Source organism: Myodes glareolus, chromosome 7, assembly GCF_982192425.1.
Source record: "Myodes glareolus chromosome 7, mMyoGla1.1, whole genome shotgun sequence".
Taxonomy (NCBI): domain Eukaryota; kingdom Metazoa; phylum Chordata; class Mammalia; order Rodentia; family Cricetidae; genus Myodes; species Myodes glareolus.
In genome coordinates this window covers 98,689,702-98,761,790 of record NC_142032.1, presented here as the reverse complement: position 1 = coordinate 98,761,790, position 72,089 = coordinate 98,689,702, and the positions used below count along the sequence as shown (strand labels likewise).

Here is a 72,089-nt window from a genome sequence, read left to right as displayed (position 1 = left end):
ACAAAATATTCTACGATAAAGTTTAATTTAACGCATAACTATACTCAAATCCAATCATACAGAATGTGCTAGAGGGAAACACCAATTCAAGGAGGCTACATCCATGAAAATACAGGCAATAAATAATTAAGGGACACTGTCAATAAAATCAAACAGCAACTTACAGAATGGGACAAAACTTTTACCAAACTCCACATCTGACAGAGTGTTTATACCCAACATGTATAAAAAACTCAAGAAACTATCATCAACATGTCAAATAATCCAGTTAAATATGGCATATAGGTCTAAACAGGTAATTCTCAACAGAAGAATCTTAAATGGCTGAAAAACACTTAAGGAAATGTTCAGCATTTTTACCCATCAAAGATAAAAAGACTCTTGAGATTCCATCTCACACCTGTCAGAATGGCTAAGATCAAAAACACGAGTGACATCTTATGCTGGGAAGGATGTGGAGTAAGGGAACACTCTTCCATTGGTGGTGGGAGTGAAAACTTGTACAACCACTTTGGTAACCAATAGGCAGTTTCTCAGAAAAGTGGGAATTGATCTACCTAATGACCCAGCTATGCCTGGGCCTATACAAAGGACACTCCATTCTACCACAAGGATACTTATACAAACATGTCCATTGCAGGTTTATCCATAATAGCCAGAAACTAGAAACATCCTGTATTGTTTCTGTTATGAGTATAAAATGTCCATTCCCATCTCTTCTGATTGATTTTAGTTTGAAGTCAATTTTATTAGAAATTAGAATGACCACACCCACTTGTTTCTTAGGTCCGTTTGCATGAAAAACCTTTTCCCAACACTTTACTCTGAGTAGGTGACTGTCTTTGTGGTTGAAATGTGTTTCTTGTAAGCAGCAGAATGTTGGATCCTGTTTTTGTATCCAATCTCTTAGTCTGTGCCTTTTTATTGATGAATTGAGTCCAATGATATTAAGTGATATTAATGACCAGTGGTTGTTGACTCTGGTTATTATTATTTTTTGGGGGGAAGGGTAGTAGAGTTTCTGTGTTTCCCTTCTTTGTATTGTGCTTGTGAAGGGTCACTAGATGTCTGAGTTATTGTAGGCAGTGTTGGCAATGTTGGATTCCTTGGATAGTGATTTTCCTTCTATTACTTTCTGTAAGGCTGGATTTGTGGCTATGTATTGTTTAAATTTGTTTTTATCCAGGAATATTTTGTTTTCTCCATTGATAGTGAATGATAGCTTTGCTGGATATAGTCGTCTAGGCTGGCACCCATGGTTTCTAAGTTTCTGCAGTACCTCTATCCAGGACCTTTTGGCTTTCATGATTTCCATAGAGAAGTCCGGTGTAAGTCTGATAGGTTTACCTTTTAAGTTTCTTGACCTTTTTTCTTTGCAGTGCGTACTATTCTATCTTTAATCTGTATGTTTTGTGTTTGATTATTATATGGTGAGGGGATTTTTTTTTTGATTCAGTCTGTTCGGTGTTCTGTATGCTTCATGAACCTTCATAGAAATATCGTTCTTTAGGTTGGGAAAGTTTTCTTCTATAATTTTGTTGAATATATTTTCTGGGTCTTTGATCTGCTACTCTTCTCCTTCTTCTACCCCTATTATTCTTAGGTTTGGTCTTTTTACTGTATCCCAGATTTCTTGAATGTTTTGTGATGAGAATTTGTTGGATTTGCTGTTTTCTTTGATCATAGCATTTATTTTCACTATAAAATGGCGTCTTCAGAATCTGAGATTCGTTCTATCTCTTGTATTCTATTGGTTATGCTTGTTTCTGTAGTCTCTGTTCATTTACCTAGATTTTTCATATCCAGCCGGCCCTCGGTGTGTGTTTTCTTCATTGCCTCCATTTCAGTTTTCAACTCTTGAACTGTTTCCATTACCTGTTTGATTGTTTTTTCTTGGTTTCACAGGGTATCATTTACTGATTTACTCATTTCTTCAAACTTTTTGTTATACTTCTCTTCCATTTCTTTAAGGGAGTTATTCATATTCTGTTTAAGGGACTCTATTGCTTTCATAATGACACTTTTTTTCACTTCTTCCGAATTAGGGTGTTCAAGTTCTTCTGGTGAAAGATTGCTGGGATCTGGTGTTTTCATGTTGTTTTTCAGATTGTTGGAGGAATTCTTGCCTTGGCGCCTGCCCATCTCTTCCTTCAAATGTTCTCCAATGAATCTTCTGGTGCAGGGCCAGGTTCCCTTGTTGGCCACGGACCTCGACCTCTTATGGATCTTCTTCTACAGGATTAGTGCCCCTTGCTGGCCAGAAATCTCGATGACATAAGGCCTACCTTGCTGCAGGCAGGCTATTAAAACAAAGGCATTGCCTCCTGCCTGGTTGCACTCACCACCATGTCCCAGCGCTCAAACAGGCTGGGCTGGGCGATTTTATGGCCCCAAGGAAGGAAGAAGATGGGAAAGGTTTTCTGGGTGAAAACTGGGATGGGATAGGAGGAGAGAGGGCGTAGCAGGGTGGAGCATCCCCTGAAGAATGACTAGGAAGATAAGGGGGTTGGGGAATGTCTGTGTTCCCTTTCCAGGTTTCTGCCGCAAGTCAGGAGCACACTCACCCCTCTGATGGATCTTCTGCTACAGGATCAGTGCCCCTTGCTGACCAGGAATCTCACTGACAAAAGCTGGACCACTATATTTCACAGAGGTTTTGGAGCTTCTGGAGCAAGAGCTTAGTCCCAGTCCTCTCTACAGAACTGCAAATATTGTAGCATGCGGTTTAGGTACAAGGATGCTCCTCTTGGTCCCATTTCCATTCCTGCAATAAAACTTGAAAAGACAAATCCAACAGATAGTAGACACTAATATAAAAAGACAGTTACCAACACAGTCAGGGGAGACCAAACAAAGTCAGACAATATAATCAGACAGTGTCCACCTTCATACCTCAAAACCAGAAGGACAAAAGGTGTCCCTCATGTGCCTGTGAGACAAAGGTCTATGATTGCATCCAATCCCTCTCCATCTCTTTAAATGTCTGAGATTCAGATGGACACTGGTCATCAGTGATTACTTCATTTGGTTTCAATTTGCAAATTTTCAGTGGTCATAATCTGGCCTCTCCAAGGGCCTATGAAGTTTCCCTTTGATTTGCTTTCTCAGGGCCTATTCAGTATTAGAACCACTAATTTGTGACAGTATGGTTGCAGACTTCCCAGGTTTCCAATATCTTAAGGCCTATCCCTTTTTATGGCCTACTAATGAAGGCCCTCTCCCTCTTGGGTTCTAAGGGCCTTTCACTTTTTTTACAGACTCCCCAGGTGGGGCATATCCCTTTCAGGCTTCCCTGACTTAAAGTCTTTCAAAGCCTATCACCTCTTGTAGGCTCTTCAGGAGGAGTCTGTCCTAGTTGCCTGTTTTTTAGTCTGAGGTCTTCCCAGGAGCCTCAATGGAATCTCCAAATATACTGGCAATTGAATCCATTAAGTAAGACCAAAGACTTAGATTGCATTTAAATTTCGATTAAGTGAATTTATTCTTACTCCTGGCAGAAGGGTGGCAGCCTTAGAGCCAAACAGCATGCCATGCATCAGGGTGCTAAGAGAAGGTTTACAAAGGTGGGTATCAAAGCTGTGCATTACAATCCACAGCTGGGTGAGACAGTTGTTTCACTCCCCTCAGTTGTTTCTCCTTCTAATTCTGTAGTAATAAAAAGTCCACTTCATCCCTGTTCCACAGTGAAGAAAATTTACAAAAGAGAAAAGCAAACTGTTAAATACTTCTGTGGTGGTTTGATAGAAAATGTCCCCCAAAGGGAGTGCACTACTAGGAGGTATAGTCTTGTTGGAGGAAGTGTGTCACTGTGGAATGGGGCTTTGAGATTTCATATATGCTCAAGATACTGCCCAGTGACTCAGTTCACTTCCTGTTACCTGAAAGATATAGGTCACATGGCTACTTCTCTAGTACCATGTCTGTCTGCGTGCTACTATGTTGTACCATAATGGCATAAACCTCTGAAACTGTAAACTGCCACGCCAATTAAATGTTTTCCTTTGTAAGAGTTGCTGTGTTCATGGAGTCTCTTTATAGCAATAGACATCCTAAGAAAACCTCCTATCACAAACACCATTATCCCATTTTTATCTCACGAGCAGGTGATTACGATCTTGCAGGCATTCCAGGCCCATAGAGAATGCCTGGTTCCACATTAAGTTTCTTTAGGCATCATAGGGCACTTTTGTAAATTCTTATACAGGTCTGAGTATTCTAATGACTTGGATATAGATGTTCATTTCTAGGCAGTCAATAACACAGTGCCATCAGATTAGGACTGGCTGTCATGTCCTCCAAAACCATTCACTTCTCAGATAACAAAAATCATCCATTAGGATAACCTTCTGTGATTAGCAGATTGGGAATTTAATAACTTATGGAATCACCCTGCACAATGAGCCACCTTGTAGGGTAGCAAATTAAACAAGAATGGGTCAGTGATAGGTGGGACCATAAGTTGACCAGGACTAATAAACTATGCATAATTTAGGTTGGTTAATAAATATAAACCTTGTGTCAGTACCCTGAAGATGAACTTTGTGGGACGTCTGTAGATTCTTTTACTTATTCTTCTGAGTGTGACCTGTGCTGGCTAATTTTATGTCAACTTGACACAAACTAGAGTCATTGGAGAGGAGGGAGAATCAAAATTTCTCTATAAAACTGGACTGTTGGCAAGATTATACGTCATTTTCCTGATTAGTGATTGATGTGGTAGGGTACATCCCACTGTGGGTGGTGCCATTCCTGGGTTAGTGGTCCTGGGTCTTATAAGAAAGCAGGTTGAGCAAGCCATGGAGAGCAAGCCAATAAGCGACATTCCTCCACGGTATTTGCATCAGCTCCTTAAATGATGTTCCTGACAGATTTGATTTCCTGCCCTGAGTTCCTGTAGTGATGAACAGTAATGGAGAAGCATGAATCAAATGAACTCTTCCTACCCAAGTTGCTTTGTTCATGATGTTTCCTCACATTAATAGAAACGCGATGTGAGACATGACCACAATGAATACTTATTCTTCCTTCAATTTTTATTGCTATGTTTAATTGCTTTATAAATACTAGTATCAAACCGAGCTTCTTTGGGCATATAGAACCCAGGTTTTTACTTTAAGGCAGCTAAAAAGACTTGCCACAAAGAGTAAGTCATGATAGAAAAATTTCCCTTGGTATACTGGTTTAAAAAATAAAAACTATGAAATATCAAAAAAAATCCCTCCTCTCTTTAAGACCTAGATCACCCCCATATCTCTCTTAAAGACAGGCCAGATACAGATATTTAAAATTTAAATTTTTCTTCCTAAAGGATTAGTGTATTTATTTATTCCCATTGATCTATTATAAATAAAGCATTTAGTAACTGCCAAACATTAGCTAACTATCTCTTTTTTTTTCTCAAAGTTTATTAAAATACAAAAGTCTCCATTTCCGCCCCTCCTCCCAACCCCCTCCCACTCCCCCCACTCCCTCCCCTCCTCCCTCTCCATCCCCAAGAGCAGTCAGGGTCTCTCACCCTGTGGGTAGTTCAAGCTCGTCCCCCCTCCCTCCAGGTCCAGGAAGGTGAGCATCCAAACAGACTGGATCCCAGAAATCCAGTATATGCAGAGGAAACAAGTCCCAGTGTCATTGTCAATGGCTTTTCAGAAAGACTCCTGGCCAGCCACATTCAGAGAATCTGGCCTCATTCAGAGAATTTGGCTGGATCACGTGCTCGCTCAGTCCCAGTCACTGGCCTTGGTGAACTCTCATTAGATCAGTCCCCTTGTATCAGTGGGTGATCGCACCCCTCACGGTCCTGAGTTTTTTTTTTTTCATATTCTTCCTTCTTCTGCTCCTCATTTGGACCTTGGGGGACTCCGTCCGGTGCTCCAATGTAGGTCTCCATCTGTATCGCCATCCATCGTCGGATGAAGGTTCCCTCTGCCCTTGCTTTCCTTGCTCAAGTTCTCTTTCCTTCTGCTTCTTGTTTGGACCTAGGGAGTTAAGTCCAGTGTTCCAATGTGGGTCTCCGTCTCCATCTCCATCCATCGCCAGATGAAGGATCTATGGTGATGAGCAAAATATTCATCAGTATGGTTATGGGCCAAGGCCAGTTAAGGCACCCTCTCCTCTATCCAGAGAACAATCTGGGGATCTCTCCTTGGACCTGGGATCCCATTTATAATTAAGTCTCTAGTAAACCCTAAACTGACTCCCTTATTTGAGATCTATTCTTCCCTGATCTCATATCTATCCTTCCTCCCTCTCCCCCTCCCAGTCCCCCCGAGCATTCCCCATTCCTCCCCTGTTCCCTTCTCTCTAACCCTCTCCCCTTCCAGCAACCCTCCTACCCTTCCCATGCATCCGAGGTTGCCTGGGACTCTTGTCTATTTCCAATATCCAGGAGGAAAGCTACCTGAATTTTCTTCAGGTTCACCCTCCTATCCAGCTTCTCTAGGATCACGAATAATAGGCTCAAAGACCTTTAATTATGGCTAGAATCCATTTATGAGTGAATACATACCAAATTCCTCTTTTTGGGTCTGGTTTACCTGACTCAGTAAAGCGTTTTCTTTTCTTTTTTTTATTATTTTTTTAAATTTTTTAATTTTTTAATTTAATTTTTACTGGGAACCCCTCCAGAATCAAGTCTCTTGCAAACCGTAAAATGGCTCCCTTAGCTGAGATATAAACCTCCCTGCTCCCCCAACCATCCTTCCTCCCTCCCCCACTCCCATTCCCTCAAGCCTTCCACAGTCCTCCCCCTCTCCCCTCTCCCTGACCATCTTCCCTTACTTCCACCACCCCAACCCCATGCACCCGAGTTTGCCTGGCCATCTTGCCTAGTTCCACTATCCAAGAGAATAACTACATGATTTTCTTCAGGTTCACCTTCTTATTTAGCTTCTCTAGGATCACAAATTATAGACTCAAAGACCTTTAACTATGGCTAGAATCCACTTATGAGTGAGTACATACCATATTCCTCTTTTTGGGTCTGGGTTACCTCACTCAGTAAAGCGTTTTCTATTTCCATCCATTTGCATGCAAAATTCAAGATGTCATTGTCTTTTACCGCTGAGTAAAACCCTAATGTGTATATGTTCCACACCTTCTTTAACCATTCTTCTATTGAGGGGCACCTAGGTTGTTTCCATGTTCTGGCTATTACAAATAGTGCAGCTATGAACATAGTTGAACAAATATTTTGTAGTATGATAGGGCATCTCTTGGATATATTCCCAAGAGTGGAATTGCTGGGTCCTGAGGGAGGTTGACACCCAGTTTCCTGAGAAACTGCCACACTGATTTCCACAGTGGCTGCACAAGTTTGCATTCCCACCAACAATGGATGAGTGTTCCCCTCACTCCACATCCTCTCCAGCATAGGCTATCATTGATGTTTTTGACTTTAGCTATTCTGACGGGTGTAAGATGGTATCTCAAAGTGGTTTTGATTTGCATTTCCCTGATCGCTAAGGAGGTTGAGCATGACCTTAAGTGTCTTCTGGTCATTCGAAGTTCATCTGTTGTGAATTCTCTGTTCAGTTCAGCACCCCATTTTTTAATTGGGTTAATTAGAGATTTAGTGTCTAGTTTCTTGAGTTCTTTGTATATTTTGGAGATCAGACCTTTGTCTGATGAGGGGTTGGTGAAGATCTTCTCCCAGTCAGAAGGCAGCCTTTTTGTCTTACTGACAGTGTCCTTTGCTTTACAGAAGCTTCTCAGTTTCAGTAGGTCCCATTTATTCATTGTTTCTCTTATTGTCTGTGCTACTGGGGTCCTACTTAGGAAGTGGCCTCCTGTGCCTATATCTTGTAGACTACTTCCCACTTTCTCTTCTATCAGGTTCAAAGTGGACAGATTAATGTCGATGTCTTTAATCCATTTGGACTTGAGTTTTGTGCATGGTGATAGATATGAATCTACTTTCATTCTTCTACAGGTTGACATCCAGTTATGCCAGCACCATTTGTTGAAGATGCTTTCCTTCTTCCATTGTATACCTTTAGCTCCCTTGTCGAAAATTAGGTGTTCATAGGTTTGTGGGTTAATATCTGGGTCTTCTATTCGATTCCATAGGTCGATTTCTCTGTTCTTATGCCAATACCAAGCTGTTTTCAATACTGTAGCTCTGTAATAGAGTTTGAAGTCAGGGATAGTAATGCCCCCAGAAGTTCCTTTATTGTATAAGATTGTTTTGGCTATCCTGGTTTTTTTGTTTTTCCATATAAAGTTGATTATTGTTCTCTCAAGGTCTGTGAAAAATTTTGTTGGGATTTTGATGGGGATCGCAGTGAATCTATAGATTGCTTTTGGTAGAATTGCCATTTTTCCTATGTTGATTCTCCCAATCCAAGAGCAGGGGAGGTCTTTCCATTTTCTGGTATCCTCCTCAATTTCTTTCTTCAAAGACTTAAAGTTCTTGTCAAATAGGTCTTTCACTTCCTTGGTTAGAGTAACCCCAAGATATTTTATGCTATTTGTGGCTATCATGAAAGGTGATGTTTCTCTGATTTCCTTCTCTGCTTCTTTGTCCTTTGTGTATAGGAGGGCAACCGATTTTTTGGAGTTGATCTTGTATCCTGCCATATTGCTAAAGGTGTTTATCAGCTGTAGGAGTTCTTTGGTAGAGTTTTTTGGGTCGCTTATGTACACTATCATATCGTCTGCAAATAACGAAAGTTTAACTTCATCCTTTCCAATTCGAATCCCCTTGATCTTTTTATGTTGTCTTATTGCTATTGCTAGAACTTCAAGCACTATATTGAAGAGGTATGGAGAGAGTGGACAGCCTTGTCGTGTTCCTGATTTTAGTGGAATGGCTTTGAGTTTCTCTCCGTTCAATTTGATGTTAGCTGTCAGCTTGCTATATATTGCTTTTTTTATATTCAGGTATAATAATCATAAACCCAATCTCTCCAATACCGTTATCATAAAGGGGTGTTGAATTTTGTCAAATGCTTTCTCAGCATCCAATGAAATGATCATATGTTTTTTTTCTTTCAGTTTATTTATATGATGGATTTCATTGATAGATTTGTGCATGTTGAACCAACCCTGCATCTCTGGGATGAAGCCCACTTTATCATAATGGATGATTTTTATAATGTATTCTTGGATTTGGTTTGCCAGTATTTTATTGAGTATTTTTGCGGCAATGTTCATGAGTGAGATTGGTCTGTAATTCTCTTTCTTGGTTGTGTCTTTGTGTGGTTTTGGTATCAGAGTAACCGTAGCTTCATAAAAAGAGTTTGACAATGATTCTTCTGTTTCTATATTGTGAAATACATTAAGGAGTATAGGTATTAGCTCTTCCTGGAAGTTCTGGTAGAATTCTGCATTGAAACCATCAGGTCCAGGACTTTTTTTGGTAGGGAGGTTTTTGATAACAGCTTCTAATTCTCGACTGACAGGTCTATTTAGATTGTTCAGCTGGTCTTGGTTCAACTTTGGTATATGGTACTTATCTAAAAAAATGTCCATTTCTTTTACATTTTCCAACTTTGTGGCATATAAATTTTCATAGTAAGATCTAATGATTCTCTGAATTTCCTCTGTGTCTGTGGTTATGTCCCCCTTTTCATTTCTGATCTTATTAATTTGCATGTTCTCTCTCTGCCGTTTGATTAATTTGGATAGGGGTTTGTCAATCTTGTTGATTTTCTCCAAGAACCAGCTTTTTGATTCATTGATTCTTTGGATTGTTTTCTGTGTTTCTTTTTGTTGATTTCAGCCCTCAGTTTGATTATTTCCAGTCTTCTAGACCTCCTGGGTTTATCAGCTTCTTCTTTTTCTAGAGCTTTCAGGTGTGCTGTTAAGTCTCCAATGTGTGCTTTTTCCGTTTTCTTTAATTGGGCACTTAGTGCTATGAACTTTCCTCTTAGCACAGCTTTCATAGTGTTCCATAGGTTTGAGTATGTTGTGTCTTTATTTTCATTAAATTCAAGGAAGACTTTAATTTCTTTCTTTATTTCTTCCTTGACCCAGGGGTGATTCAGTAGTTGACTGTTCAACTTCCATGAATTTGTTGGCTTCCTTGGGGTAGCACTGTTGTTGAATTCTAACTTTAATCCATGGTGGTCTGACAAGACACAGGTGGTTACTAATATTTTTTTTGTATCTGTGGAAGTTTGCTTTGTTACCGAGTATGTGGTCAATTTTCGAGAAGGTTCCATGAGCGGAAGAGAAGAAGGTATATTCTTTTCTTTTTGGGTATATTGTTCTATAGATATCTGTTAAGTCCATTTGATTCAATACCTCCAATAATTCTCTTATTTCTCTGCTAGGTTTCTGTCTGATTGACCTGTCCATTGGTGAGAGAGGAGTGTTGAAGTCTCCTACTATTAGTGTCTGTGGATTGATGACTGCCTTGAGTTTAGAAGTGTTTCTTTTACATAAGTAGGAGACTTTTTATTAGGGGCATAGATATTCAGGATTGAGACTTCCTCCTGGTGAATTGTTCCTGTTATGAGTATAAAATGTCCGTCTCCATCTCTTCTGATTGATTTTAGTTTAAAGTCAATTTTATTGGAAATTAGAATGGCTACACCTGCTTGTTTCTTAGGTCCATTTGCTTGAAAAACCTTTTCCCAACCCTTTACTCTGAGTAGATGTCTATCTTTGTGGTTGAGGTGTGTTTCTTGTAAACAGCAGAATGTTGGATCCTGTTTTCATATCCACTCTCTTAGTCTGTGCCTTTTTATAGGTGAATTGAGTCCATTAAGATTAAGTGATATTAATGACCAGTGGTTGTGGACTCCGGTTATTATTATTTTTTGTTTGTTTGTTTAATAGATTTTGTATGTGTCCCTTCTTTGAGTTAATCTCGTGAAGGGTCGCTAGATGTCTGAGTTATTGTAGGCAGTGTTGGCAATGTTGGATTTCTTGGGTTGTGATTTTCCTTCTATTACTTTCTGTAAGGCTGGGTTTGTGTCTATGAATTGTTTAAATTTGTTCTTATCCTTGAATATTTTGTTTTCTCCATTGATAGTGAATGATAGCTTGGCTGGGTATTGTAGTCTGGGTTTGCATCCATGGTTCTTAGTTTCTGCAGTACCTCTATCTGGGACCTTCTGGCTTTCATGGTTTACATAGAGATGTCTGGTGTATGTCTGATAGGTTTACCTTTATAAGTTACTTGACCTTTTTCCTTTACAGCTCTTAATATTCTTTCTTTAATCTGTATGTTTTGTGTTTTGATTATTATATGGCGAGGGGATTTTTTTTTTGATCAAGTCTATTCGGTGTTCTGTATGCTTCTTGAACCTTCATAGGAATATCATTCTTTAAGTTGGGAATGTTTTCTTCTATAATTTTGTTGAATATATTTTCTGGGCCTTTGATCTGCAGTTCTTCTCCTTCTTCAATCCCTATTATTCTTAGATTTGGTTTTTTTATTGTGCCCCAGATTTCTTGAATGTTTTGTGATGAGAATTTGTTGGATTTGCTGTTTTCTTTGATCTGAGCATTTATTTTCTCTATGGTAACTTCAGACTCTGAGATTCGTTCTTCTATCTCTTGTATCCTATTGGTTATGCTTGATTCTGAAGTCTCTGTTTGTTTACCTAGATTTTCCATATCCAGCCGGCCCTCGTTTTGTGTTTTCTTCATTGCCTCCATTTCAGTTTTGAATTCTTGAACTGTTTCCATTACCTGTTTTATTGTTTTTTCTTGGTTTCCCAGTGTATCATTCATGGATTTACTCATTTCTTCAATCTTTTTGTTATACTTCTCATCCATTTCTTTACTCATTTCTTCAATCCTTTTGTCGTACTTCTCATCCAGTTCTTTAAGGGAATTATTCATATCCTGTTTAAGGGACTCTATTGCTTTCATCATGGCATTTTTTTCCAATTCTTCTGAATTAAGAGGTTCAAGTCCTTCTTTTGTAGGGTCGTTGGAATCTGGTGATTTCATGTTGTTTTTTAGATTGTTGGAGGAGTTCTTGCCTTGGCGTCTGCCCCTCTTTTCCTTCAACTGCTCTATATTGGATCTTCTGGTACCAGGTCAGGTTTACTTGTTGGGCAGGGCCTTCACTGACAGAATGCCTACCGTTCCTCAGGCAGTCTATTGAAACACAGGCACTCCCTCCTGCCGAGTTGCACTCACAGCCCCGGCCCAGCATGCAAGGGAGCAGCTCTGGGGAGATCTTGTGGCCCCAGGGGGAGGGAAGAAAGAGAGGGAGGTGTACCAGGATGAGGGCTGGGATGGGATTCGGGAGAGCTCCGCAGGGTATAGCCACCACTGCAGTGCAACCAGAAAGTCAAGGGGGGTGGGGAAAGTCTGAATTCCTCCTAGCCGAAGACCTCGGGCCCGGAGCAAACTCACCCCTCCTCCAACGGATGTCTGCTAGAAGATCACTGTCTCTTGCTGGCCAGGAATGTCTAGGTTTTAATTTTTATGCTCATTTTATTTTTATTTAATTGAAAATTTTCAAATATTATATTTTGCTTATGATTTTTTCTTCTTCAGTTCCTTCCAGGTTCTTATCAACTTCATATGTATAAAACTTTGTCATTTTCTTTTGTATGTCTCTTTCAAAAAAATACATACACTATCAAATAAAATAAACAAAACAAGAAAAATACATGAAAACACCTCTAAAAATACTCCAAGTGAAAATCAATATAAACAAGTAAAAACCCAATAAGACAAAAAATGCCCACATAAAATAAAATGAGACAAAATGTCCACATAAATATCATTGAGTTTGTTTGATGTTCATCAAATGCTCCTGGGTATGGAGCCTGTCTGCAGTGGAGAAAAAATCACTCAGTTGTACTCCATTGGATGGAGCCTGTCTGCAGTGGAGATAATACACCCAGCAGGACTCCACTGGAGAAAAGTGATTTTCCTTGGACAGCAAGTATCAGTTGCAGACAGTTTCATTTTTTATTGATTTTTATTCAGCTCTACATTTTTCTCTACTCCCCTCCATGCCTCTCCCCTCCCCTTCAACACTCTCCCATGGTCCCCCTGCTCCCAATTTACTTAAGAGATCTTGTCTTTTTCTACTTCCCATGTAGATTTGATCTATGTAAGTCTCTTTTAGAGTCCTCTTTGTTGTCTAAATTCTCTGGGATTGTGATTTGTAGGTTGGTTTTCTTTGGTAGGCAGTTTCTTAGTTTTGCTTGGGATACTGTGTCCAATTACCCTCTCAGGGCTAGGACCCTGTCAAGCTTGAAGCTGAACAGATCTCGTGTGTACTGCCACAGTCTCTGTGAGTTCACATGTGCATCATGGACAGGGTCTTAAACTCAATCATAAAGTGTTTGGTTAATCCTACAACATTAGTGGTACTATAGCAGTTGTATAACTTACAGGCATGTCACTGTTACAGGTTATAGAGTTTGTAGCTATGTACTTCAGGTTTCAATACTAATATTTGTGATTTATATTTGTTTTTCAATGACCAACAGAAAAATACTAAGATATAATGAAAAAGAGTAATAATATAGTATGAAAAAAATAAGATTTTTTCCCCCTTATTTGTGTGAAAATCTTTCCTGAATCCATGACTTTGTTCTGATCAAATGTGACTTTTTTTTCCAGAACAGAGGCTATTTAAATTGCTCTACTTTGGCATCCTTAATAATTAATGAAGGTTGATACAATGAAAATAAGCAAGGTTTTCCCATAGCTAGAGTGGGTAAAAACATCTATTTAAACTAATTTAAGGTAGCATTTCCTCAGATGTATTTGCTGGTTGAGTTTCCCTCTCAGTTGTTCAAAAGAACTCTGTCACAACCAGAAATAATAGCATCTCCTTCTAATAAGACAGCTTTTCCTGAGTCACTAAATATTTAAACGCATATTACAAATAATCAAGTATGAAAGAGGCTTTTGAATGATTACTGATTTTATCATACATTCTCATGTTTAGCATATTATGTTTAAGCAGAAGAAATCAAAGGAGAAAAAGTTTATTTTAGAAGAAAATCTTCAAATATTGAAATGTTAAAATGTTAATTTCAGTTTAAAGGTAGAACCTTGAAGATGTTACCTAAATTGCTAGTAGGCATCCTAGGCTAATGTGAAATTTGTGTGGCAGTGCTAGTGTTCTCTGTGTGGCCATTACTAATTTTTCAAGTCATCAAGTACTTCTTCCTTTGTGATTTTAGTCCATGAATCTGGAATAGTACCTAAGTCTGTAAATTTTTTTCCATATTCCTCTTCTAGCTCTGATCTGAAGTGACAGACAAACCATTTCCAATAAGGCTGGGTAGTTGAGTCTGGGGTGATGCTCCATGTGGCAAAATCACCTCCTGCTGCTCGATATTTCTTATACGGGAAGCTCTGAAGGTCACGTAAAATAAATGAACAATCACTTGCTACAAGAGTCGTGCAACAGTCAGTGGTAAAGTAGTCTGTTTTATGATAATACAATCCACTAACAGCCTGGGGACGGTGGAATGGCACACTGTGGTCTCCATCATGTTGGGGAATGGAGTTGGTACAAATTGCTTTACAAAAAGGACACTGCTTCCAGCAGCCACAGAGATGTGCAGAGAGAATTTTCTCAATGTCAGGAATCATTTCATCTATGGGCTTACTTAAGCAGTCTTCTTCGACTTTCCTCAGTGCAGGATCCAAAGCTGCACTCATGGCTTCTTTCAGAAACTCAGTGTCCTTTATTTCCTGGTGCTCGATGCTTATCAGGTCTCTTCTTGGAAAGATCAGATGGCTCCCTAGGTGATCACAGAACAAATCCAACCAGCGAGAAGCAGTGCTGCTTTCATTTGCTACTTCTGTGGTCTTATGAATGGCAGAGAGGATGGCATTCTTTATGTCTCCTAAACTTATTTTTAAAAAAGTCTTTATTTTTTCACCTTCTTTTCCTGAACAGTATCTTCTAATGTGGTCTCTAATGTAATCCCTGAAAAAGGATTCTGGATGATGAATGTACTGCCAATAGTTATCAAAGTTTTCTTTTTCTGCTAGAGAAATCAGAACATGTTTCTCCAGGTTAGCCCTGTTTCCATTGAATGCAGGGCAGGTGGCTCTCATGTCCCCAGCTACTTTAAGACCCATTTTCTCCCATATAGTGGCAGAGACAGCACGAGTGAGCTTGAGCCACAGGAAGTCAACAAAAGATGTGATGGAGGTGGCACCTTGGCAGGAGATCTTAAAACTCATGAAGAAATTGTCTTTCTTGCTCTCTAGATAGTTCACAGGATCATTTGCTCTTTTAAATGCCTTATGCATTTCCTTGAAACTCTTAGATGCTCTTTGTAATAAGCACAGGGATAAGTCAATGGTGTAGTCTCTGGTAAATGTGTAGTCTTCCTCAGGGGGAACAGATTTCACTTCATTTTCTATTATCATCAGAATTTCATGAAAATCATGCTGACTGTAATCACGCTTTTGCTTCCAAATGTTTTTAATTATTTCATCAAATTTTAAATAAATGTTGTTGGTAGTTTTATTAATTGACTCTTTATGGCAAGTTTCTAATCGTTTTGAAATTACATAACATCTTTTTTTCATTTGGACATGCTTGTCATAATTGATGTCAAACATTTCTCCATTCTTTTTCTTTAGCCTTTCTGCAATATTTTTGTCCTTTTTGAAACACTGTAGGAAAATGTTTTCAGCATCGGAATCAATGTCAGGCTCTGTGACAAGGGGTACAGTGGAAGACACTTTGTAGATCCAATTTGTCCAAACTTGATTGAATTTCTCACGCAACTCTTCATCACTTAATTCTTTACCCTTCACATCTAAAGCCAACTCTCGGCTCCTCTCTAACAGTTCATTTTCATATTGTGACTTTTGCTTATCTAGTCTTTCTTGGCTTTGTTTAAGACTGATGAGCTCATTGCATTTCTTTCTGGTATCTGAAATAAGTGCATCTTTAAGCATTAGTAGCTTATTTTCAAAATTTGCTTTCCATTGAACCAATGTTCCACTGTCTGGGTCTTCTTCAAAATACTTGTCAAATTTTTGCTTGATGGTTTCATATTTTGTACTGACTGGACCCTCCAGTGCATTAGTTTTGAGTGCCAGGATTTTCTCATTCTGAATCTGATTGTTCAACTGATTCTGTAAGTCAAGTACATAACTCCTCAGCTCCCAGGTCCAGTGATTATACTTGGTTTCCAGTTTACTCATGGCTATGACCTCTTGGGTGTTCCTGAAACTGAAAATGAAGTTCTCGCTGACCAGGGCTTTCCATATATCCTGAACTCGGAATTTTACATCTGAAAACTTCATGATCCTTCCCTTGGATTCCTGCTGGGCAGTCCTAAGAATCCCAGTTTTCAACTCCTGGACGTTGTGGCTATAGTGCGGATTGGGAGGGGCCATTGGGGGGTTGCCATCCCAGAGGTGAGCAAAGTAGTAAACATGACTATTGACATCAAATCTAATTACATCACTGAAGCGAGTTATGTTTGAGCACTCTTCCTGTTCAGCAGCTAATACTGTCATTTCATCCAGTCTCTGCTCCAGTCTCCTTCGGCCTTCCATAGTTTGGTCTTTAGCTGTAACTTCTCCCACATTCTGATGGACAAAGATGCAACTGGGGGAAATTTTCACTTGTTTCATTCTCAGGAAGGCCTGGACAACAATTTGTAGGATATCCTGCATCTCTGATGGATTCTCCCCAAAAATATTGATCAGAGTCATGTTTGCAAGGCCAATGACGAATGTTGCCAACTCATTGTCCCAATTCCGGGATTTGTTGTTGAGTTCTGGAGCCCGAAGTCCTTCTGTGTCTACAACAAGCACAAAATCAAAGCCAAGTTCCTCTGTGAATGTCTCTTCCACCTTCAGGAGCTGCATGTAGGCCCCCTTGGTGCACCTGCCTGCACTGACTGTGAACTGCAGCCCAAACAGTGCATTCAGTAGGGTGGACTTCCCTGAGCTCTGTAGGCCAAGGACAGAGAGAATAAACAACCTTTTGTCTCCAACTTTCTCTGCGATCTTGTCCAAAACAGCTGCCACCCACTTTACAGGCACATATGAAGCATCCCCATCCATCAGCTCAATTGGAACACCAGCTACCATCAAATCTGCCGCAATCTGGGGGAGGCAGAGAAAAAGGCTATCTCTAGAGGAGGAAATTTCTTCCAGAGTTTCATAGATCTGGCCAACTTCTCGGAGAAGGTGCTCAATTCCTAAAGTGCAGTTAAAAATCTTGGTAGATTTGTCTTCTATCTGCTTCTGCCAGAGTGTCAGGGAGCTGCTCTTCTGTGCTTTCTGCTTTTCTGCCTGTACCTGTGACCACAAATACTGTTGTTCTCCATGTAAAATCTCCAAGTGTTCTATAGTTAGATTTTCCAAAACCACACTTAACCAGTATAAGAAGAAGAATTTGAGGTCATTTTCTGAGTTTTCTTTGAGAATTTGTAGGACAGATTGCATGAAATCATTGAGAGGGAAGGCCCTTTCAAACTGCTGCCATCGTATTTTTTGCTTTTCTTTTTCAATGTCACTCTTGTGTTGTTCAATGCTCCGATGCCCTTTTTCTTGCAGATGATAGAGTTCTTTGTCTTTCTTACACCAATGGTGCCACAGTTGTCCCTGAAGGGGCAACAACTTTTCTTTTATCTGAGGTACCTCGAATTGCTCTAGGAGTTTCTTATTTGTCTGTGCTTTTTCTTTGGCCTCCTTCAATGCTCTTTGGTACTCATCAATCACGAATTTTTGTTTTTGAGCTATCTGTGAACAGTCTTCTATACTGAGAGCAGTGCCAGAGACTTGTAATAAATATTCAATGGCAGTCGTGAGTTCTTCTGTTAATTCTGCTTCATTTCTATTCCTAATGCCAATCCTCACCCTTCTGCCTGAATAATTAGCCATGAATTTTTCTTTGTCATCAATCAGACAGATCACAGATTTTGATGACTGCCACAGGTGTCTGACAAGGTTTTGGTTTTCTTTATTGTTATCAGAAGCTGACACAAGCATCACAATGAGAGAAGAGACCTCCTGCAGGAAGCTGAGTTGTTGTCTATGTTCTTTGGCATCTCCATGAAGATTGGTGAAGGCCACACACTTGTCAAATCTGTCCTCCCCTTGACCCCCAGGACAGAACCAGGAGATCTCTACCACTCCCTCCATCAGGAGACAATATTTGCTGCTTCCTCTGCAGTGCCTGTGAAAAAACACATCGTGTTTATGTCTACTGAGGAGAGAGTTCATGATCTGAGATTTGGAAGCAGAGAGGCCATTTCCAACTCTAATGAAGGACACAATGGGGGCAGAGACACAGCACATCTGCTGATTTCTGCGACTGTAGCTCTTCTTCTGTGGTGATTTACTTGACTCTTGCCAGCTTTTCCTAATATGTCTGAGAGACCAGAGAGAGAATTCCATCTGAGAAGTGTTTGGGTTTGGCACCACAAGGGGGAGTGCAAATTGACAAATGGAAAGTTTGGACAAAATGTATTGCCTTGCAAGATCATCTGCACAGTGAAAAATGGACATCTGGATGTCCATTGGGTGAATGTGGGGCTGGGACTCAGTGGGTGAAAAATTAATGACTTCATCTGTGTCATCAAACAGCTCTTCGTATGGATCAACAACATCATTTTCCTGGTTGGAACAAACTACAGAGACTTGGGTATCTGAATTTCCATCATTTTTGAAGACCAGATGTCTGAACCCACAATCTAGCATCAATAGCTTTTGTAGGAAATAGAAGGGAAGTTCCTGTTCAGATCTTGGCTGTGTATTGTACACAGAAGTCTTATAGATCAGGTGGAAGTCAGCTCTGCTCATCCTTTTTGGGTAGTATTGTTCTAGACCCAGACGCTGGAGTAAGTCTAGAAAAGGTCCTTTTTCTATCACTTCTTTTTCATTGCTATCATCATTTTGTTGTTCATAAGTTTCTTTCTTTTTATTCAGGAGACTTTGCAATTGCTTTTTTACCTCATCCATTTGTAAAGAAGAGATGGCATCTTCATATTTCCCATCAACGAGTAATCTCAAATTATTCTCTAGAGTCTCCCAATCACGATCAGTTCCAAATTTTGTGAGGAGGTGTGCAACTTTAGTAGACAGTAAGTGCTCCATATACTGCCTTGTTAATGTCAGGCGCTGTGCTTTTTCTTGTGGAGAAATGGCTGAGAGTCCAGCTGTGGCTGTCAGAGCTTTGAGCACTAGGAATGCCTGTGCCCTGTCAGTGCAGATAGTTTTTAGCTCCTGATATCTGTGTTGGACAGTTTGTATTTCTTCCAGGAGAAAATTTAACTCAGTGCACCCCAGGAGAGGCTGGAAAACATTGCTTTCCAGCTGATAGCCTGCACCAGCTGCAATGCAGAGTAGTAGCAGCTGCATGTCTGGCTGCTCTGCTTCTCTGAGATGGTTCAAGAAGGAGCTAAGAGCTGTGGTGACCTCACAGGTAGCCTTTCTTTGAGCCTCTTCCACTGTTTCTAGGGACTCAGATTTGTCATTTGCTTCCATGAGAGCTTTTTGGATTTCTTTCAGACTTTTAAGGAATTCAGACAATTCAGTGATTTTAACTTGCTGTTCCTCTGACTCTGTTTGGTTGATCCATTGCATGATTGACGTCAGCTGAGGAAAGTTTTTCACTTTGTGTACATGAGGTTCTAGAAGGCTGCGGAATTGAGATTTAATAAACTGAGTATTTTTAATGGAAGAGTTTTTGCAAAAGTTGACAGTGTTTATAAGAAAATTTTGTAGATTGCAGTTTGTGAGGCAAGTATTAATCCAAACATCATAACCTTTTGTTTTGTGAGCCAGTGTTTGCATAAAATCCATCAGGTAGTTAAGCTGTTCAGGGTCTGAGACCTTCCAGGATTTCACATCATTCAGGAAAAGTCCTGTTTCCTTTATGGTTCTTGACATATGGTCTCCTGGATGGATGTGGGCAGCAAGTCCTGTCAGAGCAGTATAGTTTTCTGTCAGGCAGTTAGCCACCAGAAAGGGGTCCTTAAAATTGCTTCTGTGATTTAATAGGATGATGTCCCAAATGGGTACCAGCTGAAGTTCTCGGTCAATGACACACCAGGTTTTGTTGCTGGCAAGAAGGCCAGTTGTCCACTGAACAATTCCATTTGCTTCTGGTGGTCCACCTATCTGGGCCATAGATAATTGAACTTTGATTTGGAACTGTTGATTAGTTGAATTTTTGTAGGAGCTTGCTGAATGTGCATCTGATACCGTCATTCCTCCTCCAACTTCAAATCCAAAACCACTGTAGCTCCCTTTTACATAAATATCCAAGGCTTCTGCTGCCTGTCGCTTCACACAATCCAGCTGGTCACTTTTGAAACCCTCTGAAATGGCTTTCCAGTAGAATATTCCCCCAAAATGCAGAGGGCCTTGATTAGCATGAGAGCCAAATCTGTTGAAGAAGTTTTCAGTCCTGTTCCTCACTACAAGGAATCTGTCTGGTCCTTCTGTGTGTTCCAGCTGTTCTTCAATGATTTTCAGTTCCTTGAGAGCAGCAGTGGAAAGCAGGAGCTGATCTTTGCAAAAGTGGAAGGAGGCTAGTGGGTTGTAGCTGAATTTCGATGAGCAGAAATAAGTGTGCATAGAATGTGATTGTTGGATGTCTTTGGATTCTAAATGCTTGACTGTATCCATTCCACCTTCAAAATTAAATCCCCAGCCTCCACCCTTGGCTAAAAGTGTTAACCGGAAACCGAACTTCTCCACAGTTTCAGTGAATAGAGATTCTTCTTTAAAAGATGTGAATTCTTTTGTTTCCATCCGTTTTCCTTGCTCAGACCCAAAGAGGAACAGTTCCTTGGGGACCCTGAGTAGTTCTTCTCTCCTTGTTAGCAGGTCTTTTTGGTGGCAGGTCTTATAAATTCCCTGCAGGACCAGTCCACCAGATGTGAATCTTAGCAGGTCTCTATCTGAGAAGTTTTGTCTTTTTATCATTGTCGCTTTTGTGTGACTGAGATGTTTCTCCATTGTTTCAGTGACATCTGTGAGTGGTACTTCTGGCCCTGGCCAGCACTCTTCCGGGATCTCCATTGCTTGCCTCAACTCTTCTTCTTTCATCCTTACTTGCTCTTCCTGTCTATGCTTCCCTTCTGACTGCAAGGCCCTCAGTTCTTGCAGTGCCTGTTCTGCCTGCTGCTGTCTATTCCTTACCATCTCCCCAGGAGTCTCCTGGAACTCTGCAGCACTGTTTGTCTGTGAGAGGTCAAGCAGCTTCTCCAGAGCCTTTTCTTCCCATGTGTGTTGTGTCTGGGACTTCAGCTTCTGGAGGTCTTTTTCTTCTAAGTATTGTAAGGCTTGGGCACAGGTCACACCCAGATCTTCCTGAAGCTTAGGCAGCCAGTAGTCAACAGACAACCCCACTTCTGTCAGCTTTTCCTGGAGATCTTGCTTCCTTCTGCTTCTGGACTGAGGCTCATTAGGGATGAACTTTGCTGTGTCCATTGCTCTGGAAAAATAGATATTTATTTATTTTGTGTCTCAACTGTAAGATATCTTATCCACATTATCCAATTTGTAAGTGTTCTTAGGAGACGAGTCTCCAAGGTTTTTCATGCCTTCATCTAATTGTCTTATTTACATACATTTAAAATCGTTGCTGTATTATTTTCTGTTTACTGAATATAATTTTTGTACCCAGCTATCATTAAGAACTTTAATGTAGTAGACTGATTTTATATATTTCCTTAGACGTATAAAATACATTATACATATAAACACTGACTCAACATCAAAATCATTACGTTAATGGTTAGCTTTTAATATAAAATTAGGTGACAACTAATTTTTTATCTTAAAATAAGAGCGATTTCTATATGTTAATTAGCTTTTCTGTATTAGTTTCTGTGAAACCTATGTTTATTGCTTCCAATGAAATATCTCTGAATAAATCTTAAGTTGTGTAGTATTTATTTGACCTGCTATCATAAATAAATTTCTACTTTTTTATACTGTCACTTACTTCTATCTTTTTTATTTTGTTCTAGGATACTCTCTTAGAGTATTTTCTATTGAAATTAAACATTGTTACTAAGACAACTTGTAAATGAATTTGTTTAATTTGGAGCTTATGGTTTTATATGGTTAGAGTCTATGATCATGCCAGGAGTCTTGGCAGTAGTCAGATAGGCATTGTACTGGAACAATAACTGAGAGTTCACATTTTGAAACACAAGAACAATACAGAGAGAAAGCAAAATAGTTTGTGTGTCTATGTGTGTATGAGAAAGAGATAGGGGAAGACAGAGACAGAGAGACAGAGAAACCCAGAGAAGGATAGAGAGATGGGAGACAAAGGAGGAAGGGAAATGGAGGGAAATGGAGGGAGAGATTAGAAAGAGATAGAGAAAGAGAGAGAAAGAGAAAAAGAGAGAGACTGGGAATGTCTTGAATCTTTTGAAACCTCAAAGCCCACCTCTAGTGACATACCTCCTCCAACATGGCCACACCTTCTAATCCTTCATGGGGAATTCCACCAACTGGGAATTACGCATTCATAGGTATGAGCCTATTGTCATTCTCATTCGAACCACGTAACAATGTAAGTGAAGACTGTTCATTAGTTTCCTGTAGCATGACGGCTGGCTTGTTGGGGCTTCTGTCCTGCCCAATACCCCAGCAAGTCAGCAAGCCCCAAGGAAAATCACACACAGGACTCCATAAGATTATAAACTGATTGGCTCATTAGCTTAGGCTTCTTATTAACTAATTCTTACATCTTACAGTAACCCATAATTCTTGTCTGTTTTAGCCATATGGCTTGGTACCTTTTTCAGCTGCCAGCTCACATGTTGCTTCTTTGGTGGTCTGGGCATGAATGGCAGAGGGATCTTCCTCCTCCCTAGCCTTCTCCTATTCTCATTGCCCCACCTCTACTTCCTGTCTGGTTGACCCACCCATACTTCCTGCCTGGCCAATCAGTGTTTTTTTTAGAATACATGATAGACAAATACAGACAATTCTCCTGCACCATTTCCCTCTTTTTTTTTAAACAAGGTAAAATACCCATAGTCTATTTGTTGGGAATGTGGGCGTAGTATTTCAGGCTACTTCCGGCTGGTTGGGGGTACTGATAATCTTATGGGGACCTAAGGAAACTTTAGAGTTATAATCAAGTCCTGACTGGAGTATCCTGTGAGACCTGATCATCTCAGGCAGCATCTTGAATCCGTTCTGGATGTAGAACTCAGACCCGAATAATCACACAGAAGCTATATTAATTACAACACTACTTAGCATATTAGTGTAGGCTTCTTATTAACTAGCTAATATCTTAAATCAACCCATCACCATTAATCAATGTATCACCATGAGAGTGTGGCCTACCAGCTAGGTTCCAGAGCATCTTTCTCCTTTGACAGCTGCATGGCATCTCTTTGAGTTCATCTACTCTCTCTCTCTCTATCTCTTTTCTGATTTTGCATCTGGCTTTACTCTGCTAAGCCATTGGCCCAAACATATTTGTTTATCAACCAATAAAAGCAGCACATATACAGAAGGAAATCCCATATCACATGTGCGTGTGTGTCTGTGTGCACGTGTGTGTGTATTGTTAGTATGAGTCTTTAATACCCAACTCATACCAAACGAGAGATCATCCAGGCAAAAATTAGACAAAGAAACACTGGTTTTAACAGAAGTGATGAAGCAAAGGGATCTACAAGTTATCTATAGAACATTTCAACCAAATACAGAAGAATATACCTTCTTTTAAGCACTTCTTAGAACTTTTCCCAAAATTGAGTCATACTCAATCACAAAGTAAGTCTCAACAAATACAAGAAAATTGTAATACTTCCTACATCTTGTTAGACCACCACATATTAAAGCTGGATTTAAACAACAACAGAAACAGCGGAAAGCCTATAATCTCATAGGAGTTCAACAACTGTTTACAGAATGACTACTGGGTCAAGGTAGAAATAAGGAAAGAAATTAAAGACTTCATAGAATTCAATGAAAGGGAATGAACAATGTATTCAAACTTATAGGATGCAATGTAAGCAGTTCTAAAAGGAAACTCACAGCACTAAGTGTCTACATAATAAAATTAGAGAGATCTGATACTAGCAATAGAGCAGCACAAGTGAAAGTTTAGGTAAAGAAAGAAGCAAGCACACCCAAGAGGAGTAGATGAAAGAAAATAAACTGAGGGTTAAGATCAATAAAATAAAAACAAAAGGACAATACCCCCTCCCAAATTAATAAAATAGAGAGTTGGTTCTTTTGTAAAATCAATAAGATAGGCAAGCCTAATCCAAACTGAGTAAAGGAAGGAGAGAGGATATCCTAATTATCAAAATCAGAAATGAAAAGGGGGACATAACAGACACTGAAGAAATCCAAAGAATTATTAAGTTGTACTTTAGAAACCTGCACTCCACAAAATCTGAGAATCTAAAAGAAATGGATAAATTTCTCAGTTGTTATCAATTATCAAAGTTAAAATTGGATCAGATTAACAATTTAAATAGATCTATAATTCATAAGGGAATATAAGTAGTCATTAAAAGTTTCCCCCCCCCAAAAGAAGCCCAAGGCCATATGCTTTTTGTGCAGAATTCTGCTAGATCTTCAAAGAAGAACTAATACAAACACTGCTTAAATTATTTCTAAAATAGGAACAGAAGGAACTTAGCCAAATTCATTTTATGAATCCACAGGCCATAGTCATCCTGATACCCAAACTATGGAAACAATACAAAGATTCAACAGAGAAAGAAAATTTAGTACAATTTACCTTATGAACATTGATAAAAATTACTCAATAAAATATTCACACACCTAAACGAAGGCTACATTAAAGATCATACATACCAAGTATGTATGATCATACATATCAAGTATCATCCCAGAGATGCATGGAAGGTTCAACATATGAAAATCAGTCAATGTAATCCATTTTCTAAACAAACTAAAAGGAGAGAAAAACATAGGATCATCTCATTAGGTACTGAAAAAGCATTTGACAAAATCCAACACCTCCTCATGATAAAAGTCTTGGAGAGATCAGATATACAAGGGACATAACTAAGCATAATGAAGGCAATTTACAGCAAGCAGACAGTCAACATCAAACTTAGTGAAGAGAAAATAAAAGCAAGTCTACCAAAATCAGAAATAAAAAAGGTTCACTCTCTCCATATCTATTCAATATAGTAATTGAAATTTAAACTAGAGCAATAAGACAACTGGAAGAAATCAAGGGGATATGAATTGAGAAGGAAGAAGTCAAATCATGGCTAATTTTACCAGGGACCACCTATAGCTGATAAACATCTTCAACAAAGTGACTGGATACAAGATTAACAAAACAAACAAACAAACAAACAATAACAATGACAAAAAACCAGTAGCCCTCCTACACACAAATGACAGAGACTGAGAAAGAAATCAGGAAAACGACAACCTTCCCAATAGCTTCAAATTATTTTTGATATCTTGGGGTAACTCATACCAACCAAATGAAAAACTTGGATGATAAAACTTCAAGTCTTTGAAGAAAGAATTTGAAGAAGATATCAGAAGATGAAAAGATATCCTATGCTCATGGTTCTGTAGGATTAACATAGTAAAAATGACCATCTTACCAAAAGCAATCTACATATGGAACTCACTTTCCATCAAAGTCTAGTACAACTCATTACATACCTTGAAACCACAATACTCAACCCCATGGAAAAGCAAACCCAGGGCAGCTAAATCAATACTGAATAATAAAATAACTTCTGGAGTTATGACCATCCTTGATTTCAAGCTCTATTATAGAAGTATAGTAATAAAAGCTGTATGGTACTGACATAAAACAGACATACTGCCTAAAGTTATTGAATTGAAGATGTAGCAAAAAATCTGCATACCTATAGACACCTGATTTTTGATAATGAATCCAGAAATACACAGTTGAATAAAAAAAACTTCCACAAATGGCAGTGGTCTACCTGGATGTGGGCATTTAGAAGAATGCAAAGAGATTCATGTCTATCACACTGCACAAAACTCTAGTCCAAGTGGATCAAAGACCTCTGCATGATAAAACCAGATACACTGAACCTCATAAAAGAGAAAGTGGGGAATAGGCTTTAACTAATTGGCACAGAATTCAATTTCAAAACACAGTACTGATAGCGCAGGCATTAAGATAAACACTCAATAAATGGGACCTAATGAAACTAAAAACACTTCCATAAGGAAAAGGATACTGTCAATAGGACAAAAAGAGCAGCCAACAGAATGGGAAAAGATTTTCACTAGCTTTACATCTGACAGAGAGCTAGCATCCAAATTATGTAAAGAATTCAAAAAACTTGATTTCAAAAAATCAAATTTATAATAGGGATACAAATTTAAACAGAATTCTGAACAGAAGAATCTCACATGACAGAAAAACACTTAAAGGATCATTTAACGGCCTTAGTCATCAGGAAAATACAAATTGAAATCACTTTGAGATTCCATTTTACTCCTGCCTGAATGGCTAAGATGAAAAGCACAGGTGATGGTACATATTGGTAAGGATGTAGAGCAAGGAGCACCTCCATTGCTGGTGAAAGTGAAAACTTATACATCCACTATGGAAATTACCACAGTGGTTCCTCAGAAAACTGGAAGTCAGTCTACCTCAAAACCCAGCTAATTCAGTCTTTTGTACCAAAGAATTCCCCATCCTACCTCAAGGACACTTGCTCAACTTAGCTTGTATCAGCTTTACTCACAATACTCAGAAACTAGAAACAAACTAGGTGCTCCTCAAGGGAAGAACAGGTAAATAAAATGTGGTATGTTTATACAGTGGAGTACTTGGACAGTTGACTAGAACTCAGGGGGCATTTAGGGGTTGATGTGGTTGCCTAGTGCAGTAGAAGCCCCCTGGAATCTATGACAGTAACCCTTGCAAAGACTTCTAGTAATGGGGATATGGACCCTGAACTGGCCAGCTTCTATAACCAAACAAGGCTTCCAGCAGTGGAACAAGGATATCAACCCATTCATATGACTTCTAACCTACAATCTGTCCTCTCTACAAGATGTGTTGGGGTAATGGTGGCACAGAACTTGTGGGAGTGGACAACCAATTATTGGTCAAACTTGAGGCCCACATAACAAGAGGGGGTCCATTCCTATCAATATCTGGATTACCACGATTAGCTCAGAGACCTAAGATAGGATCAAACACAGCTGCCAAAAAAGTCAATTAAATGACTCCTAATGAAATTTTCCCATGCTCATAGAATGGTGCCTAGCCCAATCATCATCAGAGAGGCTCCATCCTGCCACTGATGGGAGCACAAGCCGAGAGCCACAGCCAGGTATTAGATGGAGCTCTGGGAACCCACAAGTGGAAGGGGAGGAAGGACTGTAAGAGCCAGAACATGGAGGACACCATGGAGAACATGTGGAATTCCTAACTGTGAAAATGGGATGCCTATGATTCCCTTGCCTTCTCTTGGGATCTACTTCCTCCTACTGGGTATCCTCCAACAACCTTGAAATGAGCAATTGTGATAAGTACTGTTGTAACTTGGTGTTCTTTGTTCACTTGCTCTCCCTGTGAGGCCTGTGTTTTTATGAACGGGTACAGAGGAGGAGTGGATCTGAAGGAGAGAAGAGAGGAGGGACTGTGAGGATTGATGATAGGGTTAGCTGCTGTTGGGATATAATGTATTAGAGAAAAATAAACCTTAAAAATTTGAAAAATCTTTTTTATATTATCAAAGAATAAGTGGAACATGAAGTTAAAAACACATGAATATCTATGCATTTATAATATAAACTTAACAAAATACATATGAAATTTTCTTGAATAAAACTACAAATTTTTGATAGAGCAGGTTCAAGATATGTATACCAATGAAGCCACACTTTGTTTCATGTTAAAACTGTACTTGCATTTGGCAAGGTTCTGTCTCTAGAGAGAAGGAATCCATACAGTGTAAGTACAAGTTTATTATAAAAAGGAACTTGTTAGATTGACTTATGCGACAGTATCTAGGTAGTTCAAGCATGGTCAAATGCATACTGGAGAGGCAGAGACCCTGGTTCCTGATTTCAAAAGATGGGTGCCTTAGCAGGCAAATCCATCTTGAAAGCCTGCAAGTTCCTCGAACTGTTTCTGGCATTGAGTACTTTCAGAAAGTCTGAATAAACTGGAATCTGATGTCTTCCGATAGACGTGGAAGCAGTTACTCATAAAAGAAATGGACTTGCTAACTTATCAGCTAACATCATTCCATATTATCTCCTCACATGCCATGTTTACCACACTGAGAAGCCCAACCTTACTCAGAGCTGTCTCTTTGCAGTCACCATGCAGCATGTCAGTCCTGTCCGAAACAGTTTTTACACACTGTATATATGCATGCCCCCAGGCGAGGCATCTTCTAACTCAGCTAAATTGACAGATTAGAATAAATATCATACCAAGTGTCCCCTAATTGATCCATAGAACCAATGAATCTTCAACTAACCCCCCTCAAGTCCTTTTTCATATCTACAAACTGACTCTGATGTTCACATGAAAGAAGAAAATACACAGATGTACCACTAAAACACGGAAGGAAAACAGTACTAATACTTCAAAACTTAATGCAAAGAGATACACCTGTAGTTGATATTTAGTATTGACAGAAGACTTTTAAGAGATAAATGGCAAACAAAAGTGTCCAGAAAGATAATCACAGAAATAGAATCAGTGAATCATTGACAAAAAATCAAAGACAACGTCGTTGAGAAATGACAAAAAAAATTCTTCAGCACATGGTAGTGGAAACACACATCTAAAGCTACATACAATAAAAAAATTAACATACAACCCTGCCTTTTAAAACTTTACCTTAAAACAGAACATAATTTTTGGCTCATAGTAAATAGTCCCCAGTCATGCTATGCTAGAATCTGTAGGAACAACTAAGGATAGTTGGAGAGCAGTTATCCTGTGATATGAGTGAGGAGAGGAGACACTGATTTCAGTAGCAAAGAGAGAATGGAACAGTTTAGAAGTCACTTGAAGGAGAGGGCCCAGAGTTCTTTCCATAAGGTTCAACCTAAAGCAGAGAATTTTCCACTCCAAGTACAGAGTAGTGCACGTGTACAGGATTGGTAGCAAGGATGCAAACAGAGATGGCAGAGAATCAGAACGCAGTACCCTGACACTATATGGAAACATAATGAGTTCCATTACTTTGTATGGTAATTTTTAACATTTATCAATGAAAAAAGACAGAATCCTTACAAAGTTTTCATTGCACTTTCAGAGTCAATAAAGAGAAGAGGAGGGAAAGAGGAGAGAGAGAGAGAGAGAGAGAGAGAGAGAGAGAGAGAGAGAGAGAGAGAGAGAGAGAGACATTGTGTTTCCTTGGTCATTGTGTTTTATTACTGCAATACAAATTAACTAAGCCAGAAATCAAGACATACAGCCAAGGAAAGAAAAGCAAGACAGATTATAGATTATAGACAGGCTCCGTACCTGTGCCCACATGAGTTATGGTACGGATACAGATTCTACTCTTCCTGTTTAAGCAGACTACCGCCTTAAGATACCTGTGCATTTGTGTACAGATGAGTGATGGTATGGAGTCCACAATCTGTTTAATATCTTTGATTTTTATATTTCTCTTATTTAGGAGTAAGTATTACATGTTTTTGGGTTAACTTTGTTCTGCTTTTTTCTCCGTCCTGCCAATCACCCTACCCCCCTGCTCTTTGATAACAGGCTCCTCCATAACACATGTGTTGATCTGAGTTTGAAATTATCTTGCTTTTATTTTTGAATTGTCAGCTATATTCCCTTATCAATTTTTCTCTCCATTCTTAATTTAACTGGAACTTGTGTTATTTCAACCCTGTAAGTTTAGCTCTGTTTACTTTTCCCTCCCAGTGTTTCCCCGAGTGTTGTCCAATACTAAATGCCACTCTTTCCCACTCATATTCTTAACAACTATATCCTAATAGCTTAGCACATACAGTGCTGTCTGATTTCTTTTTTAATCATTCAAGGAGATTTTAACTTCAGTAGCGTGATGGGTAAAAGTGATCTTTTAGTCTGTTTTCTAGTATCATTTTGCAATGAAAACTGAAAATTTTTATTAATGAAGTAATATGCACATACACTGAGTCCCATCCCAGGTACATAAAATGTTATTTAATATCACAAACACAAGCATACTATATCTCTTAATTTCAAGCTCCCCAGATAGATCTTGTTTTGGTGTAGGGTGATGTATGTGACCATTATTCAACCTAAGTGAGTTTTAGACTAGGGACTACTCTCACGGTGTTTCTATGTGTAGCTTTTGTGCCAGCTGTTGCTTTGGTTCCAAGTTTCACTACTTTATTTCTCTGAATATTTCCCTCTCCTGATCTCTTCAGCTAGAATTACTACTATGGAGAAGACATATTTATGCACATTTGTTCATTAATCATTCAAGGTATAATGCAATCTTGTTTCTTGTTCTTCAGAAGTTATTGGAACTGAAGGAGTAATTATTTCTAAATTGATATTTTCTTACAGGTTCTACATAACAATTGTGGTTGTTTATGCCATTAACACATCACTTTCAGATGTGTGCTGTAATCTTACCCACTGCTTTGAACATGCAGACTGATGTTTGAGATAGTGTGCTACATCCCCATTTCAGTGGAGAGAAAAAAATACTGCAATTCTACAATTTAGTAATTCTTAAATTTTAGTTCTTAAATACTTGAACAAAAAGCATATGGATAATATTTAAAATGCAAGGTACTGTTGTGGGAGCTCCTTCCGCTCCTTCAGTCAATCGCTGCTAAGTTACCAGCCCATTGTGGCATGGTCTCTCTCTCTTTAAAAAAAGCAGCGGTTGTCCTCCACTCCCTCTTTGGCTTCCGGCTCTGCTTCCGGCTCCTAGTCTCCTTTCCTGTTCGCGCGGAGAGGCTGTTGTCTGGGACGGTAATCTGTAAGTTTTTTCCCCTTTGAATAAATAACCATTCTATTAATCATAATTCCAAACTGGTGTGGGATTGTCTGTGACTTACACCTTCATCTGGCACCCCACGTTTGGTTGTAGAACCCCCCCTCCCCCCCACTCAACTGCTTGCTGCCAGCTCGGCTAGTCACGAGCCCTCCCTCAGCTGTGGCCTGTGCCCTGTGTGTGGAGCCAGCAGTTCAATTGAACCCCATGCCTCCCAAGCTCCACAGGCTCCAGACAGTCTCTGTCTGCCTGGTTTTTTCTTTTCTGAGTTGTTTTTAAATTTCCCTTGTAAGTGTGGTGCTTTAGTGGCGTGAATCAGAACGACTCGGTCACGAGGAGACATACGCGGCTTCCGGGTTTCTCTTTTCTACCCCTGGATTCTTGGTTTCTGGTTCCGTGTATGGAATTGATTTAATTTCATTTTTTTGTTGAGCAACTTATATTTCCTAGTTTTTAACAAATACTAAGGCAGACACTGAAACAGGACCCGTTTCTGTCAGCTTTGCAGTGGTTCTAGTCGCGACTTGGCAACAGCACCGCCAACTAGACAAGAGGTAATATGGCAGTTTTTGTTTCCAACACCAATTTTACTGTTTTCTTTATTAATACAATGGATTATGTCATGCAAGGTTTATATGACTATGGGGATATATTAATTTACTTGTTACTAGGTTTCAGTTGTCTTTTCAATATTTTATCATTAAGAAAGATACGATTTTTATGGACTAATATTGAACAACTAGTTGAAAGGATTAAAATTATTGAAAATCAGGGGTTATCTGAACAAGTGGATACTATGATAGACAAAACTGACTCCATGTCCAAGGGTACTAGGAAGTTACCAGAAAGGATTCAGGCTGTTGAATTTGACGTTCAGACGTTATTACAAAGTTTTGATAAGGTAACAGATAGAATGTACCTCCAGAATGGGAACCAAAAAACTGATACCTTAGTGAAATGCCTAGAAACACGGGTAGGTCAGGAGATTCAAGATTTAAGGGAAATAATGATAAAAAGATTAGAAATGATTGAAGAAATTATTGGAGCTGGTGAACAGAGTAAGAAGTCACAAGGACAGGATACAATGCCACCACCAGCTGTTAGAACTGGCTTACCCAGGGTTCTAACGACATACCCTGTAATTTATTCTGAAAAAGCGTCGACTTCTAAAGGCTCAAAGGGAGTTAAAGAAGCTAGATGGACACCAATAGCAATGAATGATTTAAAAGAAATTAAGCAAGCTGTCGTTAATTATGGCTTGCACTCTGCATTTGTTAAGGAAATGATAAGGATTTGGGCTTCTAATGTCAGAGCTACCCCCCATGATTTCTCTCAGCTAGTGTCTGCAGTTTTAGATGATGGACCTTCCTTGATGTTTGGAATTTATTTCAGAGAAGAATCCAAACATATGGAACAGCAAGGAAGAACAAAAGGTGTGGAGGTTTCCCAAGATCAAATTCTTGGTGTAGGAGCATATGCTGATCCATAGGTCCAAGCTCCTTATGACAAAGAAGTGCTGTCCTTATGTCACAAAGCAGCCTTGAATGCTTTGAATAGAATACAAGACCCAGCAAAAAGGGTCGAATCATATACCAGGGTTAGGCAGGGACAGAGAGAACCCTTTACTGACTTTGTGCATAGATTAATTAAGGCTCTGAACATAGGGGTAACAGACCCAGAAGCTAGATGAATACTTCTTGAATCTCTAGCTTTTGAAAATGAAAATACAGAATGTAAAAAGAAAATTGGACTTTTAAGATCTAGATCAGCACCTATGGAAGAATGGATACAACATACAATGAATGTTGAGATGTTTAGCTATAATGATGAATCTGTGTAGGAGAAGCGATTTCCAAAGCTATGAGGAGACATGAAACTACTAGGTGTTTTAATTGTGGTAAATTAGGACATCTGAAAAGGGATTGCAGGCAAAGAAATTCTAGGAATAATATTTCCTCTGGGAATGTCAAAAGTAGGATACCTCAGCCTTCAGGTATATGCAGGAGATGCGGTAAAGGCCGACATTGGTGCAATGAATGCAGGTCAACAACAGACAGACAAGACAACCCGATACCATTGGGAAACTCCTTGAGGGGCCTCTCGCAGGCCCCCAAGCCAAAAGTGGCCCAGTCATTCCCAGTTACAGTCGAAAATGTGTCTCACCAAGAAAATTAAAAACTCCAGTGTCTGCCGTAAAAAGTAATACTGGTCTAAATGATGAATTACATGTGGAGAATGAGTCAAAAAATTTAGTAGGACAGAGTAAACGTATATTTTGGCAAACGTATATTAACGATCAAAGACCAAAGCTAAGAGTCTGTATAAATGGCATTTTTATTGAAGGCTTATTAGACACAGGTGTGGATGTAAGTATAATTACTCCAGAATCTTGGCATCCGAATTGGCCTCTTCAAGAGGTAGATGTTTAGTTCCTGGGGATTGGAACCCTATCTCGTGTAAAACAAAGCACAAGATGGGTGGAATGCATAGGGCCTGAAGGGCAAATAGGAAGTTTAAGGCCATATATAGCAAATATTGCAATAAATTTATGGGGTCATGACCTGCTACAGCAATGGAATACCCAGATTTACATTCCTGTAGTTCCAGGAACTCACAATTCTGGGAAGGATATAATGAGGTATTATGAGAAAAGGTCACCAGCCATTCAGGCTGTACAAGAACACACAGCCAATAGCAAACCTTAGAGGTACCAACAGCTCTACCTTTAAAATGGCTAACTGAGAAGCCAATATGGATCAAGCAGTGACCTCTAGCTGAAGATAAGTTGCAGGCTTTGGAACAGCTGGTACAAGAGCAACTAGATGCTAACCATATTGAAGAATCAACCAGCCCTTGGAATTCTCCTGTGTTTGTTGTAAAAAAGAAATCTGGTAAATGGAGAATGGTGACAGATCTAAGAGCTGTCAACAAGGTTTTCAGCCTATGGGTCTGCTACAATCTGGAATTCCTTTGCCTTCTCTATTACCAAGAGGATGGCCTCTTATAGTTATTGATTTGAAAGATTGTTTTTTCACTATACCTTTGCAAGAAAAGGATAGAGAAAATTTGCCTTCACAGTGAGTACTTATAATAATTCTCAGCCTACTAGGAGATATCAATGGACTGTCCTCCCACAGGGGATGCTCAATAGTCCCACATTGTGCCAATATTTTGTTAATAAGCCACTGGAAATAATTCGTAAGCAATTTCCCAAGTCCATAATTTCTCATTACATGGATGACATTTTATTATCTGATTCAAATAAAGATATTTTGGAAGGTGTGTTTGAAGAAGTAAATAAAGTCTTGCCTAGGTGGGGATTACAAATTGCCCCTGAAAAGATTCAAAGAGGAGATTCTATTAATTACCTAGGTTACATAGTAGGGTTAGGGAAAATTCGAATGCAAAAGGCACAAATTAGGAGAGACCGGTTGTGGACTCTTAATGACTTCCATGATTGTTAGGAGATATTTCCAGTCTACGACCAGCTGTTGGGATAACACCTGATCTAATAGTTCATTTAAACAAAACCTTAGATGGTGATAAGGATTTAAATAGTCCCAGAAAATTGACAGTTGAAGCAGAAAAGGAAGTGACAATGATTGAGGGAAAATTACAGGAGGCACATGTGGATAGGGTCAACCCGAATCTTAGTTCCATCCTAGTCATACTGCCTTCCAGAATTTCTCCTACAGGGATTTTAATAAAGAGGGAAGATATTATTTTAGAGTGGATATTTATACGTCATAAACCAAGTAAAAAATTAAAAACTTATGTAGAAAAGGTCTCAGAATTAATTATAAAAGGTAAACTAAGACATCGTCAACTAGCAGGTATAGACCCAGCAGAAATTAGAGTGCCTTTTACTACTGAGGAAATAAGAAAGATATGGGAAGATAATGAACCATGACAAAGAGCTTGTGCTAATTTTTTGGGAGAAATTAGCAGCAACTATCCCAAAAGTGATAGACTTAACCTCATAAAGAGAACTTCTTGGATTCTTCCTCGAATTGTACATGATGTTCCAATCACTGGAGCCCAGACATTTTATACTGATGCAAATAAATCAGGGAAAGCAGGTTATAAATCGAAAGAATTGAGTAAGGTGGAACAAAGCCCTTATAATTCTGTCCAGAAGGCAGAGTTATATGCCATTCTTATGGTGCTAAGGGATTTTAAAGAACCTCTTAATATAGTTACAGATTCACAATATGCAGAAAGAGTTATCTTGCATATTGAAATCGCTGAATTCATACCAGATGACACAGAGTTGACTTCATTGTTTATCCAGGTACAGGATATAATTAGGAATAGGCTTTGTTCAATGTACATAACACACATCTGGTCCCATACCGGTCTGCCTGGCCCTCCAGCACAAGGTAAGGCTGAAATTGACCAATTATTGATTGGAAGCGTTCTGCAGGCCTCAGAATTTCATAAAAAAACATCACATCAATAGTAAAAGCTTAAAGAGTTTTCCATTACATGGCTGAAATGGTGCACATCTTGTACAACATTCTGGCCAGACCTCCACAAAATACTCAGAGACTATTTGCAATTTTAAAAGACATTGATCTTGAAATTTAACCATCATTTTACTTTCACAGGATCCCCCAGAAAGAACGTCGCCCCCATGACGGCTGGAAGTAATTCTAGAGAACGACGTCCCCTCTCCCAGTAAAGTTTGTCCTTGGGTTTAGGGACATCATTTAGGGGCTGGTTATAATTAGTATACAGTTGAGGGTTGGGGGAGGAATTTTATAAGTGCAGGAACTTTAAAAAAAAGAGGGATAATTGGATTGTGGGATAATAGATTTGTACTTGTGAGTTATTGTTTTTAGACAAATATATTGGTATCGATTCTTATATATTGATACAAAGTTAAATTATGTTGACTATTTTATGCATGCATGCTTCTACCTCTGTTTAAAACATTTTTATGTATTGGTATATATATATTGTATTGATATATGTATATTTACCATATTGCATTGTACACTTCTACCTCTGATTAAGATACTTATATATTGTTTATGTATTGATATATATATTTACCATATTGCAATGTATACTTGCACATTGTTTATATTTGGAGGTCACATTGTCCTCATTTATTGCACAGTTGTTTATTATCTCAGTCTTTAAGTTAGATAGATATTGAGAATTATATAGATCAACAGTCATCTAAGTTTGTCATTTATAATTAGTCTAATCAGGTTCTTTAGATACATAGAGATTATATTCAGCATAGATAATCTTCAACCTCTTCAAAGAGCTGTAGAAAATGGCCTTTAATCTAATTCAGAGTTCTGTGGTAGGGAGACACAATCGCTCCTGGCAACACTGATCTATTCCCGAGAGAATGTTGAGCACCAAAGACACTCCACCTGGAGCCTTTCTTCTTGGCAGAACTGGCCTTTGAGTAAAGAAATGCTCATACCTCAACTACTGACAGAGTTACAGAATATCTGTAAATGGATAAAACAGGACTGTCATATCCTGCCAAGACAGGGTAAGATAGTTTTGAAGTTTCTTGCCTTTTAAAATGGTATGTCAGTTACATCAGGCCTTAGCCAAAGTTGGTTGCTTCAACGCTGCAAACGTGACTTTGGGTGTTTGCCCAGATAGCCAGTTGTCTCTGTGATTTGTTACATGTTCTGGAAGTTGTTTGATTGCACTTCCCAATTACTCAGGTAACATTATTTCCCTTCTCAGATCTTTGATGGTATTGAAGATTATATAAACGTAGTTACTGTTCTTTCATGACTTGACCAAGTTATTTGTTATACAAGACTTAAGCTAGTTAGAATAGGATATTTGTATTTATTGTATATATTTTCGTAGGTTTGTACTTATTGTATATGATTTCGTAGTAGGCTTAGAACTCTCTTACTTAAACAAAAGGGGGAGATGCTGTGGGAGCTCCTTCCGCTCCTTCAGCCAATCGCCGCTAAGTTACCAGCCCATTGGGGCGTGGTCTCTCTCTCTTTAAAAAAAGCAGCGGCTGTCCTCCACTCCCTCTTTGGCTTCCGGCTCCACTTCCGGCTCCTAGTCTTCTTTCCTGTTCGCGCAGAGGGGCTGTTGTCTGGGACGGTAATCTGTAAGGTTTCCCCTTTGAATAAATAACCATTCTATTAATCATAATTCCAAACTGGTGTGGGATTGTCTGTTACTTACGCCTTCAAGGTACTAATTTCAGAAATGGAAGTCCAATGCAGACAGACAAGAAACATGAAAATCCAAGATAGTGCAAAAAACAACCAACTCTATAGACATGCTTAAAAATGATCAATTCAGCAGTAATAGACAGCAATAAGAGTTGATGGGATGAAGACTTGGACAAAGAGTTCAAAAGACTTAGTAAAGAATATGTATCAAAATCACAGAGGACATGGATTATAAGGTAATAGAATGACTATTATAAGGTAATATAATGACTTATAAGGTAATAGAATCAGATAGTCAAAAGAACGATATCAATACAGGATATGAAACTGGAATTTAGTGAGGAAATAGGAAGAATAAAAAATTAAAATATTGATAATGAAAAGACAAATATTTTTTTTAAAAAAATTAGTGGGAAAGCAACAGAATTTTTGAATGACAAAACAGTGTATCAAGGCTTGTAGAGAAGATAGAAGGTGGAAAGTTTGGAACAGACATGAACATATGATAGGCCACATCAGAGAAACATAGGCAACAGATAGTAAATTGCTAAGAGCTGAATTATTTAATAATTAATCAGCCTCATCTCACAGGGTCAACCCATCAGATAAGGACTCTGTATTGGAGTAATAAGTCAGGATGTGAGACAAGTTGGAATTAATTGCCTTGTGAATAAAGTGACTGTTTCTTCCTGTAAATTTCTCACTGTAGCTTATCACATCTGCTATCAATTTTGGATTTGTCTACCACAGTCAGCACTGTTTGATCATTTACTGGGCACAATATCCCCTGCGCTTTTGGGGTTTACTAATTACATTCCCTAGCTATGTGTGAAAACAGTCACATAGTCAAGAAACCTGCTTTGCACTACAAAGTCTTTGTTCCTTTCTTCAATGTAAATGTAGAAATTTGCCTTCCTGCAATTATCTTTATTGGCAGGCATTTGGTCAATGTTTAGGGTCCAGACAAAAGTATTCCATTCAAGACATTTTTAGATATCCAAGGATATAGAATTACTGTATGCACAAAGCTGTTGAATCCTTGCTGCTCAGATAGGAAAAGATAACATGCCCTGGTTTTACCTTACTTACAGATAAGAAAAGCAGTGACCTAAAACTAACCTTACATTAAAAGATTATTAACTCCTTGGGCTCATTTTCATCTCATTTTGCTGATAATTTTAGTTCAGGAGATTTTCTGTTGTGTCTTACTTTTAGAAAAAATAATTAACCATCTAATCACAGACCAGAGGAAGACAAACCTCCACTAGCACTTCTGATAGGCATCAAACCCCAGATCTGATAATTTAGAGGCTTTAGTCTCCTCTGTTTCAACTACTTATAGTAAAGGTGTAAGCTTGAGATCTAAAATTCCCTTGGAACTTGCTAACATTTGGAAAAAATGCTAATGGACCAAGGACCATAAACTTCCCTTGTCTGTGTTTATGGGTTTTCTGGTCACTCTCTTTGCCTGAAAGATTTTGAGGGTCTTATATATAACGAAGAGAGTTAACAGAAGTGGGAATAGAAACTAGAGCAGAAGTTGGAGCAGATGCATCCCAGCAATTAACAGATATGAAAATGGAGGAAAAAAAGCAAAGAAGAAAAAGAATGTAACACAGAATTAGAATTGCAATTAGAATTGAGAGAGAGAATTAGAGCTAATAAATTATAAACAGGACAGAAGAATTAGAATATAGATCAAGGAAGAGGAAAGGATGAAGATATACATGTTGTGAGTAGACATTTTCCCTTCAGGTTCTCTTTGTTATTTTTCCCTCACTAGCTGTCATGCCTTAGCTAGACTTTGAAGTGGTCTGAGGGGCTGGTACCCCAACGAATCCCATTTGTAAATGAGGACAAAATAATATTTCTATTAAAATCAGGATTGAGACAGGAATGTTCATTTTCCATAAGGGAAGAGAACTTTTTAAGGTATAAAATAACAAAAGGAAGGAAACCATGTTTCGTTATCTGCAGATGATATGATCGCCATATACATCAGATACTCTAAAGCCTCTACCATCAAACTTTTAGAATTGAGAAACACTTTCAGCAGAGTATTAGGGTACTAGATGAACATGAAAAATACCAGTAACTTTCTAAATACTAATAATGACTTGAGAATGAAAAACAATGAATGGATGATAAAATATGGTATATAAAACTATAAAATATATTTTTATTCAGTAATAAAAAATAAAATTAAGTTGCTCTTTGGAAAATGGATTAAAAAGAAAATCACCAAACTCAATAAAATGAGTTCAGCAAAGACAAAAACCATATTTTCTTTATTTTATGTGGTCAAGATTTTACATAGATAAATGAAATAATTTATAAATATGAATATATTATGAATATATAATTCATATAATATAAAAGTAGAAATAAAATTCTGTGCAGGGGCTCAGAGCTCAGGGCTCAGAGGGGCTGGCTGTTCTTGTAGAGGACCTGAGTCCACTTTCCTGCACCCACGGCAGTACACAACCATCTTTAGTTCCCATTGTACAGGATTCTGTGTGGAACTTCAGAATCCAATGAATCCATGAAACATGCCTGCACCATGAAAATCTCTCAGAGATTTACAGTATGGGTCAGGAGCTCATTTCCAACTTGGGTTGAAAAACCTGGATCTACTTCAAAGGGACAAAAGGTCACATTATGCAAATTAGGTGTATTTCTCCTGTTTCTTTGTCTTCAAGCTATACATAAACTGGCCTTTTACCCCAATAAACAAGCAGTCCTGGTCGCACACTTGCAAGCTTTTTTTTCTTTATGTACTTACAGCCACCTATATCCTTGTTTCTGTCCTCCCCTGAGTCCTATGACCACAGGCAACCCGAGTAATCTGGAGGCCAGGGAAAGGAGATCAACAATCCTCTTCCTACTTCAGGCCTCCACAAGAAGTACTCATACATGCAATGTCCATATACACATGCAGCAAAACACTCATACACATAAATAAAAATAAATAAATCTTAACAAAATTTTGTGGAGAACAATGGGGACGAGGTGATAGGAGGTGGAAAAGGGATGTGGTATAGAGTATAGAGAGTATATTTAGAAAGGACCACACCATTTTTCAAATTTTTTTCATTAATTTGTTTTTCTAAATTTTTGCTCTTTCCACCCTCATAACAGATTTTGCATACAGGTCTCAGGCTGAAGATTCGCTTCCTTCCCTACAACCAGGTATCAGAGATAGCCTGACAGCAAGCATACACTATGGAGTGCCCATCAGTCATCAGTATAGAACCTAATGCCTCATCTAAAATATATGAAAATGGACCTTCACTCCACCTTGCGGTCATTATATTTGTCTAGAGTTCTTACCATGCTGCAGTCTGTCTATGGCATTAGCAACTTTTCTAATATATATTATATGAAAAGGACAGATACCTTGGATCCATGACATGAAATCTTTCAATCTAATAAAGAAATTACTTTGAAAGTACTAAATTAAATTATATACTTGAATGAAAATATCTCTATAAAATTTATTACTATCTATAATGTAGATGTGTAAATTTTAGGGAATTAGTAAGAGTCTAAGGGTGACATTTAAAGGAAGGGTGTAGGGCCCTATCTCCCCTTACTCCTTGAGGTGCAAATCACAAGGACTGTTTTGGCTAGCCAGCTAAAGCTTCCTGCTAATTTCTGTGCCCATTCTGCTTTTAGCCTGGTGGTTTAGCTGTAGGCTTTGTTTAATCTTTGGTGTGGTAATTTCCCACCTGACTGGGACAGTACACTGTGCCAAGGTCCCTCTCCACTGTCTGTCACTGCCCTCCGCCTCTCGCCCACCTGCCTGCTACGGAATTTCCCACACAGTGCCAGGTACTTCGTGCCTGGCTTCCCTGTCTGGCTGGGAGGGAATTTCCTTCACTGGGGTCAAAGGTATATTAGCTTGGCATTAAGCTAAATAAATCGGCATTCAGTGATCTCTTATCTAATGACCCAGGTCTCTTGTGGGTGTGTCTTATGTTCAATCCTCAGGCCTTTGCCCCAACTCATGGGAGGTGCGGAAGCGCGATTCGTACTGGGAGGGAGACGCAGACTCGGGTGTTCTACAGGAGGGGATATACAGCACATTGATTTGAAATTGTTCAAAAATAGTAAGGGAGTTTTTGTGTGTGGTATAAGTATGGGGGGAGATGAGAGGGCAGGAAAAAGAAGGATAATATGGAGGGATAACTAACACTGAAGACTCTCCAAAAATTACATTAAGAAACCTACTTCTGTAGATGCTTTTAAAAACATACATATGCCCATATTTTAAAAAAAAAGTTAAAATGGAGTTACTCTACAAATGGGTGATCTTTCTCTTACTAGATATCACAGGTTAACATTAAAAAATGAGCAGTGAAAAAACTGCATTATCCTTTTTAGAAGTGCTGATCAGTGTGGTCTTACAGACCCCCAAGCATTAAAGTTGTGGTCAGTTCTCCTGTTCTCATCCTAGAACTTAATGGTAAGACCTTATTGTTGAAAACACTGCATACTTGAGTCCTAGAACACTGGTAGACCAAGCTGGTACTTGCTTGGGAGTCTCTATCCCTACTGGCTAGCTTTCGCAGTGGTGGAAGTTGCTAAATATGCTGCTGGATTCTGTCATCTGCATGGCTTCAGGTATTGACTTAAATAAGCTGACCAGTGAAAGAAAAAAAGGACAGACACAGGTACAGAAAAGCTGAGATCGGGTAAGTTATGCTCACTCTGATGAAAGGTACTAAATGCAGTCCAGAAACTCACTGTGTTTCTTTTATACTACTGAAGGAGGAGGCAGGCTTAGCTAATTTTTGTAGCAGGTCTTTGTACAGGAGCAGTCTCTGGCTTCAGTCATCCAGGAGGAAGATGCTCAGGTTGGTAGTTCCTGTATACATTGTTAATCTTTTCACTCAGACCAGTGGAAGATGTTCCTATTGCCCTTTGAGATTCAGTGGCAGAAGCCTGATGCTTCTGTGGGTCTAAGGTATTAGGGTCCTTGACTCACAGTAGTGCCATGTCAACAACATGCATCCACCCAGAACATCATTGACTCCCTCAACATCCAATCAGAACTTTGTCTGCTCCACACAAAAAGCTAATAATCAGTATTTTCTATCTGACAACTTGTAACCCACATTATTGACCTGTTTGTCATCATAGCAAGTCATGCTTCTGTTGCATTAGTGATGTGAATATAACAGGAATAATAAATAACTTTCTGTTAAGATTTAAGAACTTTCCAATTTGACACCCACACCTCTTAATATTTCTGAAAATGATGTCTAGACAGTTTGTATGTTTTCAAGAGCCTACCCCTACTATTCTGCTAAATCTACAGTATTTAACTGACTCTTGCTGACGTATGATATTCATAGGTTAGTGAATCACTTAAGTCTCATCAAAGAAGCTTATTTTGCAGCAAGCAGTAGTTTAAAAAGAGAGCCACAGCTTGCCAAGGTTCCGAAAATAAGAGACTGTGGAGTTCTCAGTCCTATTTGGGACTTCTATCTCATACCTCCACCTTCCATGGCTCTTAATTCTTGTAGGACATTTGGCAAAAGATTATAAGAGCCAGACATGGTGGATAACTACTAGGAAACAGTGTTTTCTCAACAGAAAGCAAAAGGTGAGTATGTGAACTAACACAGTTGTGACAGCATGTAACTAAATCTGCACAAACCCAAGCCTGACAAGATCTCAGCATGGAGAACAGAGGTAGATATGAAGACCTACTCCTTAGCTGAGGTGATATTGGTATTTGACAGATACTGGGAGAGTGAGAGTTAGGTTTTTTAAAGGTGTTTCCCTTGGCAGGTTGTCTAGGCTGCAGTGAATGGCCACATATCCAAGAATATATGGGCAACACAGATAGGACCTGGAAGGTTTGGAAAAAATAAAAATAAATTTAAAACTGGATACAAACTTCAGTCAGTAGGGTAGGGAGATGTGGCAGGAAGAGTTGGCAGAATTAGATAAATAGGATCAAATATATTGTATGAAATTTTCTAAAAACCATCTCACAAATATTTATAAAACAACATGAAATACAAGCTTAAATGGACTATGGAATCTCTTCAAAAGTAAAGTAGAAAAAAAAATCCAAGATGAAATATTGGTATAATTATAGCAATTTAGATAAAAACCAAATCAAATAAAGCATTTGTTAATGTTGTAGTTTGTTTCTAAACTGCCACCCAAAGTGACACACTAAAGCCCAATTTGATGCTCCTGCTGGGAAAAGAAACCAGCTGATCATGGACTGAATTCTCAGACACTCTAAACTCCATTAAGTTGATTTTCTTAGATATTTAGTTACAGTGATATGAAACTGACTAGTACCATTTCACTCAGTGTAAAAATCTCTGTTCTGTAAAAGGCAAAATGAAGAGAATAGGAAGCAGATCCATTGGCTTGGAGAAAATACAGGATATGTAATAAAGTAGTGTCATTCAAAACACAAGCAACCTTTAAAAACCAATGGTGTGTAATTGAACAGCACACTTGAAGACGGGGTCAAAGATTCTAGTAAACTTTTCACAAAGATTTACAGATTGCTTATAGGTTTAGGGAACATTTTTTTAATTTTTTTCTTTTTCTTTTTTTTACATGATGTGTCATCTTGGAAATGCAAGTGAAAGAAATCAAGAATTATTATTATTATTATTATTACTATTATTAGTATATTGAGTAACATCTGTGTTCCTGACAATACTCCACGCTTATGAATTACAATAGGATACCACCATTTATGAAGACTGGGTTTCTGCAAAACTATATATTCATGCATATAAATATGTAATCATATCCTGATGCGGGAGAATTGTCTGTATTCTGTCAATCATATTTTAATAAAACGCTGATTGACCAGGCAGGCAGTATAGGCAGGAAAACCAGACAGGAAGTAGAGGTGATGCAATGAGAACAGGAGAATTCTGGGAAGTAGAGAGGTTCCTCTGCCACTCCTGTGCAACCACTGAAGAGGCAACATGTAAGCTGTCACACTGAGAAAGGTACTGAGCCCATGTGGCTAACATAGATAAGGATAATGGGGTAATATATGTTATAAGAGTTAACAAGAAGCCTGACCTAATGGGCCAATCAGTTTATAACCTTATGGAGTCCTGTGTGTGATTTTTCTTTGGGGCTTGCCGGCTGTGGGGTACCGGACGGAACAGAGACCCCAACAAGCTGGCCCTCATGTTATATATGGCGCCCCTGTGGATAACTGAATCCACAAAAAGCCTGAGAAAGCTTGGAAAAGAATAGAGTGAAGCATGTTTCTTGGTAGCAGCAATTTCTCAGGTCTGCTCTGCTTGCTAGAGGCAAGCAAATGCTCTCATCTAAGAGAGGTTTCCTGACTCAGCTTTAGCTGCAAAACCTTGCAGCTCATTAAGAGGTCCTCCCACGAAACACTTAAACAGTGTTGGTGAAAAGCTGGAGGCATGCTTTTCAGCTTTCAGCTGTAGCAGGAACAAGCTGCGCCATTTTAAAATGCCGGCTTTCTGGGCTGTCCTGACAGGGCAATCTCTGACTCTTTCAGGCAGGCAGTCCAACTGAGTGTGGTCTGTGAGCAGAATGCTCCAGCTTGCTTGCTGGCAGGGACCTTGAAACGCCATAGAGTTGTGGCAGTAAAAGGCTCCAGTGGTACCTCTACCTTGAGTCTGGAAAGCTAAGGAATGGATTGGATCTAGCCGTCAAAGCCACGGTTTTAGACTCATGTGGTCAGAAAAAGAGAGATATACAGTAAAGAGAGATTCAAAGATGAAGAAAACCTCTAAATGGTTTACAGTGTGTTAAAAATATATGCAGGATAAAAGTTAAAGTTCTTAAAGTAAAAAGAAAGAGAGTAGTTGGGTATGGTGGTACACACCTTTAATCCCAACACTTGGGAGGCAGAGGTACATTGACCTCTGTGACTTCAAGGGGAAGAGGTAGATTGACCTCTATGACTTCAGTGTGTGGAGGTACACACCTTTAATCCCAATGCCTGGGAGGCAGAGGCATATTGACCTCTGTGACTTCAAGGGAGAGAGGTAGAGATTAACCTCTGTGACTTCAAGGTGTGGTAGCACACGCCTTTAATCCCAATGCCTGGGAGACAGAGACAGACAGGTCTCTGTGAGTTCAAGGTGTGGTAGCATACACCTTTAATCCCAGCACTGGGGAGGCAGAGACAGAAGGTTCTCTGTGAGTTCAAGGACAGCCTGGTCTACAGAGTTATTCCAGGACGAAGATATACAGAGATCCTGTCTCAAAAAGTAAAAGTAAAAATAGAAGAAATAGAGGTTAAAATAAAGATGGAAAATATACAAAGAATCTTAATACTGTATGCTATTATGCTCTCTTTGAATTGTTTGAATGCTGAGGAAGGAACAACAGCTGCTAAAAGACTTTTGTTTATAAATGCTGCTGAACTAAACCAAGATAGGTATTTTGAAAATACCTTGGCTTCAAAACTGAAGTCAAAAGGTATGTTACTTTGGAGAAGAGATTCTGCTTTTGTTTCCACAGAAAATGAGAAGCTGTGGATTCATTCTGAGTTAAGAAAAATCAGGTTCGATAAAGGAAGACCTCCTGAGAAATTTCCGTTAGGCCCAGATGTCTGAGTTCTTCATCCAGAACAGGTTCAAGACTGCTGCCTGAGGTGATCAAGACTCACAGGATACTCCAGTCAGGACTTGATTATAACTCTAAGTTTTCTTTAGGTCCCCATAAGACTATCAGTGCCCCCAACCAGCAGGAAGTAGCCTGAAATACTACGCCCACATTCCCAACAAATGGACTATGGGTATTTTCCTTTGTTAAAAAAAAAAGAGCGAAATGATGCAGGAGAATTGTCTGTATTATGTCAATCATATTTTAATAAAACGCTGATTGGCCAGGCAGGCAGTATAGGCGGGAAAACCAGACAGGAAGTAGAGGTGAGAACAGGAGAATTCTGGGAAGCAGAGAGGTTCCTCTGCCACTCCTGTGCAGCCACCAAAGAGGCAACATGTAAGCTGTCACACTGAAAAAGGTACTGAGCCTATGTGGCTAACATAGATAAGGATAATGGGGTAATATATAAGAGTTAACAAGAAGCCCGACCTAATGGGCCAACCAGTTTATAACCTTATGGAGTCCTGTGTGTGATTTCTCTTTAGGATTTGTCAGCTGTGGGGTACCAGGCGGGATGGAAACCCCAACAAGCCGGCCCCCTCATGTTACAATATCCCTTGGTATTTTCACAAAGTAGTTGCAAAGTAGTATTCACAGAAACATCTGCATACCGGTGGCTTTGAAGCTTTTTCATATTTGCTAACTAAGGTGGAGGTAAATAAGATACCTATTGTGTCCTTGAATCTGAAATGTTTATAATGAGCTCCTGTATTTGGACACTTATGTTCCAGTTGGTGGCGCTGGTGGACATAGAAACAGCTTTTAAGTAAACACTGACTCTAGTTTTGCCCACAGTAACTGAAACAGGATAAGACTGACATCTCTGCCTTCATTGTGTGTCTGTATTTGGCCTGAAGTCACAGAGGTAAGTTATTGTTCTTAACATTTCCTCTTGAGTGGTATTGAATCCCAGAAGAGGAAAACTCAGATGAATAAACTAATTACCTCTTAGATGAGAATTTTTTCATGAGGGCAAGGCTCTATTCCCTGTGATGGGTGAAAAGATGACCAATTTAACAATTATGAGACCACCAGCAGGGGTGACCACCTTCCAGTTGTTGAGACTTTGATGAATCTATACCAGGATGGCTCAATCATGCATACGTTTTTTCCTCTCTTTTTGAATCTAAATCTCCCATGCTAATGACGACAAATTTAAGGACCACTGATTCTCCTGCATGTGTTCATCTCAGCATGATCATGTAGAGTAAATATCCTGCATCTTTTCATTTTTTTTAAACCACTATACATTTCTTTAACTGGATGCCAAGATTCTTTGGAACTGCTGTATTCCTGGTTTTCTTCCTAAAAGCTTCAGTAAGATACTTAGTGTCAAGCTTCACTCTTTACAGAATGACTTTGCTTTCTAAAGTATATTAAGAATATAAAATACTGAATAAAGAATCATGCAAAATTAGATGAGACCTAACTTAATCATGTAATAGTTAGCGCCATCCTTTTTAACCGAAGTCAGGCCAGACATAGCCCATTCAGTTTCCAATTCACTGCCTCATACAAGATTAGTGTCATTATTTACTCATGATGAATTATTAAAATCAAAATAGTAAATGAAACTTTAAGTTTTTCCTGCTCCTGAACTTTGTCTGACCCTCCACCAGAGACAGGTTATAATTAACCCTTCTTTTTCCTCTCCCAGCTCAATTCAGGGAAACCAATCTCTAAGTAGTTGATTGGCTCCTGTTGGCCTCTTCCTAGTCATGTCCAGCCTCCCATATAAGAAAGATTCTGTTCTGGGCCAGTAATATGGTTCGGTGACCACTTGCCACACAAGCCTGACAATGTGAATTTGAACCCTGGGACCCACATAAACGTCAAAGGAGAGAAGATAGTCCACGGAGCTGTCCTCTCACGTCTTCTTGTGAGTTGTAGCAACAACAAAACATTACAAATATAAGAGAGATCCCTTTCCCCACGGCCCATTTGTTATGTTTATGAGATGTTACTATTGCATTAGTTATCCTGTTGCAAATGTCCTTTTCTATTTTCTGCAATAAATTTTCAAAAATGCCTCTGCTTACATGTGGTCTTGATTTTATTTGGTCAAACAAATGATCAAGTTATTTTTTATCATATGTCTCCATTATCTTCACATAATTTTAGATTTATTATTATTATAATAGCTTTAAAATATTCAGAAATTTGGACTTACCTTGTCTCCTTAAGATTTGCACTTTGTAAAAGTGAGGAAGTTGTTGGGATTGTCTTCTCCTTCTCCCTCCTCCAAATGGCTAGGTTTCACTGTAGGTCTGCTTTCTCGTGCTGTGACAGAAGGAGCAGAAGCTACTGTTTTTCCTTCTAGCTCAAGTTATTTCCCTCACCTTTCAGTGACCCATCTCTTTTGCACAGTATCCTAAGGCCTAAGAGCTGCACACTTGTCATCTCCCTTCACTTCAGATTCCCTTGTCTCTTGGAAACATGTAATGTGCTTTTCTGAAAAGAAAATGCATCTACTGACTCTAGAGGAAAAGGTCTTAGGTCCAAGTCAAACTTGTGAGAATGCAAGAAACTTTACTTGAAGAGGAGAAGTTTTCTTATTTATCCTGGGGTTGCATTAAATGTCCTCCACATCACTAAAACTTGAAGATGAAAGTCATAGATAGATAGTAAAGTCTGTTTTCCTTGGGGTTGGCTTCATTTCGTGTTTTCAGTGGAGCAGTTGGCAATGTCAACTTTAGATTCAGTACCATATTATTTTTGTAGTATCTGCAAGTTATAATCACTGGTTTTCTAATGGCTCCTTTAAATTTTCCATCAATTTCTAATTTGTGTTATCTATTTAGTTTTTAACTTACTGTCCACCCTGCTTCCCACCTATTCTTCCACTTACTTGTCTCCTCAAGGGAAGTCTGCTGCTCCAGAGAGAAGTGCAGGAAGAGGCTGATCCTTCCAGGAGGAGGCAATGCTGCTGACTGTCAGCTACATCTCTGACAGAGGGCTTTATATGAGGGCAGGGGCAGAATTTACTCTCAGCAGGGCAATCCTCCAAGTCCTCCTTGCTGGAAGGAATCTTCTGTTATTTCTGTTTATATCATGAGTTGTGTCTCTAGGGAATGCAGGGTACATTTTATAAATAAATAATCTTACATAAAAAATTAAGGATATCTTTTTTTTGAAGTTTGAGGGAAAACCAAAATTGGCAAAGACAGCTAGACATCTTAGTAGCTTTTAGGAAGAGGGAGCTAGATGAGAGTAGAAAGCCATGCTTTTTGAATCATATGACAGAAAATCAGGCAGGAGCTGAGGGGATAACTCTGTGGATAAAGTGCTGACTATGCAAGGATTAAGACCAGTGTGCACATCTCCAGAATCCACATAAATGTTAGGCATAAGTAATGGGTGTCTCTGATACTAGCACATAAGAGACAGCAACAACTAGGAACAAGATGAGTAGCTAAATTAGCCAGAATTAGTTAGTTCCTAAGGAAAACCATCAGAACTAAGGTTTGGAAGAGGATTTGGGGGAAAGCTGGATACTTTTTTTCTACAAAGTAGTTAGAAGAGAAATGAGCATTTACCTAAGTGATTATTGCTTGCAAAGGACTATGAGTTTATAAGTAACTTAAAGGTTTTCCATTTGAGAATATGGTTGGATTGGAAGAAAACTTTAAGCAATTATAACAAATAGGATTTTGAAATACCCCATGAAACCTCAACTAATCCTTATGAGAATAATATTTTAAATGCATTCTTTTGAAATTTGGGACTGGAGACCTTTGGTTTGAATGTAAGAATATTTTTCCCTCCACACCTACTTTAGTAGAAGAATTCAGATATTTGTCTATAAGACAGATAACCACTTTTCTAGGGTAAGAGTGTAGATAACCAGGGAGTAAGGAAGGAACTTGACTGTCATCACATGATGCTCCTCATTGCTTCTTACCAGCATTTGGTCTGATTATTTGCACAGCTATAGTTTAAAGTGGCCTTGGGGACTCAATCCACTCCAGGAAAGCTGGAGCAAAGCAGATTTTGCCTTCCATTCTGTCTCTACTGTACACAGGATGCCAGTCTCCACAAACATCACTGTTTTTGACTGGGGAAGCTTTCCCATGGCCCTGAATGTACAGAAAAAGGGACTGTGTCCTCAAGTCTTCCGAGTTCCAAATTTCAATGGAGTAAATATTGGGAAATGACAGCACAATAAAAGAAAAAAAGAAAGAAAAGAAGAAATAAATAAATAAAAAGGAAAACACCAAAAAAGCTTGCCAAAAACACTGGTTAATCAACAGACACACAGTTGACTAACAACTCTCCTTTCACCCATGAATATAAATAAGCATTTATGAGAAATGAACTTTGCCTGAGAAATGAAACTGAAAGTCTGTTCAGTAGTGAGGCAAGGCTGGCCTAAATGATAAGAGGAAAATATTAACTGACGTTTTGGGGTGGGGGGAGGCTGAACCTACACTAAACTTCCTATAAGACTGACTTACTGGAACTCCAATATTTTGGAGAGTTGGAATTCTGTATGTCCCAAGTTATCTTGGGCTATCTTAGTCTCTAAAAAAAATATATTTTTGTCTTCTTTTGTATTTGTCCTTGTTGCAGGGAGGGGCTGCTTGTTCATCCTGACCATGGTTATCTTAGCCCCGAAATAACCACACAGAAATTGTATTAATTAAAACACTGCTTGGCCCATTTGCCCTAGTCTTTTATTGGCTAACTTTCACATCTTAATTTAACCCATTTCCATTAATCTGTATATCTCCATGTGGCAGTGACTTACAGGGAAGAATTCTGCATGTCTGACTCTGGTGGCCCCATGGTGAGAGGCGAGGGTGTTCGAACTAAGCCTGCCGGTGTCTGACTAACCATGTAACAGTTGCAGAGAATGTACATGAGCTGTATGGATATTCAAGTATTCTGTCATGGCAAGACAGGAAATGATCTGGTTTACTCAATCGTATGTTCTAATGGTGATGGCTATGTTAGTGAATGTCACAAACAGAAATGAAGAAGATAAAATTAACTGGCTATAAATATATTTCTTGGGTGTATTTTCAGTTTTTTTCTAGAAAATATTGTAGGCTTTTAGATACAGAAATGAATCTGAAAAACCTTTATTTTTTTGAGTGTTGTGGTGAAAGACCCCCGCCTGGCTGTTTAGCTGCTGTAACGCCATTATAAGCAAGGCTTGAACCAAGAACTGGGGGCTCATAACAAGGTCTTGGGGCTCATAACAAAGGCACAGATGTTATTGTCGAGTCTGCATAACAGGATGTCTGCGGTTAGACACCAGGAGTTATGCCACCGCATGAACAAGATTAAGGGGGAGGAATGGAAAGTCCCCAAACTGTCGAAAAGTCCCCAAACTGTCAGGCACCCAGCGGAAAGCCGAAATCTGTCTTAGACATGACCTCATGGCCTCATTAAAATTGACCAATGAGACTCCTGTAACCATGCATCTGCTTCTGTACGCTCGCTTCTGCCTGACCCTTCCCTATATAATCTGCCCCAAAACCCAGCCCGGGGTGCTCAGTTCTCCATGTGACTGCAGCACCCACAGGCCCTGTGTGAACAATAAAAAAATTGCCTCTTGCTTTTGCATCCAGTGGCTCGGACTCGGTTCTTGGGCGAGGGTCTCCACATGGTTAAGACACCCTCTGGGTAGTCTTTCATTCCTTCAGTGGCTCAAGCCTATAATCCTTGCACTTGGAATTTGGGAAACAGAGGAATATGGGAGACTACAAATCAAGGTCAGCATGAATTAATCATTGAACTCTGTCACACACATTATACTAAGAAAATACACCAAGATAAATAAATTGAAAGGAAAGAAACAAATAAATGCTTGTGTTATATTTGTTCAACTACAGCGTTTCTGTTTCTTCTAAGTTTCAGGCAGATTTCCTTCACACTTGGATTTAAAAAATAAAAGTACTTTGTACATATATTTCCCTCCCCCACCTTCCATGTCTCAAGAGATCTAAAAGTTACAGAGTGTTGCATTCCAGCAAGAACTGGCCAAAGTCAAGTTTCCTTTTGGTTAGCAACACTGCTTTTTATAAAAAAAAAAAAATAGAAGGGAGAAGCAACACACAGAGTTAACATTTAGGTGTTAACCATGTAAACTAGCTCTAGATAGAAGTGGCATCTGTTCCCTGGAAAACTTGGAGAGATTGCAGATGTCTCCTTTTTCCCAGATGCTCCGTGAAGTGAAAGAGAACATTTTCTTCTTTCCCCCAGGGTTATAAGCTTAAGACCATGTACTAGGACATGCCCAAAGGACTATTGCTAGGAATTTAGGCTGTACAACCCATGTAAACAGGTGAAAGTTCTGAGATTACACAACAGCAAAGCATAACGGCAGAGTAGAGAGCAGAGAGGAAAGGGTCTCCAAGCCAGAGGCCACAGAGGCTGTGTCCTGGGTAGGAATATAAAACAGACTACAAAGAACATCTCAATTTTTAAAAAATTCATTTTGCATTCCATACAAAGTTCCCCTCTCCCACCTTCTCCTTCATTTCCCATCCACTCTTCAAAGAGGGTAAGGCCTCCCATGGGCATCAACTAAGCCTGACAAATCTTGTTGAGGCAGAACCAAGTCCCTCCCCCATTTCCCACCATAGGGAATGCCAGAGGCGAAGAAGCTTTAACCTAAGAAGGAAAACCAGAAAGTGAGTTACCTCAGATTGCTACTTATGTGAAAGCTTTCTGGGTTTGCAGGGATCCAGGAAACAGGAAAATAAACAAGTGTAATCATTTTCCATCCAGGGGTCGCTTTTCAGACCTGGAATTAGAGGGCTCTCCAGTCACAAGGTGCAGGAGGACTTCTAGGTAATTTCTACTTGATAGAAAGTGTTAGTGCTGTCCCATCACACACATTACTAGAAGTCAGTCCTTTTGCTGGTGCTGTTGGATTTAATTTTATCACACACACACACACACACACACACACATGTATATGTATATATAAGATCAAGGTTAACCAAATCCAAATTCTATACACGTCTTTAAACTTCTGTACAGTCAAAATGTACTTTATGAAGCTATGGGTCTTAACATCGGATTTCACACTTTCACTGATAATTATGTTTTGATTCACATGTCCACCACCATCACCAACAAAATCCACCACAGAGTTAGAATAAGAAAAACAATCTTGATATTCAACTTGATATCGTCTTTCATAACTTATTACTATTGCCTCCATCAGTCCTTTCTTATCTTCTAATATTCAGTCTTTTGATTTTTTTTACATTATACTGTTCCCTCATGTTCTAAGGGAAAACAGGAAGTTTTTTCCCTGAGATTGCATGACCCACATTTTAAGTTCATCAGTTTTGGTGAACTGTGCTTATTGTATTTTTCTTCTGAATATTATTCATGTCTGTCTATCTGCCTGCCTATCTATCTATCTATCTATCTATCTATCTATCTATCTATCTATCCATTCATCTATCTATCTATCTATCTATCTATCTATCTATCTATCTATCTATCTTTCTATCCATCTATCATCTATCTATCTATCTATCTATCTATCTATCTATCTATCTATCTATGGCTTTTATATCCAATCGCCTGTGGATGGACATATTGATTGATTCCAGTTTTTTCCCTAGTGAATATAGGAGTGAAAGATACAAAGGTGTGGGGTAAAAAACAAAGGGTATAACGATATAATTATAATGTATTATATTCTCAAAAATTAGAAATAATAAAAAAATATCTTGAGAGTGAAAATTTCTTTTTTAGGGTAAGGAGTTCTCTAGATATATGTCCAGCCCAGGAGTGAAACAGTTGAACCATATGGTAGTTATATTTTTAAGTTTTTGAAAAATATCCAAAATGATTTCCACCTGACTTTATTTTCATCCCCATCAATAGTGAATGAAGAGTGTTCTCACCCCACATCATATCATTTATCTCAGATTTGTTGATGAGAGTCATTACGAACCCAGTCAGGTGGTCTCTCAAATTGGTTTTCATTTGCATTTCCCTGACGACTAGTGATATGAAATTTGTCATTTTTCTTGATACTCATTGATCACTTCTCTCTCTCTCTCTCTCTCTCTCTCTCTCTCTCTCTCTCCCTCCCTCCCTCCCTCCCTTTCTTCTCAAACTGTCTGTTCACTTCACGTGCCAGTTTGCTGATCACTGGTACTTAATTTCTGCAGTTCTTGAAATTCTGGGATTCACCCCTATGTCTGACGTGTAGCTCATATAGGTTTTCTACTATTCTGTGTGCTGTCTCTGTTATGCTGATGTTTGCATTGTTGTACAGAAGCTTTTGATTTTCCTGTGTCCATCTGTTGACACTGAGAGAAAGTTCTGTGAGGCTGGTGTTCTATTACAAAGAAAGATCTTGTCTGCTCAGCATCAAGTTTGAAACTAAAATCTTCATTCCATCTCGAAATAATTTTTGTATGATGGACGAAAGGAATCTACACTCATTCTTTTGTGAATATAATCCAGGTTTGGCAGCACCATTCATTGAATAGACTGCTTCTTTTCAGTGTACATGTTGCTTTTCTTGTCACAAATTAAGTGGACATAGCTTTGTCACTTTATTTCCGGATCTTTATTCTATTTCATTGGTTTACCTGTCTATTTTCCCATGCTACTACCATGTTGTCTCTATTACCATAACTTTCATTATATTTTCTGATTTTCTTTTCATGGTGAAATGATTTTTTTTCTCACATAAATATGCTGATTATTGCTTCCACTCTCTCTACTTCTGCCAGTTACTTCCTATTTCCACTCCCATTTGGACGTATTCCTTTTTTCCTTTCATTTCAAAACATACAGGTTTCTAAAGCATAAAAATATAGTATAATGATACTAAACAAATATTAATGAAGAAAACACAAGTAGAGGGAAGGCTGGATATGGAAAATCTAGGTAAACGAACAGAGACTTCAGAAACAAGTATAACCAATAGAATACAAGAGATAGAAGAACGAATCTCAGATTCTGAAGACACCAAAGAGAAAATAAATGCTCTGACCAAAGAAAACAGCAAATCTAACAAATTCTCATCACAAAACATTAAGGAAATGTGGAACAAAATAAAAAAAAACCAAATCTAAGAATAATAAGGGTAGAAGAAGGAGAAGAATTGCAGACAAAAGGCCCATAAAATATATTCAACAAAATTATAGAAGAAAACTTTCCCAACCTAAAGAATGATATCCCTATGAAGGTTCAAGAAGCATACAGAACACCAAATAGACTGGATCAAAAAAAATCCCCTCGCCACATAATAATCAAAACACAAAACATTCAGATTAAAGGAAGAATATTAAGAATTGCAAAGGAAAAAGGTCAAGTAACTTATAAAGGTAAACCTTTCAGACTTACAACGGACTTCTCTATGGAAACCATGAAAGCCAGAAGGTCCTGGATAGAGGTACTGCAGAAACTAAGAGACCATGGATGCAAGGCCAGACTACTATACCCAGCCAAGCTATCATTCACTATCAATGGAGAAAACAAAATATTCCGGGATAAAAACAAATTTAAACAATACATAGCCACAAATCCAGCCTTACAGAAAGTATTAGAAGGAAAATCACAACCTGAAGAATCCAACATTGCCAATACTGCCTACAATAACTCAGACATCTAGCGACCCTCACAAGCACAACTCAAAGAAGGGAAACAAACACACTCTAAAAAAAGGAAAATATCCGGAGTCAACAACCACTGGTCATTAATATCACTTAATATCAATGGACACAATTCACCTATAAAAAGGCAAAGACTTAGAGATTGGATACGAAAACAGGATCCAACATTCTGCTGCTTACAAGAAACACACTTCAACCACGAAGACAGACACCTACTCAGAGTAAAAGGTTGGGAAAACATTTTCCAAACAAACATACCTTAGAAACAAGTGGGTGTGGCCATTCTAATTTCTAACAAAATTGACTTCAAACTAAAATCAATCAGAAGAGATGGAGATGGACATTTCATACTCATCAGGAACAATTCATCTGGAGGAAGTCTCAATTCTGAATATCTATGCCCCTAATATAACGGCACGCACTTATGTAAAAGAAACACTTCTAGAACTCAAGGCAGTCATCAAATCACACACACTAATAGTAGGAGACTTCGACACACCTCTCTCACCAATGGACAAGTCAATCAGACAGAAACCTAACAGAGAAGTAATAGAATTATTGGAGGTATTGAATCATATGGACTTAACAGACATCTATAGAACATTCCACCCAAATAGGAAAGAATATACCTTCTTCTCTGCAGCTCATGGAACCTTCTTGAAAATTGACCACATACTTGGTAACAAAAGCAAACTTCCACAGATACAAAAACATATTAGTAACCACCTGTGTCTTGTTAGATCACCATGGATTAAAGTTAGAATTCAACAACAATGCTACCCCCAGGAAGTCAACAAACTCAAGGAAGATGAACAGTCAACTACTGAATCACCCCTGGGTCAAGGAAGAAATAAAGAAAGAAATTAAAGTCTTCCTTGAATTTAATGAAAATAAAGACACAACATACTCAAACCTATGGGACACTATGAAAGCAGTGCTAAGAGGAAAGTTCATATCACTAAGAGCCCAATTAAAGAAAATGGAGAAAGCACACATTGGAGACTTAACAGCACACCTGAAAGCTCCTGAAAAAAAGAAGCAGATTCACCCAGGAGGAGTAGAAGACTGGAAATAATCAGACTGATTGCTGAAATCATCAAAATAGAAACACAGAAAACAATCCAAAGAATCAATGAAACAAAAAGCTGGTTCTTGGAGGAAATCAACAAGATCAACAAACCCCTATCCAAACTAATCAAGTGACAGAGAGAGAACATGCAAATTAATAAGATCAGAAATGAAAAGGGGGACATAAGCAGAGACACAGAGGAAATTCAGTGAATCATTAGATCTTACTACAAAAGCCTGTATGCCACAAAATTGGAAAATGTAAAAGAATTGGGCATTTTTTTTAGATAAGTACCATATACCAAAGTTGAACCAAGACCAGGTGAACAATCCAAATAGACCTGTTAGTCACGAAGAATTAGAAGCTGTTATCAAAAACCTCCCAACCAAAAAAAGCCCAGGACCAGATGGTTTCAATGCAGAATTTTACCAGAACTTCCAGGAAGAACTAATACCTATATTCCTTAATGTATTTCACAATATAGAAACAGAAGAGTCATTGCCAAATTCTTTTTATGAAGCTACAGTTACCCTGATACCAAAACCACACAAAGACACAGACAAGAAAGGGAATTACAGGCCAATCTCACTCATGAACATTGATGTGAAAATTCTCAATAAAATACTGGCAAACCGAATCCAAGAACACATAAGAAAAATTATCCATTATGATCAAGTAGGCTTCATCCCAGAGAAGAAGGGCTGGTTCAAAATACGCAAATCTATCAATGTAATCCATCATATATATAAACTGAAAGAAAAAAAGACCATATGATCATTTCATTGGAAGCGGAAAAAGCATTTGACAAAATTCAACACCCTTTATGATAACGGTATTGGAGAGATTGGGAATGCAAGGATCATACCTAAATATAATAAAAGCTATTTATAGTAAGCCGAAAGCTAATATCAAATTGAATGGAGAGAAACTCAAAGCCACTCCACTAAAATCAGGACCACAACAAGGCTGTCCATTCGCTCCATACGTCTTCAATATATTGCTTGAAGTTCTAGCAATAGCAATAAGACAACATAAGGGGATCAAGGGGATTCGAATTGGAAAGGATGAAGTTAAACTTTCGTTATTTGCAGATGATATAATAGTGTACATAAGCAACCACAAAAACTCTACCAAAGAACTCCTACAGCTGATAAACACCTTTAGCAATGTGGCAGGATACAAGATCAACTCCAAAAATTCAGTTGCCTTCCTATACACAAAGGATAAAGAAGCAGAGAGGGAAATCAGAGAAACATCACTATTCACGATAGCCACAAACAGCATAAAATATCTTTGGGTAACTCTAACCAAGAAAGTGAAAGACCTAATTGAAAACAACTTTAAGTCTTCGAAGAAAGAAATTGAGGAGGATGACCAGAGAATGGAAAGATCTCCCTTGCTCTTGGAATGGGAGGATCAACATAGTAAATATGGCAATTCTACAAAAAGTAATCTATAGATTCAATGCAATCCCCACCAAAATCCCAACAAAATTTTTCACAGACCTTGAGAGAACAATAATCAACTTTATATGGAAAAACAAAAAAACCCAGGATAGTAAAAACAATCTTATACAATAAAGGAACTTCTAGAGGCATTACCATCCCTGACTTCAAACTCTATTACAGAGCAACAATATTGAAAACAGCTTGGTATTGGCATAAGAACAGAGAAGTCGACCTATGGAATCAAATATAAGACCTAGATATTAACCCACAAATCTATGAACACCTAATTTTCAACAAGGGAGCTAAAGGTATACAATGGAAGAAGGAAAGCACCTTTAACAAATGGTGCTGGCATCACTTGGATGTCAAACTGTAGAAGAATGAAGGTAGATCCATATCTATCACCACGCACAAAACTCAAGTCCAAATGGATTAAAGACATCAACATTAATCTGACCACTTTGAACCTGATAGCAGAGAAAGTGGGAAGTAGTCTACAAGACATGGGAACAGGAGATCACTTCCCAAGTAGAACCCCAGTAGCACAGACAATAAGAGAATCAATGAATAAATGGAACCTACTGAAACTGAGAAGCTTCTGTAAAGGAAAGGACACTGTCACTAAGACAAAAAGGCTACCTTGTGACTGGGAGAAGATCTTTACCAACCCCTCTTCAGACAAAGATCTGATCTCCAAAATATTCAAAGAACTCAAGAAACTAGACACTAAAACTCTAATTAACCCAATTAAAAATGGAGTACTGAAGTGAACAGAGAATTCACAACAGATGAACTTTGAATGGCCAAAAGACATTAAGGTCATGCTCAACCTCCTTAGTGATCAGGGAAATGCAAATCAAAACAACTTTGAGATACCATTTACCACTGTCAGAATAGCATAACTCAAAAATGCCAGTGATAGCCTATGCCGGAGAGGATGTGGAGTGAGGGGAACACTCATCCATTGTTGGTGGGAATGCAAACTTGTGCAGCCACTGTGGAAATCAGTGTGGCAGGTTCTCAGGAAACTGGGAGTCAACCTCCCTCAGGACCCAGCAATTCCACTCTTGGGAATATACTCAGAAGATACCCTATCATACTACAAAAGCATTTGTTCAACTATGTTCATAGCCGCACTATTTGGAATAGCCAGAACATGGAAACAACCTAGGTGCCCCTCAATAGAAGAATGGTTAAAAAAGGTGTGGAACATATACACATTAGAGTTTTACTCAGCGGTAAAAAACAATGACATCTTGAATTTTGCATGCGAATGGATGGAAATAGAAAACGCTTTACTGAGTGAGGTAACCCAGACCCAAAAAAGGAATATTGTATGTACTCACTCATAAGTGGATTGTAGCCATAATTAAAGGTCATTGATCCTATAATTCGTGATCCTAGAGAAGCTAAATAAGAAGGTGAACCTGAAGAAAATCATATAGTTATCCTCCTGGATATTGGAAGTAGACAAGATTGCCAGGCAAACATGGGTGCACGGGGGGTGGGAGGGTGGAAGTAAGGGGAGATTGTTAGAGAGAAGGGAGAAGGGGAGGATTGGGGATAGCTTGGGGGAATGGGATGGGGGAGGAAGGAGGAAGGATGGATATGGGAGCAGGGAAGTATATATCTCAACTAAAGGAGCCATTTTAGCGTTTGCAAGAATCTTGATTCTAGAGGGCTTCCCAGGTCCAAGGAGAGGTCCCCAGATTGTTCCCTGGGCAACAGAGGAGAGGGTGCCTGAACAGGCCTTGGCCCATAACCATACAGATGAATATTTTGCATATCACCATAGAACCTTCATTTGGCGATGGATGGAGATAGAGACAGAGACCCACATTGGAACACTGGACTTAACTCCCTAGGTCCAAATGAGAAGCAGAAGGAGGGAGAACATGAGCAAGGAAGGCAGGATCAGAGAGAACCTTCATACGACGATTGATGGAGATAGTGACAGAGACCCACATTGGAGCATTGGACTGAGCCCCCAAGGTCCAAATGAGGAGTAGAAGGAGGGAGAACATGAAAAAGGAAGTCAGGACTGCAAGGGGTGTGTTTACCCACTGATATAAGGGGACTGATCAAATGAGAGCTCACCAAGGCCAGCTGGACTGGGACTGAACGAGCATGTGATCAAACCAGCTTCTCTGAATGTGGCTGACATGGGGGCTGACTGAGAAGCCATTGATAATGGCATTGGGTCTTGTTTCGTCTGCATGTACTGGCTTTTTGGGATCCTATTCTGTTTGGAAGCTCACCTTCCCTAGACCTGGAGGGAGAGGGGAGGAACTTGAACTTCCCACAGGGCAGGAAACCCTTACTGCTCTTGGGACTGGAGAAGAAGTTGGAGAGGAAGTGGGGGGAGTGGGAAGGTATTGGGAGGAGGGGAGGAAGTGGAAATTTTTATAAATAAATAAGTAAATTTAAAAAAGAAAATAGTCAATTAAACCTAAATTCACATTTTTTTCATATTCATGCATGTATATAATGTGTTTTGATCAAATTCTCTCCTTTCTATTTCTTCAAGTCCTAAAAGTTTTTTATCCCATTTTTATGTATTGCCTTATTTTTTAAAAAAATATAGACTGTGTTAATTTAGTTCTGCCTCTTATGCATTGATTGTGAATATGGATGCCCTCACAGCCCATAGCCTGACAAAAAATGATTCTTACCCAGCAGCCACCAACTGCTAATAGCTTCTCACATGGAGGCAGGACATCATGTTGAGAGCTTGTCTGGCTTGATTTTGTCCAGGACTGGCACATATAGTCCCAGTCGTTGAGATTTTATGTGTGCAACTGCACTGCTGTAGCCAATAAACATTGTATCACTCCAGACAACCTATTCTCTGGCTCTAATAATATCTTTATTGAGTTCCATAACAATAGCAGAAGCATGTAATACAGTGCCAGGAGTAATACACATAACATGATAAAAGCTAGAACATGTCAGCCGTTGAGAAGTTCAAAGATAATCTACTTGCTCCTGAACCAGAGCCACTTGTTGATTCAAGGTCTATATGCCCAATTGGATATATTCATTAAGATCATTTTGAATGTCCAAAGCATTGATGACTTTTTCAGCCAGCTGGTTGACAGTCTCAGCCATCTGCACAATCTGGGAGAGAGCAACTCAGACAGCAGTATCTGTGGTGGCAGAGATAGCAACCACAGCTGCGGTGATTCCAAGGTCTCTCTTCTGCCCATCTTCTATGATCCAGCACTTGTTGCCATATTTGCTGATACTCCTGACACCCTGTGGTGTCCCCTAGGCTGGGCACTGACTGGGTTAGGACAACATGCCTTTCGTCACAGCCACCTATCAAAGCTCTGCTCCAGCTGCCTTCTGGCCCCAGAGGTACTCGCTCTAGGTCCAAACTGCTGCATGAAGCAGAGCAGAACTCAGGGAAACAGGCTCGCTGCCCCTGCTCCAGAACCATTGTAGGGGTCCCACTTTAACAATCTTTCAGGGAATTTGGGCATGGTCAACCTGTCTGGCTACTTCCTGCTGAGTAGGGTGTTGGTTTCTTGGGAGTATTTTACATCAACATTTCAGGGGATCTTGGTGAATCAAACCACAAATTTGCAATGAGTCCACAGGTTCTTATCCTCTGTGGAAACAAAAACAGAATCTCTTTTCCAAAGCATCAAATCCTTAGGCCCATATTTTAAAGTCAAAATGCCTTTCTTAGCAGTTCCCAGAATTAAATGTCTTTCTCTAGTCCAGAACACAAAAGACAACACAATCAACATAATAACATACATCTGTACACATTCTATCTTTTTGAGGCCCTCAATTCACCCTCCTGCCTCCTCTTTATTACTTCGCTACTGGCCAGTCTTCTGGAGAACATCCCTCAGAGCGTCTCTGGGGATGAAGAAACACATACTTCTTTTAATTTGACTTGGCTTGTTCCCAGTCTGGAACATTTAAACCCCCTCCCATAATAAAACATGGGCTAAGTTGAGCTATTGTTTGTACAAAATCTTCAGCTGTTTTCCATGTTACTTCCACGCCTTGTTGATTTAAGAGTTTCAGTTACTTTTTGAGGCCTTCAATTGACCCTCCTGCCTCTTTATACTTGCTAATCTTTTGGAAGATGTCCCTCAGAGTATCTCTGGGGATGAAAAATAAAACACATTGCCTTCCCCAATATGCTCATCTCCTCAATTTAGCTAGCAGACAGAGTGACCCCATACACAAATCCCCACTTTCCAGATCTTGGTGGGACCTCCAGTTGCTGGTCCAGAACAGCCTGGATGTCAAGATTGGTGGGAATGTTGGGTTGAGATATGGAGGCTTCTTTTCAGGTGGAAGAACAGCAACCTTTATTTTTCCCCGATCTAAAGCCTTTTATACCTCTACTGCTTCTGTGGAAAAACACCGGCCAGAAAGAACACAAGCATCCTTGTCAATTACAGACCACAAGGAAATTCTACTGTTGGTATGGGGGAATGAGGGCACTTAGATCACAACACATACACTTCTTTTAATTGTTTATTTAGTGCTGCTAAAACAATGTAATATGTCTTCAGGGTAACTTTTAATCAAAAATTGTGTCATTAAAATGTAAAAGATATTTTCTGCATGCCTGTACTCTCTCCTCTTAAAAGTTAGAAAACAAAACACCTTCCCCCCCAAGTTTCTTATTTTGTGCAATATAAGACCATGAAGACTAAAGGTTTAAAAAAAAAGTCCCCAGAATTGCTAACATGTTTTACTTGTGTTTCAAATACAGATTTCTGATTATCCATTAGAAATATATTTATTTTTTAAGAAGCAAGAGTTTTCTAAATTCTGCCAGCTCAAATATATATTATATAATATATTCAATATCAAGTAAATAAAGTATATTAAAACTTATGAATGTAAAATATATACTGATAAGAAAAATTTAAATAGATTTTAAAAATATAACTTTATCTGAGAGCGTATTTGATTTGTAGAATTTATTTTAAGTAAAAAGATTTTTCCAAAATAAAAATAAAACGTGATTGAATAAAACTGAAAGTTAATGTGTACTATGAAATGATTCATAAAAGTTAAAGCTTGGAAATGGTATATTGACTACGTGAGATGTCTCAGTGGGTAAAGATACCCAAGGACCTGAGTTTAATCCACATAACTCACATGCTAGAAAAAGATACTGAGTTCTTCAAGGTATCCTTTGAACATGCTTGTTCCCTGACATGTATTCATGTTCCCTGAGGACACATATTCCAACTATCTCTCTCTCTTTCTCTCTCTCAATTAAGTTATATGAAAGTTTTATTGATTTAATAAAACTTGTTATAGAACAATGATTTTATTTTGTCAGGATAAATGCTTATAGTTTCTACTAAGGAAACTGTCCTAAAAGAATAAAGATTTTAAAAAAAAAATATTTGTCAAGCTTTATCTTAATGTTATGCAACTAACTTTACTTATTCTTTGATACTATTATAAGTGAAATCTGGGTGTTCAATAACCACAGTTGGAAGTCAAATCAATGAGACTATGAAATTAAAGGAAAATCAATATGCTGGCAATTCCTCACAGGTCACCAGATCATCAAGGTTTATGGGGGGAGTTGGAGCGTCTTTTAGCTCCAACTAATCAGCTGTCTTTCTAATCAGAGAGGAAAAGGAGAGAGATCTCAGAGATTGGACTGTAACTAGTGCACGCTCCACACGATAAGGATCATCACAGAAGAAAATGTTTCCGTGCTTTCAAGTAGAGCAATGCTCAGCAAGCCCCTGACCCATCCCAACAAATGACACAACTGGTAAAGAAAACTAAAAGAGCCAATGAAAGTAGGCTAGGGGTGAGGGAGGCTTTCTGAGTACAGCATGGTTTAAAGATTCAATTTCTGTTTTGCTGTCAATTCTTGGAGGTGCCATGGGCCAAAGAATAGTTTTTCTATGAGCCTTAGGTTTTAAATTCCCATCTGTGGCTTTAGCATGTCACAACGCCTGTTGTCTGTAATTTTCAATATTTCTCATTTTACTCTAGTTCTGTGTCTATTTTACTTATCTGTCCAGCCTATTCACCCTTTTGCCTACTTGTCTCCTTGGAGCCTAGTTCCTGTCTTCACGTTGTTTCTCCAGAGAGAAGTGAGGTGAGATCATATAATACCAGAGTCCAGCTGCAGTGGGGTTCTGTGCTGCAGGACAGATGTGTGAAGTTGGCAAAGAATAAAGAATCTGACCACCTGCTCTCTTTCAAACTGATGGCCCTGATGAGGTCAGGCCAACTTTATACAAAATCTAATGCATTCAAACATGAGCACTTTCAAATCATTTTTCTTTAATCATTTTTAAGAATCCTTATCATTTTTTCACTTTAGTTTCTCCTTTTTTTCACTCCCTTGATATCATTGACCTTTACCCCATATCATTATAATGCAAGCCAAATTTTTATATCTAGCCAGACACGTATTATTCATACTCTGCCCTAGCTGGCAGCGAAGATGCAGTTGCAAAGTAAAAAGTTTAAACCTTGTGACTAACAATATGAAGTCATCTGAGTTTATTGCTACTCCCAGGATATCATTTTCACATGTATACCAGTTTCTAAGTAATCTATCAGACACCTTTATTATGTAGATTGCAGTTATAATCCTATTCTTCTTCTTTTTTTATTGAGACCGGGTTTTATAATCTTATTTTTTATAAGTTCTCCAGATGTTAATAATTAATATCTAACTCTTTAACTGTTGAAACTAAATTCCTATTTTCCCTGGCAATTTCTGCATGTACTTTTCTTTTGAGAGAACTAGAAGTTTTAGATATTTATTGATATTTTTTTTATGGGAAGACTATCTGAGTGTTTACATTCTGGCACTAGAGAAATGGCTGACCTTTCATTTAGTGTATTTTTTCTTATATGCTCTTAATGTAATCTTTTATGAAAACATTTTTCAAGTTCATAAATTTTCAGAATAAATTTATTTCTTTTTGGAACCTGTTGTGGGAACTCCTTCAGCCAATAACCTTTAAGATAACCAGTCCACTTGGGGCATGGTCTCATGTACTATAAATGCAGATGAAAAGTGTGCAGGACCCTCTTTTCTACTGAATTCAGTTTCAGTTTTCAGCACATGCAGATCACTACCCATACTGTGAATTTATCCCCAAGTAAATAATCCTTTGTTTTACTCTATTCCGGGCTATTGTGGAACTCTTTGTTACTACTAAAAGTGGAACCTTACCAGTAAGCCACAGCCTCATGGTGATGCATAGATTAAAAGAAATGGATTAATTTAATAGATGCATAGTTTAATAGAAACGGCTAACAAACTCCATAGGGAGCCTCTTCAATGTTCATCATTCTCTTGAAGTAGATTAGTGCTGCCAGGAGATATATCTTGTAGTAAAGAAAAGTCCTAATTTTTAAACATTTTAAATGCCAGATTCCTTAGGTCTTTAAAAGATTTTAAGCTTATCTATCTAATTGATATATATCTTTACATATCTAGAAAACACAACTAACACGAATACAAGTTTGACTATTATAGATGATTATCTATTAATCTATATTTTTAATTATACATTATATTTTTAAGTGAACTGCACAAATATAATACTTTAATCAAGAGTAGAAATATCCATATAACAAAATTGACCTTAAATTTGTATCAATAAACCAAGAGCCATACCATGCAAAGTGGTCATCTATATAACAAATTATGATAAGAGAGAGACAAATTAGATATGCAACTTTAGGCTCATAAAGATAAGATAGATAATAGAATATTTTTAATTTTTGCCTTTTACAAATAGACAAAATATTGTAAGTCTAATTATTGCTTGATAACTGTTTTGTTATATGTAATTTTACTATGTCAAAGTTAAAACCTCCCTTTTTATTTACACAGACAAGGGTAGATGATGTGGAATGTCCTTCTGTATATGTATTGCTTTTATTGGTTAGTGATAAAAGCCGTTTTGGCCAATGGATTAACAGAATAATGCCAGGCAGGAAATCTAAACAGATATGTATGTGTGTGTGTGTGTGTGTGTGTGTGTGTGTATATATATATATATATATATACATATATATATATATATATATATATATATATATATATATAGAGAGAGAGAGAGAGAGAGAGAGAGAGAGAAGGCAAGTCAGACAGATGCCATGTAGCTGCTGAAGGAGAAGGGCACCAGAACCATACCAGTAGGTTACAGCCTTGTGGTGATACACAGATGAATAGAAATGGGTTCATTTAAGATATAAGAATTAGTTAATAAGAAGCCTGAGCCATTGACCAAGCAGTGTTTTAATTAATATAGCTTCTGTATGATTATTGGGTCTGGGCAGCTGGAAACCAAAGAGAGCAGTCTTTGTTTACAGGAACTGGATTATTAACTGTCATTATCCTTAGTGAGTCCCTCTTGCCTAGGCAGGATGGCTGCAAAGGCAGCCAGGGGCAAGAGGAGAAACCAGTTTCTGTAACAAATCAGAGAAATTCAATTTTTCCACAGAGACTTTTGTTGCTAGTAAATGCAGGCACATTACAACTGTGTAAGCAAAACTAACAGTCTCCACACGAAAAAGCAGAGAGAAAGTTAGAGTGACCTGAAGCCTGTGAGCTCCTGAGGATCAGCACAGTAGTTTGCAGTATCTTTTCTATAGGTCCTCTGAAAAGAGCCTTGCCTTCAGGGGAGCTTCATTTGCAAAACTTTTATGCATCTTTCCCAGGGGTGACAGCATGACTTCCACCATATCCCCTGTTTTATATTTTAAATGAAGTTCATGTATATCATAAGTTGAAATGTAAGTCTGTGACTGAGTTGACTGATGAAGACTGGGAACAAAATAATAAAAATAAAATAAATTTATGATAATAATCAAATTAATAATAAGGACCCAGAAGTTCTTTCTAGAAACTTAAGTAGTCAGTAAATATTATCGCCTAGGAGCAACTTGTTCTGGTGATGACGTTTGTAAATGTGAGAAATTGTAGTACTTTGTTTGTTTAATGAATTGATATTTATATTGAAATTTGAATTATTTCAAATTTCTTTTATATGAGGCTGAATCTATTTTCAAGAAACATCTGAATCATTGTAAGACTTTGTGGTGGAAGTCCCTCTGCAAAGGGATGCAGCAGGAAATGGTGTGACCAGGCCCATCAGTTGAGCATGTAACTGGGCCACATCAACAGCAGGGGACCAAGAAAACTCAGTCCCCAGGAAGAGTCAGAAATTCTCTGCCTGTTGTTCGCTGATGCACACAGCAGTTGTCAGATGATAGATGGGTCTGGAGGACACTGTTATCATAGTGCTGGGTTCCTGCTGCTTTATGGTAAGGAGGTTTGCCCTTTCCTTTGTTTGCAAGTTCTTGGCCTGGTTTCTTTGATAAGATTTAAACACACACATGTACTCATGTTACAGTAAAGAACAGCATCTACCCATGGGTACAAACATGATTATTTGTTCTCTTAAGAGTAAGTCCAATGGGTCTAGTCAGTCATCTGACCTAGAGACTCTCCCTCTTTTTGGGAAAGTGGACCACATTAAGCCATGCTAAAGAGATCGGTAGAATAATTACCCCTTTAGTGATATAGAATTCCAGGCCCTGGTGCAGGAGCCTAGAGCTAAGTCTGTCCCCGAGTTACTCAGAAAAGTGTAACTCTTCCTTTACTTCTTTCTGCCCCATTTGCGAGCATGCTTTCCCTGACACTTTCAGCTTCCCTCACTTCCTAAAGCTGCCCATCCTGCCATGCTGCTGCTTATCCACCATGTGACTAACCTCTGCGCACCATACTCTAAGGCATGCTTTCTTCTCTCTCTGCTCCAAGATTAACAGCTTGCCTGCCTTGAGCTTTTTCTTTAAATACAAATAAAATTGTTCTTGAGCTTCCTTTGGAGTCCATCTTTAAATTATTTTATTAGTGAGACAAAGAACACCACAACTTCACTCTTAGTAGCCACAGTTTCAATTCATCCTGATAAATTTATAGTGTGATACACTTCCCACTCCCAGAAACAAGTAATTTATCAGTCTGTGGTGCATGAGTGCTGTTAGTTGATTGAAGAAAAAAGTGAGGACATGATTGTCGTAGGTATGGTGGAGGAGAAGGTCTTATTGTAGTTGTGAGGGAAAGAATAGCCAAGGCTTTTGGATGTATCCAAACTGAACTGGGCCATCGTTTGGAGGAAAGGGAGAAAGAGAAGAGAGAGGAAACAAAGAGAGTTCTGTGAACCTAGAGAACAAGAGGCAAAAGACTGTGTGTCCCAAATGGATAAAGTTATTCAGGGAAGAAAAGCTGGGGGAAAGGAAGCAGAAACCCAGATCATGGGTTGGAGAGATTGGTACGGAGTGGGGTTGAGGAGTGCTGAGAAGAACCAGGACTCAACAATGGTTAGTTATGATTTTGGGGGATACTGGGGGAACCTGGCAGTCATTGTCTGATTTGATATGTTAAATAAGCACCTGTAACTGAGTTAGAGTCATTTGTCCTGAGTTTGAGACCTTATGCTAGTCACAAGATGTTGTTTGCCTGTATTCTCAGGAATGCAAACACTTGCCATTCTCAAAATGGAGTACAAAGTTGCTTGCAAAATGGACTCATTCGGGGCAAGGCACAGCAAGAAAATCCAATTTTACATAATAGAAAATGACTTAGAGCAGGGCAGTCTCTTCTCAACATTTCTCCTTCGTCTCCCCAGGGGATTTTCCTTTTCTTCTCCCAGAAAGAGATTCCTATGGGAATTCTAATTTCTTGACATCAATATTTCTATAGTCTGATAGTCAAACTGAAAGATTCTACACAGGCTGGTTACAAACAAAGTCTATCTATCTATCTATCTATCTATCTATCTATCTATCTATCTATCTATCTATCTATCTATCTATCTATCTATTTCTGTGTGTGTTTTGTGTGTGTGTGTGTGTGTGTGTGTGTGTGTGTGTGTGTGTGTGTGTGTGTGTGTTTCTGAGGATGGGTAATTGAAAGAGTGAAAACACCAAGAGTGTCCCAGAAAGTAACCTTAGAATTTTAGATTGTACTCACAACAGTGACATGGGGTAGGCATGGTTGCAACTCATGGAATCCTAGCCCTGATGAGGCTGAGGAAGGAGGATTGCCAAGAATTTAGCACCAGCTAGGGTTGCATTATTATAACTTTATACCTATCTAAAAAAGATGAGACAAACCAGTTTACCAAGCATAATGTTCCCCTTACATTAGTATATTGGATGACTGCCCTCAGTAGTATTTGATTCTGACAATAACGTGATCACAGTCAATGCCTTTGGTCTCTCAGTCAGGTCTTTGTATAAACTTAGAAGTCAATCTTTCTGCAATTATCTTCCTTGGCTGAAAGTTTGTCAGTGTTAGTGTCCAGGCAAAGTGACCTCATTTGTGACATTCACAGATGCCCAAGGACAAGAGCTACGATATGTCTGAACTTGTTGAGCCATAGCTCTCAAGAGAGATAGAGAACAGTGTGTTCTGGAGTTACTTTGCCAGCAGATAGAAAAGCACTGCCCTAAGACTGATTTACATGCTTCTCAACAGAAAAGGGTGAGAGGTTAGGAGTGTTTGTCATGAGCTATTGCAGGCTATGAAGCAATTATAGCTTACTCTGAAAACTGTAATTTTTTCTGTAATTTCGCTTGTACAAAAACAGCTATGAATCTCCCTGTTACCATGCATTTTCATATAATGAGTACATGTAATTTGTGATTGCATCTCAATCTCATGGGTACACACTTCCGTGGATTGTAAAATAAATGGCTTTTCATTTAGCTATGTAGTTTTGATACATAGAATATATACTGGAATATGCTTCATCACTAGATCTATTGACCCATGAAGACTACAGACATCTAAAAGCCTGCCTTGCTAACACATGATTAACTCATTTTCTCCTCAGAAGTTTAACTAGACTAAATAATTTTTTAAAAAGAAAACTTTACAGTTGACACAAGGTCAGAGTTACAGATGTCTAACCAAGTTTACTAAGAAAAAGCATGCCAATTCTTCACTTACCATTCTGCTAAAAATGGATTCGTGTCTCAAAGTTGTCATTGGGCACTGTACATGCCCCCATCTTGTTGAGGTTTTCTTTAATGGCCTTCATCCTTTGTGTTGCCATGGTATATGACTCATCTCCTTATTACTTCAAGGCTACTGTGGAGAAGAGTTTTTAGAATAGAAAAAGAATCTAGAAGAAGAAGCATGGTGAAGTTAGAAGTAGGACAAAATTATTAAAGTAGAAACAGAACAATAAAGAACACATGAAATGAGGAGCATCCACCTGTCTGTGTGAAGTTATTATAGAAATTCTTTACTTCCTCTTTGCTCCTGAGAAGCATTTCAACTTTGGAACCCTGGGTAGGAGCTGGAGTCAGTCTCTCGGTGTCTACAGGATTAACGCCTACATGAGAGATAATTGTATGTCCTTGTGATCTTATAACCTCTGGGTATTTTAGAAAATTGTATCTCCACCCAGGGTCAGAGTTACAAGTCATATACTATTATTTTGAATAAAACTTATTGATGTAACTTGAAGATCAAGATGTAGGTCTTTCAGTTCCTCTCCAGCACCATGTCTGTCTGCCTGCCACCATGTTGCACCATGATTATAATGGGCTAAACCTCTGAAAAAGTAAGCCACCCCAATTAAATGTTTAATGTTTTTCCATCATAAGAGTTTCTATGATCATTGTGCCACTTCAGAGCAATGAAAATCCTAATTAAGATATGATCCTAATGTTGAGGTCTTTAATCCATTTGGATTTGATTTTGATTTTTGTGCATGGTGATAGATATGGATCTACTTTCATTCTTCTACAAGATGACATCCAGTTTTGCCAGCACCATTTGTTAAAGATGCTTTCCTTCTTCCATTGCATACCTTTAGCCCCCTTGTCGAAAATCAAGTTTTCATAGGTTTGTGGGTTAATATCTGGGTCTTCTATTCGATTCCATAGGTCAACTTCTCTGTTCTTATGCCAGTAGCAAGCTGTTTTCAATACTGTAGCTGTGTAATAGAGTTTGAAGTCAGGGATGGTTGTACCTCCACAAGTTCCTTTATTGTATAAGATTGTTTCGGCTATCCTGGGTTTTTTGTTTTTCCATATAAAATTAATTATTATTCTCTCAAGGTCTGTGAAGAAGTTTGATGGGATTTTGATGGGGATTGCATTGAATCTATAGATTGCTCTTGGTAGAATCAGGACCGCGAGGGGTGCGATCACCCACTGATACAAGGGGACTGATCTAATGAGAGTTCATCAAGGCCAGTTGGACTGGGACTGAACAAGCACATGATCCAACCAGATTCTCTGAATGTGGCCAGATTCTCTGAATGTGGCTGGCCCGGAGTCTTTCTGAAAAGCCATTGACAATGAGACTGGGACTTGTTTCCTCTGCATATACTGGATTTTTGGGATCCAGTCTGTTTGGATACTCACCTTCCTGGACCTGGAGGGAGGGGGGAGGAACTTGAACTTCCCACAGGGAAGGAAACCCTAACTGCTCTTAGGGATGGAGAGGGAGGAGGAGAGGCAGTGGGGGAAATGGGAGGGTGTTGGGAGGAGGGGCGGAAATGGAAACTTTTATAATTTAATAAACTTTGAAAAAAAGATATGATCCTAAGAAGAAATTATTGAATCATACTATTGAATTTATTAGGCATTGTGATGTGTTTGATTTTTTTCTTTTATTCATTTTCTGTAGATAATAAAACATTTATATGTGAAATATATTTGGAATATTACACCAGAGTTAAAATCAGGAACACTGTTTTCCTAGGAAGTAGAGACAACAAATGAGGGGAGTGAATATTTTAATCAACAAAAAATCTACGTGTATTATCATATTTAACTAAACTGATTATGTATTTTCTCCTTGTGCCTATACCATCTGTACTGCATGCACTGTTTTAGTTGATGCTCAGAGTATTTGAAGCAATTTTGTGTCTTTTAACTCTAGTCTCTCTTCTAGCCATACCTATTAGCTTATGTGGAGAATCTTGCTTGCACAGTAGGAATGAATATATTGTAAGGAGAAACTGTGCTACATTTTAGCTATTAGATTATGAAAGCAATGGGCCATCAAGAACTTGAAATTTCCAAGGAATTTCAGGCAAGGAGAAGAGGAAGCCTAAATCGTGCCCAGCCAGGGCAGAAACCTCTTCTCTAGGAAGGAGATTTGCAGCTGGTCAGACTTTCTTAAAGAAAGGGACAAAGATGGCAAATGATGGGCAGATGTTCTACTCTATTTAAACTTCAGCTCATCAGGTTCCTGAAGATGGACTTGCAGGGTGTTACCGGATCTTTTTTCCTTTTCACAGTGGGGCCACTCTGACCAAATCTTATTTCTCTGT

The 72,089-nt window shown here is 38.7% G+C and overlaps 1 protein-coding gene and 1 long non-coding RNA gene across 3 annotated transcripts; one reads left to right on the top strand and one right to left on the bottom strand.

The window, feature by feature from the left end:
* Positions 1 to 12,867: 12,867 nt before the first annotated feature.
* LOC125395932 (interferon-induced very large GTPase 1-like) lies at positions 12,868 to 48,651 on the bottom strand. 2 transcript variants are annotated; one of them, XM_048427688.3, is made up of 3 exons: positions 48,501 to 48,651; positions 47,823 to 47,932; positions 12,868 to 21,349 (listed from the first exon to the last, which is right to left on the bottom strand). In XM_048427688.3, exon 3 carries the CDS (start codon positions 21,343 to 21,345, stop codon positions 14,062 to 14,064), a length of 7,284 nt encoding a protein of 2,427 aa, XP_048283645.3. In that variant the 5' UTR covers positions 21,346 to 21,349; positions 47,823 to 47,932; positions 48,501 to 48,651; the 3' UTR covers positions 12,868 to 14,061. The 2 variants fall into 2 exon arrangements, with proteins under 2 accessions (XP_048283645.3, XP_087764724.1); XM_087908598.1 differs by lacking the exon at positions 47,823 to 47,932 and having other exon boundaries at positions 48,501 to 48,604.
* Positions 45,960 to 47,657, top strand: LOC125395960 (uncharacterized). Its single transcript, XR_007230683.3, has 3 exons — positions 45,960 to 46,010; positions 46,448 to 46,517; positions 47,310 to 47,657. It is a non-coding gene; the product is annotated as an uncharacterized LOC125395960 (long non-coding RNA).
* Positions 48,652 to 72,089: the final 23,438 nt, after the last annotated feature.

Coding starts and splice junctions, on each gene's coding strand:
- LOC125395932 (XM_048427688.3), bottom strand. CDS start 21,345: ATGGACACAGCAAAGTTCATCCCTAATGAGCCTCAGTCCAGAAGCAGA.